Source organism: Manis javanica, chromosome 15 (assembly GCF_040802235.1).
Source record: "Manis javanica isolate MJ-LG chromosome 15, MJ_LKY, whole genome shotgun sequence".
Lineage (NCBI taxonomy): Eukaryota > Metazoa > Chordata > Mammalia > Pholidota > Manidae > Manis > Manis javanica.
The window spans coordinates 80,307,847-80,368,794 of NC_133170.1; the positions used below are offsets into that span (position 1 = coordinate 80,307,847).

Sequence of the window (60,948 nt, forward strand, 5' to 3'; positions counted from 1 at the left end):
TGGTGTGAGATAGGATGCATAATATTACACCTAACAGTAAAAAGAAACAGTAAAGAACAAAGAGGAATCTGATTCCTTGTCTGCTGCTTTGTGAAATATTTGCTTCCCATTACTTTTGGGAAAAAAATGATTTCAGCAACTTGTTTAGAAAAAGAAAAGAACCATATCCTAAGACTAATATTATGGTGAATCCAAAAGAAAAGAACATATCCCCCCAAAAAATAGATATGAATTTTCTGGCATTGGAAGTAAAATCTTGCTTGGAACTTTCTAGAGGTCTGGACAAATTTAAAGTGAATGAATTTAAAAAAGCAATTTGCAAAATCCTTGTAAGAAGATTTCCATAATGTTGGCCAAATAGGTCCTTACTCTGAACTCTGAAAGAAATGTATCAAATGGGATTTTATGTACAGACCAAAGAATAAATTCATGAACAGTGCCCCTCAAAAGAGCAAAATTCATTGTAATTTTTTATAATGACATCACCTCAGTAAAGACAATTCTGCAAAAGTGTATGTTTGTGTGGGCTAATTCTATTTCTTACCACTTTTTAATTGGCTTTTCCTTGCTACTTTTTTCTTAGCTACTGAACAATCACACTTATGTGATTTGTAGGGAATCCGAAGCTAACCAGTTAAGAGGAGTGAGAAAGATAGCAATTTGTACCAAAATCTCACTTAAGGATTTGAGATAAATTTTATCACATACATACACATAATGAAATATATATGTGTTTGTGTGTATATTTTCATTAAATTTGCAACAATCTTAACGATGAAGAAAGAACTTAATTTTGGAAAAAAAAGAAAAACTCAATGAGAAAACATATTAATCCTTCAATTAACTCTGCATAATGATAAAGGCCTTTGGCTGGGCAGACCACATCCCCGAGGCATGCCCCTCCTGGTGCCAGCCACAAATGAGCCAACCCCCGACGCCCAGGGACGTGTGAACAGAAGCCTGTTAAGTGTCTTATGGCAGGTGTTTTACCTTTAATAACTCTATGGTGCAATTATGCAGGAATGTGTCCAAGCCTTTTTTCAAACTATTTATATATTCAGCTTTTACCCAATGGGGGGAAGGGGAGAGTGGGTGAAAAAGAGATTTGAATCTCATGAGATTTATTTTTTCTCCTAAAATGACTTAAAGGGAAATGGGGTGGGTTGGTGGCAAATTGTCCTGTGTTGAGAGCATGCTGTGTTCCAGGCAGCATGCTGGAGGCTTTACAAACAGGCCCTCATTTAATCCTCATAACACCCCAACATGCTGGGGATCACCATAATATTTCACGGATGAGGAAACCTTCTCAGAGAGGTCCTGGCAGTTACCCAAGGTCACTCGGCCTCTGCAGAAAGGATTGGAAACCTGCTCTGTTTGTTCACAGAGCCTGTGGTTCTTTATGTGACCCCAGGTTTTCTTGGGCTGCTAAGGGTGGTGGCACCACCCCATGCTAACCAGCTCATGGGAGCCGGAGTCATACGGGTGGTTTCCAGCATCTTCTCCCAAATCTGTCACCCCATTTACGTTCTCCCGGGGGCCCTGCTCACTCCGGAAACTCCAACCCAGTTTTTCTGGACTTGCCAAGGGCAGGGGGTTTGGGAATGTAAGGCTTGATGTTTCAGGGGTCCCCACAGCCCTGAGAGTCTGTGAAATACTCACAAAGCCACAAGGACTTTCATAAAAAGGCAATTTCTTTGGCACGCGGGGGGGATAAAAGCCACGATATTTTCCCATTCTTTTCCTTCAGAACTTGATGAAAACGTGAGACCATGCACAGGCAGGAAGCAGAAAATGATCATTTCACAGCAGGTGGCCACTGCGCCTGTACACAGTGAGCCATTGGTCGGAAGGGGGGTATCTATCTGGGCCGGTGCGTCTGAGGGATGGGCTCTCTCCGCAGCCCCGTGGGGTCCCTTCCCCTCTTGGAGCCCCACCACCACTCTCCTGCTCTGATGGGCTCAGATGCTCTAAGTCCCCTGGGGAAGGTCAAGGTCGGTGTGAACCCAGCATTCTGCTGTAGCACCCCCGTCAAGGGGTGGCATTCCTTCGTTGTTCAAGAGGTCCAGCAAAGGCTTTCTGACTTCTGGGCAGAGACGTTCAGGGCGCTGCAACATTCAAGTTCCTGTGCCTCTCGCTAACTGTTTGAACTTGGCCTCTCCCTGGCACTGCTGGGGATGAAGAGGAAGGTTCAGACCCTGCGCCCATCTCAGACAAATCACTTGGCCTTCTACTTTGTTGGGGTCGTAGGTTTCTGCAAAAGATTATTTTTTAAAAAAAGCAAGTCTGACAGCTGCTGGTGATACAGAGTAGACTTGAAATCTACTGGCTGTGTGACCCTGAGCAAGTCACCCCACCTCTCTGTGTCCTGCCCTACACAATGGGAATAGGGGCATCTACTTCATGCAGCTGTTGGGGAAATGCCAGGAAATAATCTAAGCACAGTGGTGTGTCATCAGACGGGCTGAGCCTCTCCTATTTAGGGGTGTTACACAAAGCTTGGACGGCATGATTCAACTGGAAATTCAAATGATAAAGGCAGGTGGGTCTGGGAGGTGGAGGTGTGGAGCCTAGAAGTTAGATTGCCCAGATTGTCCTGTTCGTGGACGCGTGGTAGAAAGACCTGGTGCAGTGAGCTCCGAGGCTCAGCAGGGCCAAATTCACAGGCAGTCAGGGTCCCAAGGGCTCTGTGTTTGCTTTAATGCGCTGTTGTCACACTCAAAGTTCATATAACTTTTGAGCAAGGGTCTCCACATTGTAACTTTGCCCTGAGCCCTGTAAATTATGTGGTGGGTCCTGAGTCAGATTACACAGGCCCTTCTAGGGCTGCATGTCAGCTTCCACATCTCCAAGACAGGCACACTGGATGGCGACCAAACAATGCCAGTGGGAGGCCTCTCCTCTTCGAGAGCCTTCCCAGGCCATGCTGAGCACTTCCCTGTGCCTAACATGGGGGTCGGCATTAAATAAATATGTGCTCAACGCCCTGGTGAGTTATGAACTCAGCATCCGATGCCCACCTGTGAAACAGTGAGGAGTTAAATCATGGCGATTTGGAGCCAGACCTGGTCCAGATCCCAACCCCTCCACTTGCCAGTCATGACCCTGTGCAAATTTCTGAACTTCCCTGCCACACGGTAACTTTATGGTTAAAATGGGGATGAAAACACTATCTCTTTATGAAGTTGTTATGGAGATTGTGTGTTAAACACCATGCCAGCCACTTTCATAGCAATGGTTAGAAGGCATTTACTTATTAACTGAGCACCTACTATGTGCCAGGCACTGTGCTAGGCTCTGGGTAGTGAACAAAACAACTGTGGCCCTGACGGTCATGGGGCTCACAGCCGGCAGTAAGGCAGCTAAGGAACTAGCGAGCTACAGGGTGACTTGTGGCCCCGAGGATAGAGTCAGGGGGCTTCACCATAGGGGATACGTGATTAATCACTGGACAGTTCCTTCCAATTCAGAAATTAAACTCTTTGTGAGCTAGAGCCAAGGATCTCAAGCCCACCCCTCAATGTAACACTAGTTGAGAAGAAATTGCTTTCCAGAAATTTCCAGAAGATTCTCCCAGCTCCATGCCTGGAGGAGGTGCTGAGTCTCTCCCACAACCAGGAGGGCAAAACACTCCGAGGACCCCAAACAGAGCCCCTCGCCCAGCTGCCCTCCGACCCCACCTCAGGGCTGGTGAGCACTAGGAACAAATAGAAAGGGAAATGAACAAATTATCCTGATAATTTGTTTAAGAAGAGGGGGAAAAAGTCACCCAAGAAAAATGATATCCAATAAGACGGTGGGTTTCTAATGAATGTGTGGGTAATGAAATAAACCCGTTTAGGCCACGCTTGGCCGTGATCTTCCCAGGCCTAGATTAAAAAATGGAACATCTGTGATGATTTAATTTACATCTTAATAACAAACAGGCCTCGAGAAACCCGCGGATAAATGCCTTTTATTGCCGGCGTATCTTTTGCACTGCAGCTTGAATGAAAACTCTGGTAATTAATTGTTTTAAGCGATTCTATTAAAATGTGTCTGCCAGTGCTGCATGCCGAATGTTTATGCGGGCCAGGCTGCCACAGGAATACAGACAAGCCAGGAGTGGGTACAGAATGAGGTGCTTTTCTTCCACCCCCCACCCCCCACATTCACTGCCTTAAAGACACTCAGTTCTTTCATTTATTTTTTTCAAAAGAGAGGCAAAGCCCGCGAATTTCTTTTCTGTTTTTTCAAATCTTAATTGTCAGTCTGAGTTGACAAGTGGATGGTCTGCACCCCGATGTTTATTTCATGCTCTCCTCCAGTCCACGCCGGGAACTGGCCTCCCCATTACTTCCTATTTCCAGCTTCCAGATCCCTAATCTGGAAAATGGGCACAATCACTGCATGGTGGCTGAATTGTACAAGTCAGGGCCTCTGATGAAAAATGACTCTCCTGAAACAAATTAAGCACGTCGGCGTGCCCGGTGAGATGCTGGGGTCTGAGGAGGCAGCCGTGGCCATGATGCATGGTGTCCGCCATTTGTGACGCTCATATTGCAGGGTGGGGACAGACAGTAAATGTGCAATAAATGAGTGACCTCCTACAGCCCTGGTTCCAGCCCTGGCTGAACATTAGAATCCCCTGCGGAGCTTTTAAAATAAACCCAGGCCCCCACCCACCCCTCAGAGGCCCTGATTTAATTAGTCTGGGGTGGAGTCCAGGCATCAGTGTTTTTTGAAAGCTCCCCAGGGATCCTTCCTGCAGGCACCGTGAAGAATTGTGGCATTGGATTCCTGCACATTTCTGAAGGAGCTTAGAGCCATGAAGGGAAGAAAACAGGGTCTCAGAAGGGAGAGTCTGAGGGGCAATCAGGGATGGCCTTCTTGAGGAGGTGACAATCTGTGTCAAGATGTCCACAAGAGTCTTCCAAGCAAAGAGAACAGCATACCCAAAGGTTGTACAAGGCAGGTGTGCTGGGTGTGTTTGAGGGACAGAAAAGTGGGCGTTCATGCTGGTGGGGGAGGAGGAGAAGTAGGGGTTTCCCCAGCGGGCTGTCTCCCGCTGGCTCTCAACCCCATAGACTGGATTAGGGTCTGCCCTGTTACTCCTCAGCCCCCTGGGCGAGCCCATGGCCAGCCCAGAACACAGAGGGACATAATCGCCCGTGTCTGTACCTGGAATGGGGAAGGGGCTGGATCCTGGATGGTGGGTGGGTCACATCCCTTAACAAGCCATCCACTGAGCACCAGCTTACGGACCCTCTTCATGTAGGGTCCCCGCCCATGTTCTCATCTTCCCAGCCCCCTGACCCATCCTAGACCCAGCACCCACCATGGTGTGTCAGAACTCTGTGGGTCTGAGGAGGGAGAGAAATCAGTTTTGGGGAGATGATCTCAGGGCCCACGGCCTGGTTTCTAGTTTCCAATTTCATTTCTTGCTTCTGACTATTTTTCAAATTCTGTTTTAATGTGAAGACTATGCCTCCTATAAACAGACTCTTCACAAAAGTGGAAATGTAGGTGGTTAATAAACATATGGGGAACACTTCAATGAGAATCAGAAAAGAAGAAATTAAAGCAATGAACATTTTCACCTAGTTAAAAACAACATTTTGTTGTGGTTAAGGTGACCTGTCCGTGAAAATGAGGATGTGGTTTGAAGGGCCCCTCTTGCGTTCTCGGTGGGGATGTAAGTCGGCGAGCAGGGTTTCTTGGAAGCAGTATATTGCTACCTGCCAAGCTCCTAGTGGCTCGCCCAGGCCCTGGGGTTCCGCTCCCGAGGGAGCATCTTACACATCTGAAGAAGATCTTGCACAGAGAACCATGCTTCCTGTGGCATTGCCAGCGAGCCCCCAAATGGGCAGTGACCCAAACATCTACCCAAGGGGAAATGAAAACTGAATGATGACTTACCCATAGGCGAGAATACTACACAGCCACTGAAAGGCTTACAAAAATGAGTAACAACATGGAAACATCATTGTAGCCTAATAGTAATTGAAAAGTGAAAATATAAAAGACACAGAATTACATAGCAAATAGGATGTCAGGTACAAAAAAAGAAAAGAGAAAAAGGTACCAGGTAAACTCTAAATAAACAACAAAATAATTAAAAACCCTCCGATGACATTGATGGAAATGGAAATTAAGGTGTTTCAGATGTTTTTTTGTGTGTGTGTTGGGCGGGGGTGGGTCTACCCTAGTCTATTTTCTTCCTTCTGAGAATTATGATTTTGGGGGGGGCGGCTCCACCATTTAGCCCCTTCCCATATAGAGGTAAAGAGCTCAGTCTTCAGAATACAACAGGCTGGGCTGAATCTCTGTTCCTTCATTCCCCTGCCCTGCGGCTTCACCTGCTCACTGGGGACGGGGCAGCTCCCAGTGCGGTCCGCATGACTCTGCTGCTGCTCAAGACCTCAAAGTCTAAAAATGACTCCTAATCCAGACAGACATCACCCTTGTTCGCCTGGTCTCCACTGAGTAGCTGGAATAGAGGAGGTATGCACGGAGGACAGGGGGGCCTTGAAACTGACATTCACAGCCTGAAGTTTCATTAAATCTTCCATTCTAAAAATTGTGAAATTCAGTTGGGTGAAATATGTTCTTTTCTCGACAGTAAAAAAAAAAAAAAAAAAAAAAAACCAGGATATTAAAAGCAACCAAACACAAACAAAAAGATGGTTTCATGTGTCAGCACAGTGAGGCCAGTGGAATATTTCCTGGCTGACAGGCACAGTCCTCAAGTCTCAGAGCACCCCAGCCCAACAACACAATGCAAGTCACATCTGTCCTTTTCAACTTTCTAGAAGCTACATTTTAAGAAGCAAAAACAAATTGGGTAATTAATTTTAATAGTGTCTTTTCTTCAACCCAATATATTGGAAACATTATCATTCCAACTTGCAACCAACGTTAAAAACTTTTAATCAGGTAGTTTACACTCATTCCGGGTTCTCAGGCTTTGAAATCCGGTATTTTACGCGTACGGCACACCGCAGTTCATTTGAACATGCAGATTCAGGTAGCCAAGTTATTCCAAACACGATGAGACATTTTCCAGTCACAGAATAGGGTATCAGTTTTTAGATTTAAATGATTAAAATTAAATTGAATCTCAAATTCAGTTCCTTGATCCCACTAGCCACATGCAAAGAAATGAATTACGCAGGAGACAAGTAATTACCACGGAGAATTCTCAGGGGTGATGCTGGTCCTGGCCCCCTCCTCTGGGAATCCTGCCTCCTTGCCCCCTAAGTGTCTCTCGCTGCAGCTCCCCCAAAGGCCACAGTCCTGGAGCGATTCACAGACTCAGGGCAGAACGGGGTCCAGCTGCTCTCTTCCCTGCTCCCCAAGGTCTCTCCAAGGCCCTCCCCCCTCCCCTCGGGGCCTGCACGCATGCGCCCCCCAACCCCAGCACCTATAGCTCTCCCTGGCACAGCATGGGAAAGAAAGGTGGTGTGGGAGGGCAGCCCCGGGTGCAGAAAACTGGGGAACATTTAGAAAGTCTTGTCCGTGGGGCCGGAGGATGCGGGCCCTTCCCCCACCCAAGAGGCCCCTCCCTTCGCCCCGACAGCCTCTCCGCCTGCCTCCCCTCATCCCTGCTGGACATCTGTCTGCCTCTGGATGTGGCTGCCCCGCCGGGGTGGAGATGCGAAGGCAGTGGGCTTCCTGCCAAAGAGTAGGAGGTGGACGGTCTGTAAGAAAAGGGGGGCAGTGAGGGCAGGTCAGCAGGAACGGTGGAAAGGAGAATGGTGGTAGGAGACAGAAAAAGGATCAGGAAATTCTTCAGAGAAAAAGGCCCAGGGTACAGGGTGACCAACCAGCCAGGTGTGCCTGGGAATGAAAGGGCACAGGGCATGTGGGACTTGTGGTGCTAAAACTGGGCGGGTTTCGAGTTACCTCCCCAAGGACTACAGATAGCAAGAGGGGAAGGCGGAGAGATGTAAAGGGGTGCTAGGGAGAGGGAAGGCGGTGGTCAGGAAGGTGCTGGAGGTGCCTCCCACCCACCCAGGTCAGGCTGGGGTCCACCAGCAGGCGGCCCCTGGGGCGTTGCTCTGCGGACACAGGTTCCCAATCCCCCATGTGCTTGACAGTCTTCTTTTTGGACAGAGGCAGGAACAGACAACTGCTGTATCTATTAAGGTACCTATTAGGGTCACCCCAGATTCATATGCTGAGACACTCCTGGTCCTGTGCGATGGCACTGGGAGGTGGGGCCCATGGGAGGTGGTCAGGATTAGATGAGGTCTCCAGGGTGCAGCTCTTGGGAGTGAGATTGACTTTTGCGACCCTGGAAGAGTCGGGAGAGAGCTTGCCCCTCTCTCTGCCACACGGGGACGCAGGGGACCTCAGCAGTCTGCAAACCAGGAAAAGGACTCTCAGCGGAGCTCCACCAGGCCAGCACCTTGATCTGGGACCTCCAGCTTCTAGAACTCTTTTGTTGTTGATTAGCCACCCGGTCTATAGTATTTTTGTTCCGGCAGCCTGAGCTAAGAGATCTGTGCCTCGCTAAGGCCACCAACTCTTACCCGACCAGGAACCTTAAGCAAAGAAAACCACAGACCTTTCTCCCCAGGGCCCCACTCAGCACGGCTACCCCTGCTCCTGCCCCCCACACCTGGGTCGCTCACATCCCTTCCCAGCTGGTCTTAAAGCTTCTCAGCCTACAGAACCCTAAACCCCCGGAAAGAATCAGAAGGGGTGGTGGATGATAGTGTCACCTCCCTTTGTGAAGCTGTGTGACCCTGGCAGGTGATGTGACCTCTCTGAGCTTTTTAGTTGTCCATCACACTGGCGGGATAGCAGAGCTCCAGTTGTGGCACACACACCGTCATTTCAGTCACTCCTCACAGCAGCCTGAGGAGGGGAAGACCACTCATCATCCACACTGTGTAGACGTGTAAGCTGAGGCACAGAGAGGCTGAGTGGTGTGCCTGAGTCGCACAGCTCACACTTGGTAGAGGCAGGATTCAAACCCAGGTCTACCTAGGTCTCAAGCTGCAGCTTTAAGTCACAATTCTACAGTGTGATCTCTGCAGAGGGCTGCTCTGAGGACAATTCTCTTACTTCCAGCAACAGTTTGAAATTCCAGGACACATCTGGACCCAAGGCTCTGGCTCCAGGATTGTGGCCTCCGAGCCATCTCTCCCCAAACTGAGTCTTAATGAAGCCACTTGCTGGGTCCCCAACCCTTGACACCCCACTCACGCTGCTCCCCCAACTCACACTGCAGTACCGTCACCCATCTTCAACTAGTTGGACTGTCACAAAACACCCTAGCCTGGAATATCCCCGTGTCTGGGTGCCCGGCGACTTCCTCCCTTCCCTTCCTTTTGCCACTTTGCTTAAAAATGTTAACTGTGAATGAATTTATTTCAAACCAAATCACCTTTCCCCGTTTTCCAGGGCAAGTGTGACAGTGTGGAAGGGTTGTAATTCTTTTTCTCCAGCATGAAGATTTGCTGGAGAGAACCGGATTTCCCCACACGGCACAAAGAATCCAGGGGAGAGAGGAGGAGGGTAAAAAAGGAACAAAAAGCATTCGGATTTGGAGTGTGTGTGTGTGTGTGTGTGTGTGTGTGTGTGTGTGTGTGTGCGCGTGCGCGCGCGGTAGGGTGTGCGGTAGGGTGTGCGGGCGTGTGTGCATTTCCTGCCATTTGTCGATATTTCACATAACTTTGTTTTCTCTAGTTAGCACAATTAGAAACACAAGAAGTCAGGTATAAATCAAAGTTCCTTTAAATTTCCCCCGAAAGATGTGCATATGACTGTCTTTACTCAGCAGGCACCAATAAAAGATATGTGGTCGCCTTTGGCGGGAGAGGCAGAAATAAGCAATTTAGGATCTTAAAAGATAAAAGATAATAAAAGTAATTAAGATAATTAACCACCCTGAAGAGAGAAGAATTTACTGCTGTAAATTTTGTATTTTGTTTCGCTTGGCAATACCACAGCTGCCACTCTGCTTAATATACAGCACATCAAGTATCTGAGAGGCTCACGCTGTCAAAAAAACATATATAATAAAAATTTTTAAGAGAAAAGGAAGGCGGGGAGAAGGACGGGGGCTACAATTAAAAAATTTTTGAATCTGGTTAATTGAGTTTGGAGCCAGGTGCTGGGGTTCTCTTGGCGTATTGGGGGTTTGCGAATGATGGAATTTCAGTCTTTCCATGAATGATCTCTGTAGCCTCGTAGGAGTCCCGTCCACAGACCCCTGGCGGGCCTGTCTCTCTCCTTGGTCCCCAAGGTCATCGACCCAGACCAGCTCCTCACCCCGCCCTCCTGGGCTTTGTTCCTGCTGTACTGTCCACAAGCCCCATGTGGATTTGCTCTGAAATCCCAGCACGACTGTGTCCTTCTCCCACATGCACCTGTCTTGCGGTCTCCCAAGAGCCCTTGGGATTAAATCCTAATTCCCATCTGATAGTTAGTGTTCTCCAAGATTGGACGCCTGCCTCAGCCCTGGGCCCACCATGCATCACCTGATAGGATGTTTCTCTCTCCTGGACCCTGTCCCCACACTAGCCATCTTTCGATCATCCTTCATCAGCCAGCCCAAGTGTCATCAACTTGTAGAAAAACGTCCTGGGCTGACCACCCCCCCCCCCACACCTGATCTCCAGGATCCCATGGGCACTCCCACACTTACATGGCCCTTTTATCATACATGCATAATAATACTTAGCCCATTCTAACTTATTTTCTTTTTATGTGTCCTCATGTTTAGTGGAATAACTATTTCGCTCCTATTGTGTGCCACCTACTGCACAAGTTATTGTAGACTAAAAGGTTTATGTTTATTTATTGAAAAATGTATGTATTGAGCACCTAGTATGTTCTAGTCACTGTTCCAGGTACTAAAAATGTAGCAGTGAGATAAAGAGACAAAACATCTGCCCTCATGAAGCTGAGATTCTAAGTGGGTGGGGGGAGGTCACAGACAATAATCAAGGAACAGATAAATATGTATTAGGAGAGGAGAGGTAGTGACAAGGTCTAAGAAGGAAAATAAAGCAGAGAAAGGACAGAGATAAAAGCCAAGCAGAGATGTGAAAGGATGGAATGAAGCAGCCATTTAACAGAGGGTGTGGTGCTCCTGGCGGATGATTCAGTGAGTGCAAAGACCCGGTGGTGCCACTGAGCCCAAAGTGTGCGAGGGGCGGCTGGGGCAGGTCGGGGAGGGTGGGAAGGTCACATCATGCAGGACCCTGTAGATCATGTTAGGACTCTGGCTTCTCCCCTGGGAGGGAGCCCCTGAAGGGTTAGGGCACAGAAGTGACATGATCTGTCTCACTTTCCACAGCTCATCCTGGGCTGAGTGTGGGGAACAGATTCCAGTGGGGAGGGGAGAAAATGTGAGACCAGAGAGGCAGCTGGCCCAGCCTTCCAGGCCAGAGGTGGCCGTGACCTGTATGGGACATTGAATGCCTGGAGTATCTGGTACCTACCCAGTGCACGGGAGCCTTTCAGCTTTGGTGTGTGCCTGAGTGCAAGCATGTGCGCATGCGCGCGCGCACACACACACACACACACACACACACACACACACACACACACACACACACACACACACACACACACACACACACACACACACACAGAGTCTAAACCCGTACAGCCTGGAATTTCAGTGCTAACAAAGCAGTGTCCAGCCATGGCGACTGCACATGTGCATTCTTACAACAAATATGTGCCCCAGCTGTTTGTTGAGAACGCAGTTTGATGACAGCGTTTCTCTCATCCTCGAACCTTTCTGTCGAACCCGGATGCCTCGTGGGTGCTTCCAATCTCGGAACTGACTGCTGGAGGGGATGAATGAAGGAGCCCGGTACGGGAGAGAGACTCGTGAACAAATAGATGGGACAGCCCTAAACAAGAGGCAGCAAATGGAGGTGTAGCATATGAAAGTGCCACCGAAACAGCTGGAACAGTCGAGATGGCTCCCCGAGGAGGCACTGCACCCCTAACCCAGAAACACCCAATTCTAGGCATCCCTCTGGCCATTTGCCTCCATGCCTCTGTGGGACCCACCAGCTGCCCTTCCATCTGCATCCCCACAGAGGCGCCTACCCAGGAGCCTGTTCAGCGCCGTGTAAATCTGGGCCAAGATGAGGCAGACACTCAGATCTCTCAATAATTAGACTTCAAGTGGCCCCCATAACTCAGTAGCTAATGACCTCGCCAGCTCCATCGGCTCGTCCCTCTGAGGCAACCAGCCCATTTCCCTGGCAGACTGGCCCATAAAAATCCCTGAAAGCACATGGATTTACTGTATTTATTTATTGGAATTTGGAGAATTATACCTGGTACCCAGGGGCCTTGGGATGTGGGGACATAATTTTGAAATGCAGATCATTAAAATAAGGAAGAATTATAAGAGGCAGCAGGCTCCTGCTCTCCCAGGCAGAAAAGATGTCACTGGTAATTAGTTACCGGGATCGAATGTGATCGGATCCAAGTGAAAAAGCACTGAATGGAGTGTCAGCAAGGCCCCGTTTCCCCAGCTAACTGATCCTACCACAGGGCCTTTGCACTTGCTGTTCCCTCTGCCTGGAACACTGTTCCTACACACTCTGGCAGGGCGGTTCTTATTGCTTAGCTAGTTCTCAGCTCAGACAGCACCTCCTAAGGGAAACCTTGCCAGAACTCCATTCTAATGCTACACCCACTTGGCCAGGTTATCCATTAACCTGCTTTAAATTTTTCCCCAAATGCATCTATTTCTGAAAGTTATTTGTTCCTCTATTTGTGAATGTGGCTGTTTTGTTTCCTCCTGGGAGAAAGTAAGCCTCTTGTCCATCTCAGTTCCTCTGTATTCCCAGTGTTGCTCCCAGGGTCAGGCACATAGTAGGTGCTCAGTAGATATTTGTTGAGTGAGTTAATGATCAGACCTTGCAGATGGGGACAGTGGCCCCTAACTTTTGCTTACTCCTCTCCTCCTGCCTGCAGCACCCTTTCTAGTTTAGAAGCATCGTCTCATTTGGTGGTAACCCAGTAAGGTGAGGGGCCTTCTTTTCCTCATTTTACAGACTAGAAAACTGTGGTTCCATGAAGCTGAGTAATGTCCCTGTGGCTGCAGGTAAGGAGGGGTGGCAAAGGAAACTGACTCTCTCCATAACCTCTTTTGCCAACCATTGCTTCAGGGGGTGGGAAGGGCACAGAGCAGAGCCTCAGAGGCCACAGCACTCCACGACATGGAGTCAGAGCCCCTGAGCCTCCATCCATATGTGCTGAACGGATGCCATTCTCACTGTAAGTGGACTGAGGCTCTAGAAATCATTCAGTCCAGCCCCAGAGAACACACAGGGAAACTGAGGTTCAGGACCTGCCTGAGGTCACACAGTGCCCTGTGGCCAAGAGGGTATCAGCATCTAAGTGGTGGAGTGCAAGAAAAGTGGAATTCAGAAACCCACCTCCCTGCTTTGGGGTCCTGGGCCCTGCTCTTCACTTTAACCTCTCAGATAGTCCACCTCCTCATCTTCAGAATGGAGAGAGTTATATCAGGTCTGGGGTATAAAGAAGAGAGAGCACGTGTACAGCATCCCTCAGCACACAGTAAGTGTTCAACAAATAGTAAGAGAACGTACATATGGGGCACATGCCCCATGAGGGACTCATGCATGGCACTTCACAGGTGGCAACTCATTTCTTTCTTACACCAAGTAGGAGATAGGTGCCATCACTAGTCCACTTCCCAGAGGAAAGCAAGCTCAGAGGCATTAGATGCTTGCCCAAGCCACTGGCAATGGCAGCCCACAGCAGGGACAGAGTTTGAACCCAGCTCCATCTGACCTCAGAATCTGAGTTTTCCATCATTCCGCCTGGAGTGGTGGTGTCCTTGTCTATAAAATGTGAAGAGCCATGGCAGGGGTCATCTTGCTGCCACTGGTGTGTGCTCGGCGGAGAGTTGGGGCAGGGGTATGGATGGATGGATAGAAGGGTGGATACAGGGGCAGTGGAGAACGGATAGATGAGGGATGGATGGAATGAAAGAAAGGTACATGGATGGTGGATAGAGAGATGGAAAGGTGGTGGAAGGCTGGGTGGGTGGCTGGCTGGGTGGGTGCATGGATGAGTAGGGAGATGTGAAGCTAGGTAAGTACATAGGTGAAGGGGTGGGTGGATGAGCAGTTGAGTGAAAAGGTGGGTGGGATGGGTGAGTGGGTGGTGCAAAGAAGGAAGGGAGGGAGGCCTAGAGGAGCTCTGCCCTAGCCCCCGCGTGCCTCAAGTGGTGCTCCGACCTCTGGAAGGACATTCCTGCTGCAAGCACAAGGGCCTCTCTCTCATCCCTCGACCCCCTACAGGCATCACCATGGACCATCAGGGTCTCAGGACTCCTGTGGGGTGGGAGGGGGCACCTGCGCAGGCCTTCCTCCCTCCCTCTCTCTGTGTGTGGCTGTCACTCTGTCACACACACAGAAAACACAGAAGAGCACAAAGGCTCCCCCACAAACGCTCTGGGAGCAGAGACCCAGGAGGTGGTCCCTTGGGCTCCTCAAATCAGCATATCAATGTGAGCCCCAGAGCACAGGGACCTGGAGACTTGGATTTTGCAAAGCAAATTATTCATTCAAAAGCGGGACATCCCCAAAACCAATCTAAAAAGGGGGGAAGCTATAGTCTGCTTTCTGTGCTTTGTGTAAAAAAAAAAAGTGTCTGCCCTGAGCCCCTCTTCTTGTGTGTCCAAGCTTTTCCCCACGGGGAGGAGAGTTCCAGTGGCGGCCCAGCACCTGTCCAGGCTTAGGTGTCTGGACGTCCGCAACCTGGGAGACCCCCCGTGGAATTTTCTTTAGAGACACACAGATCTGAAACCAGCCATGTGACCCTGGACTCGGCACTCACCTCCCTGGTCCTTGCCTTGGACTCTCGGCTGAGGAGGTCTTCTTAGCCAAATATCTTTGGTTCAGCAAAAGATACTTGCTGAGTATGTCAGGCTTAGTGGCCCAGCAGAGGACCTAGAGCAGGAACCCAGCAGAGGCCACAGTGGGGACTAAAGGAGACCATGCGGGGAAGGCGCTCCGCACAGGGCCTGACCTGTGAGTACTCAGTGGGTCTTTACCATCCGGATGTAGACACATATACCTCCCTTACGAAACAGGAGTAAATAGCATCTATTACTGAATCAGACCACAGCCTGGACCCATTTCGTTCCTGTGGGTGTTTCTTCCTGAAACTCTGTGGTTTTTAGGGCAAAATGAGACCTAGTAGAAAGGATCCCCAGGCTGCCCTGAGTCTTAGTCCCACCTGCCCCTCACCTGCTGTGTGACTCTCTCTTGGGCCACAGACACCAGACCTGTAACCGCCTAGGTTGGCTTAGGCCAGTAAGTTCTCCACCAATACAAAAAGACTCCATTCTTTCTTTTATTTTTTTTGTTTTAATGAATGACTGGACTAAATAAACATTAACATATATTATCACATTCAGTGTCGCAAATCCTGAGCGACAGCACTCTCAGTATCCCCATTTCACAGGTCTCAAAACTGAGGATACTAAAGGGATAAAGTGGCTCACGGGCAGTGTCTACACTCAGACCCGGTGGGCCCTACACCAGGACTTGTCCCCCTACCCGATTCCCTTTGCTACCTGTGTGCTCACAGACCCAAGTTTGCTGCAGTACCGTGATCACCCCAGCATGCGGAGCGGACGCTTGCTTCTGTCTCTCCCACACTGCTCAGCACCTCCCCACGCCATTCACGCCTCTCCACGGCCGCACATGGACAGCAGCCTCATGTCCCAGTGCACGGGGACCCCACATCAAGCCCTCTCCAAGGGCATTTAGGTCGACCCTGAATGAAAACAACTTTAAGGCCAAAACATGGTGCAGTCCCGCCCAGAGGGGGAGTGGTCTTCTTAGAGCCTGTGTTTGGAGAATATAAGGACGCAAGCGAGTGGGAATTTACGAGGGGGTGACGAGAAAACCCGTGTCTGTGGGTCCCAGCCATGCCTGCTTCCCTCGTTGGAATGGCGGGCAGCAGTGTGGGTGAGAAAGACGGGGAGTCCGCAGAGGAAGCTGGAAAACAGGTGGCATGAGTGTCTGGATGCTCTTCCTCCCCTGGTGCCTCTGCCCCGTCCCCCTCCTGGAAGCCCGGCCAACAGGCATGCCCCTAGCCCCCTGGCCGTACCGCTGCAGGTCCCAGCTTCAGGGGCATTCTGCCTCCAGAGCAGGGATCAGCCAGCCATCAGCGACCACCCCTTCCAGCCACTCTGGGATACTCATGCCCGAGTCCCATGGGACAGACACAGCCGCAAAGAAAGATGGCCCCAGTCCTAAGAACAGCTTTCCAGCGCCCACACGGCCATTATTTCTCACTGCATGACCTTGCAGGAGTCACTCTGTCCTCTGCCAGCCTCGGTCTCCTCATCTGTAAAATGGGGGTAACAAGAACATCAATCAACAACCACCTTCCCTGCAGTCCTGCCCGGAACCACAGTTCCCAAAGCCTCTGTTTATTCACCTGTACAACAGGTAAATACTGATAACCAGCCTCATAGAGTTGATTTGAGCCTTCAGTACAGTGAGAGATACCAGAGGTCAGCAAACTGTTTCAGTACAGGGCCAGACAGTAAATATTTTGGGCTTTGCAAGCCAGATGGTCCCTGTGGCAGCTACTCAGCTCTGCTGCGGCACCAAAGCCACCTTAGACGAAATGTAAATGAATGGGCATGGCGACGTGCCAATAAAACTTTATATACGGACACTGAAATTTGAATTTCATATAATTTTCATGTGTTGCAGAAGAGTATTCTTCTTTTGAGTTTGTTTTTTTTCAGAAATGTAAAACTTATTTTTAGCTCACGGCTCCTTCCCAAACAGACGGGTGCTTTGCAGCCCCTGATACAAACGCAAGTCGCCCTGTATCTGGCACATAGACCCTCAGTGGTGAGTGTTCATTTTCTCTATTTCCACTTAAAGTTAAGTTTTAGAAAGAACTTCTGAGGCCATGTGTCTGATATTATTTCCACTGCCAGAAGAGAGAGAGAGCTGGCTGCCGGCTTCCTGAACATAAATCTTCTAAGACGGGGTGCTTGTTCTCAATCCCCAGTCATTCTTGCATCTGTGGCTGGTCTACCTGAAGGTGGCTTCACAGTTAGATAAAAATAGTCACAGGCAACACTGGCCATGCTGATTCTACAGTCTTTATCTCCTGAGGCACTCACAGCACCTCTGAAGTAGCCTCTGTTATTCACTCCCATTTTTCAGATGAGAAAAATGAGGCCAGTGTGGTGTGGAGTCAGCCAGCCAAAGCTGTATGGCTGGGCCTGAGCAGAGCTAGGATTTGAACTCAGACTGTCTGCACCAATGATGGGGCTCAGTGGCACCAAGCCCTTTTACCTGGATGGAGGTCAAGTGCCATTGGCCATCAGCACCCTTCTCCCAGCAGCGCCCCTGGCAGGAGGGCCCCACCCCCACCCGCTGCTCCCTGCACTCACCCTTTCCCATGATTCAGTGTGAAGCTGAGCTGTTTTCCTAGCAAGAACATTATTCTCACAGGGAAGTCAGGTTCTGATGCGGGGTGGGTGGCAGGCAAGAAATCAGCTCATAAGCAATTAGAACAAATAAGATTTAAAAATACATATTGCTTCCTCCACACAGGCAGGCTGCAGACGGTGGCGGAGGGCCTCACAGACGCCGGATGCTGATCCGCGGTGGGGACGTGGGGACAGATTCCGCTAATTGAGCCCCCGTGTAGTGCGGGGAGTGGGGGGACCTCAGGCGTGATCCATCTCCTGTGGCAGACTCGTTGCAGGAGGCAGTGAGGGGCCTTGTCAAGCGCTTGCAAGACGAATATCCCTGCAGCACAAGGAGCGGCCAGCAGGAACACCCTCGTTTGTTTTCGGGATTTTTTTTTTTTTAATAAGACTGACACGGCAGTTTTTCCCCTGGTTTTCCAAGCTATGCTTATTTACTGCTCTTTGTGCATCTTTAGAGAAACGTGACCCCCAAATCTGTGTCTTCTTCCCAGAGCCAATGGGTGAGGAAGATCAGAAAATAGCATTACCACATCTTCTTTAAACAAAAAATGAAAAATAAAATTCTGTATCTTTTATTCACATGTTCTCTACCGTACTGGTTGGTCCCTCCTCCCAGAGTCCTTCCAGTATCTTATTGCTGAAAAGCTAGTACCTGATTCGAGGTCTCCGTGCTTACCCTCAAGTGTAGGTGGGCAGCACGGCAACAGCCAAAGGTGCTCAGGAGGCTAATATTACTCCTTTAAAGACCTCATTAAGGTTGGCACCATACAAGGGTAAGGGAGTTTGACAGTTCCTCAAAATGTCAAACATGGAATTACTACAGGACCCAGCAATTCCACTCCTCGATATATAGCCAAAAGACCTGAAAACAGGTGTTCCAATCAATCCCTGTCCACACATGTCTACGGCAGCATTATTCCCGATCACCAAAAGGTGGAAGCAGCCCAAATGGCCATCAGTGGATGAATGGATAAACACACTGTGGTCTATCCATACAAGGGAATATTACTCAGCCATAAAGAGGATGGTAGCACTGACATGCTACCCTGTGGATGAACCTTGAAAACATGCCAAGTGAAAGAAGCCAGACACAAGAGGTCATGTATGATTCCATTTGTTGGAAATGTGCTGAACAGGGAAACCCAAAGAAACAGAAGGTAGATCAGTGGATGCCAGGAGTGGAGAGTGGCAGCTTAATAGGTAATTCTGGAGGGATGGGAATGTTCTGGAACTAGATAGATGTGGTGGTTGCACCACATTGTGACTGTACTAAAAGCTACTGACATGTTCTCTTTAAGATGGTTAGTTCAATGTCATGTGAATTTGACCTCAATGAAAATTATTTCTTTTGGTAAAATAAGCCAGTTGGGCAGCTGGTGCTTTCCTTCCCAGCTTCCTTCCATGGTGCGTTGGCAGCTGCGGCAGGGCAGGTATCCTGAGCAAATGTACCCAGGTGCTGAGCAGCCTGCTTCCCCTGAGGGCAAGGGCTTTGAGGGGGCAGATATGAAATGTGGGGTGTCAGTGGGCTGCAAATGCTGGAGGGAGCTGAGGAGGAAGAGATAGGGCACAGAGACAGGGAGAGGGGGAGAGAGACACAGAGAGAGACCCTGGGAGGGAAGCATAGGGGAGACAGGCAGGAGGGAGGGGCCTTAGATAAATTAAGCAAGTCAGGAGGACCAAGAAGCCCTGATTACTCCCTGCTGGGCAACATGTGAATAAGGAGCTGAAAAAAATCAGCAGAAAATCAGTTATTTTCCTCACAGTGACAAATCCATCCCACCAGCCAGAAGGAGGCCCAGCCACAGGCCTTTGTGTGGGGACTGGGGAAAAAAGACCACTCGCTGGTCCCCTCCTGGGGAGTGGACACATGCCAAGGGGCTCTCTGGACTCTTAGGAGGGTGGGTGTCCTGGGTTGCGTGGGCCTGGGCAGAGCCTTTCCTCCTCTAAGTGTCACCTGCCTCTGTAATTACAGCAAATTGTGTTTTCCAGAAATGACTGCAGCAATGTTTTCAGAAGCTTGCCAAGTGAGAAGTGCAGGCTAATCCCTTTCCCTTTGAAGGTGGGCAGGACTTTGCGACTGCCTGGGCTTGAATGAGTGCATGGATGCTCTATGGCTTCCCAGACGAAGTCATGAAGGCTACTGAGACGTCCTCCTGGCCCTCTCTTCTGGACATTTGCCCTTGGAACCTGGCTGCCATCTTGTGAGGAAGCCCAGCCCACATAGAGAGGCCATGCCATGTGCAGGTGGTTCACCCAGTGGCCTAAATTCTCAGCTTCCAGCCCCCCAACCTGACATCAACCACAGGCGTATGAGTGTGGACGAGCCTTCAGAAGTTTCTGCTCTCAGCCTTTGAGCCATCCTAGCCGACACCACAGGAAGCAAACACGAGCTATCCCTGCTGAACCCTACCTAACTTGCGGGGCTCAGCATGAACAAAAGAAATATCATTGTCCTAAGCCACTGAGTTTTGGAATGATCTGTTAGGCAGCAGCAGACACCAGGAAGGAGCGGCACAGTGCCTGGCTCATCGCCGTCACTCCCTAGATGCTTGCTGCTGACGAATGGGCAGTTTGCAAAGAGGTTCGACCTCACCCGCAGGGCACGTGCTTCATCATTGTATCCTAATCCCCACTACCTCAGCATGTGACTGTATTTGGAGACAGTGTCTTTCAAGAGGTCATTAAGGTAAAATGAGTTCATTAGGGAGGGCCCTCATTCATTATGCTGGTGTTCTTATAAGAAGATATGCGGGAGGAAAGTAGGGTTCAGAGAAGGGAATACACTGACCCAAGGTCACCCAGCAATTCTTAGGTAGGTCCAGGACTGCAACCCAGAATTCGGGACTTTCCCTCTGCTCCAGGCAGACTCGGCCCCTCTGTGGAATGGGCCTGGGGCTCTGGCATGGTCACAGAGGTCAGGCCCTCCCCTTGCCCCGGTGCCAGACCCCAAGCCTGCTCCACAGTGGCCTGGGTGGCCACTTGGTGGCACTGTGAAGTCACTGCCGACTGGCAGCCAACCCTGACAACCCCAGTCCAGCCCAGTTTGGCCAACAGACCTCAGGGGAGGTGAGACTGGATTGAAGATGAGAAAAGTGAGGCCCAGAGTCACACAGCCAGTCTGAGAAGGAATCATAAAGTAGCTTTTTCCTGAATACCTACTATGTGCGAAGTCTGCAATGATCTCATCTGCTTCTCCCAGCGACGTGAGAAATATTCTCCTCCCGATGAGGACACTAGGTGGAAATACAGGAGTGATGACGGTAATATTCACAGTAGCAGATAATATTTGCTGAATGAGGTACGTGTGAACAATGCCAACACATTGGGCCAGGCCTACAAGCCCAAGGCTTGGACACTGGTATCAACCCATTTTAAAGAAATGAAAACTGAGGCTCAGAGAGAAGAAGCCATTGACAGAGGTCACACAGCCAGGGAGTGTCTGCAGCTGGAACTTGTTCTGCACAGTGACGATTTGACTGATTTCTGCCCTCTCTTCCCAGCACCCCAGCCTCAGGCAACTGCACGCCAGCATGACCAGGCATAGGCCAGACCTAGGCTCCCAGGGACCGGGGAAGACCCAGCCTGTCCCCAAACCCACAGCTGGCCGGACTGGGCTGCAGTCAGTGTTCTGGGTGCCCACCGGAATTTGGGAGTGTGGAGGGGTCCCTGCACCTCTCTGCAGGGCCCAGTAGCCCCTGGTCCAGACATGAGCAAGGAGATGCTGCTGAGTGTCCCTGAATGGTCTCCAGGACCCCTAGGGCAGAACAGAACAGAAAGGGACCGACAAACCAAAGAACAGAAGCAAGGGAGGGTGCATGTCAAGAGAGCAAGATGACCGACAGGGGTGGGAGAGACCGAGAGAGAGACGAGCAGAGATAGGAAATCTCAGAGACAGACAGGGAGTCACAGAGAGACGCCAGAGCACATGCTCAGGGGGAAGGACCAGGAGGCCAGGCAGAGAAAAGCCACAGAGGAGGAAGGGCTGGAAAGAGGCTGAGAATAAAAAAAACCAAAACAGATCAGAAAGATCAGAGGGAAGCGAAGAGGAAAGTGGATTGTAGAGAGAATTGAGGAGCAGAAAGAAAGGAGGGAGGAAGACAAGACAGTCAAAGGGTGGAGGCCAGGGCAGGGCAGAGGCAGCCATGGGGTCAGGGGTCGTCCCAAGGTGGAGACCCCACCTGGCCCCTGACGCTGGGAAGCCGGGCCATCCAACTGCCACCTACCTCCACACAGCAGAGCCCTCCCCTCACAGCAGGGGCCTGGCCAGGGCCCTGGAGGGCAAAGGCCAGGAGGGTGGGCTCACTGGAGCCCCTGGGCCCAGGCCACATCTTCCTACTTCCACCCACTCAGCAGGCCCCAAGCACATCGTTTGCATAAAACAATATTCCTATGGGGGATGCTAATGAGCCCTGCTATTTTTGCCACTCTTGGATTGTGGTTTGCATACATTTGCATACCCTGGGAGAATTAAGCTGGGATCATGTAAATGAGCCCACCAGCTTGGGGGTGAGGGGGGTCCCTGCTCCCTGCCTTCCAGCAGGCTGTGCAGGCCCCAGTCATCCCCCAGGGGGTGTTCTGGGTAGGACAGTTGGACATGGAAGGATCAGCTGTATGCATCCACCATCCTGAGGCCACCCAGGTTTGGGGTAGCTGGTTGGAGCTCTCAAAAACCCAGATCTGAGACTATCAGATTCTTCTTTAAACCTTTCATGGCCTGAGGTCTTAGAATAAAGGCCAAAACCTCATGGAACCACAAGAGCTAGCCCCCTAATGCACCCTTCCCTCCTTTTCAGAAACATGAAACTTCCTCCTCTCAGAGGTCACTTCACCAGGCTTCTGCCCACCACAGGGCCTTTGCACATGCTATCCCCACTGGCTGCAATGTTTTTGCCTCCTCTTTACTCACACCTAAGTTCTCTTTCAAATGCTACGTGGAGTATCACTTACTCAGGGGAGCGCCCCTGCCATCTCCAACCTCATCCTCCCATTAGACATTCTCAGCTCCCACAGGCCAGCCCTTGCAAGGCTTAAATTAGAATTGATGCGGTCAATGCCTTAGCTCATGTCTGTCTTCTCCATGAGACTGAGGTCCATGAGTGCAGAGACCCCATCTCCTTTAATCACTGCCCCCTGACCCAGCCCCTAGCAGGGTTGGGTACATATCGGTCCCTAATTAACATTTGGTGAATGAATAAAAGAATGAATGAAAGGGGCAGACCTGCAAATGAATCCTCAAGCCTGGACCCCTCAGGAGCCCAGCCCCCAAACTCAGGTGGTGCACAGGATTTTTTAAAAATATTAACTGAGCACCTACTCTGTGACAGGCACTGGGTGAAATATTTTATGTATGTCATCTCGTGGTTCCACAGCATCGCTGCATGGAGCTGACATGTGTGTTCCCTAGGAGGAAACAAAGGCTCAGAGTGGGAAGCCACAGGTCAAGATCACACAGCAAGCATGAGGCAAAGCTGGGAATCCATCTCAGAACTGCGTGGCCCAGGAGCCCCAAGCTCCACACCTGCATACTTCCAGTGGGCGATGCTTGCTCAGCTCACACCTAAGTGGAGAGTGCTTCCCTTGGCTTTACGGCGGGACTGTGGAGATATTGCAGGCTAGTTCACCAGTGCGCATGCCCATGTGGCCTGGCCCACGCACACATCAAACTTTGTGTGTGTGTGTCCATGCTACATACATGTGTGAACCCACATAGGCCCGCATGTACTCATGGGCACACACACACAAATCTGGGTCTGCACAGACTTGCACTCAGTCATTCAACACATGCTTTGTGCAGGTGTGCTGTGCACTTCTTACTTCGTGACTGAGTGAGAGTCCTGCTCACACGAATCCCACACACATCTGAACATTCATCCCCATGTGCACATGCTCTGCTGGCACAAGAGTGGTGAGCCTACAGGGTGTGAACATGTTGCAGTAAGCCGTGGCACATGTAGAGCCTGTGTACACCTTACATGCCCAGGGCACTGTCCTGGGGCAGAGGCTATCTGCTCCAGGACCGTCAGTATATAAAGAGGAAAAGTAGAGGGCAAGTGACTTGCCCAAGGTCACTCTGTAAGTCATTGCCAATGCCTGAGATAGACCAAACAAGAGCAATCACAAGGCTGAAAACCATGGACTTGATCCAGGCAGACAGGCCTGGCTTCCAACAGCTCTTGCACTTATCCAGGGAATCTTTGACCAATGGCTCCCCTCCTGGACCTAATATCCCCTTCTTCAAATTGGGAATGGTCAAAAATTTGTTCTTCAAAGGGCTGTGTGCACCGGATGCTCCACTGTGTCTGGCACAAAGTGAGCTCTCGATAACAGACAGGCATTGCATTATCATTATCATCATTATCCTCTCCTGTTTGTGTCTCAGGACTCTCAGCCCAGTGCTCTTGGAGCTGTCCCACTGCACTGCCCCAAAGCTGGACATACCCACACTACCTCCTCCTCCAGAGGTTGGTGCTGGTGAGCAGGTCTCGCTCTCAGAGCAGCTGAGCCACACTTGTGCTGGAAACAAAGTGCTTTCCTCCCAGAAAGTTCTATCCCTGACGTTAAGGGTCCCTCCTGCTCAACAAACTGGTATTTGTTTAATTATTAGGAGATGTTTATCTGCCAGGGCAGAGATCAGCCTGGTTGGGATTCACCGAGGGGCTGGTGTGACCCGCATGTGGGCATCTGGGGCTGGGAGATGGGGAGGGAAGGGTGTGCACAAGGGAGGGAAGGTGGGCATGAAAGCATGGTTGGGCACTGCCTCACCAGCTTGCCACATCCAGGCATGGCCTACTTTAGGATATTGTGGAAAATGGAGAAACTTACCTTGCTTACCCCAAACCCCTCTTTGGGGATTCATTCCATCCCAACACACATCCAACTTCCTGCTCCGAGGCCTAAAGGCAGAGGGAATGTGGATTGTTCCTAAAGACCCCATTGGCGCTCTACCCCTGACACAGAGCTGTGTGCGTGGTGGGACAGAGTAAGGCTGACGAGAGGACGAGAGGACGTCCGGCTCTTTGCAGAAAAGGCTGTGGCCACCTGAGGCACCTGGGATGGATGGGGCAGGAAGAGGGCTGAGGACCCCCACTGGCTCAGCGTATGCAAGAGTAGCACAGAGCTCCCCTGCTGATCAGGAGAAGGCGCCCCGCCACCCACCCCCCGACCAAGCGCTGCCTGGGGGGAGTAGAGCTCTTCTTGCTGTAAGGTGAGAGCGCCACCTGGGTGACATGGCACCACATATCGCGAGACCCAATATATGAAGTCGAGGGAAGCAAAGGGTCTTCTGTGGAATGGCAGTAGGGGGTCCAGTCTCACCCTATGTCCCCAGTTAGAGAACCAATTGGATATGAATGGATGGACACACTGAGGTCCCAATCCTGGTGCCACTCTTATGGCTCAAGTGCTGCTCAGGCCCTTAGAGACTAGTTTTCTTATCTGAGAAATGGGCACATGTCTTATCAATGGATATCAGCCCCAGGCAAGTTCCCTGTGGGTTCAGTGAGACGGAGGAATGGCAGTGGAACATTCTTGCAGTCAAAGTTTATTACCTGGCTTTGTTCTCCCAGCAGTAGGTTGAGCACTAGAATCACGTCTGCACCCAACAGTCTGCAGGTCTGTAATCTTCCTCCATCTCTGCCTCCGCCCAGAGCACCGGGCAGAGCTCTTTACATAGTGACTCAGTCAGTAATAGCTCATTGCCTGTGGGTGTGGAAGCAGCAGCCTAGCAGCAGACCAATTACATCATCAAGGGGCTCAGGTTCAGGTGAGGATCCTGGCCATAGGCACTTCCATTTTCCCCGTAGCACAGAACTCAGACTAGCTTCATTCACAGGGCTGTGGTGAAGGTTCAGGGAAATAGTGCAAGGGGCGTTCTTGGCACACAGCAAGTGCTCAGTAAATGCACCTTCTTTATTATGACAATTTTCATGAAGCCTAAGGTTTCTGCTGAGTTTACCTCCCTGTGTGACCCTGGGCAAGTTCTTAACCACTCTGGGCCTCAGTTTCCCCATTTAAAGAGCCAGGGGGTTGGCCCAAATGACCTCCTGAAACTCTTGCTTCTTCACCATTTCTATCACAAGTTCTGTCCCTGAAACTCCATGTTTCCCTGACACCACGATTAGATTTGCCCATTTCCCAGGAGCATCGGCCTGAAGGGTCATAAGGTTAACTTGAAATGCAATTCCCAGAGTAGATGGAGTCCACACTGCCTCTCCGTGACATCCCCGTTCCTGTCTTGTCCATGACCTCCCCTGCCAAAAAGGACCTTCGGCAGGAATAGCAGCCAAATGACACAATACAGTATGCCAGACACTGTTCCACCTGCAACCCATGGGACACAACTGGTACCAACATTTCACATCTGAGAAAACCAGGAAGCCAAAGTACAGAGAGGTTGAGCAACTTACCCAGGATCACACAGCTTGAAAGTGTCCCAGCTGGGATTTGAACTCAGGCTGTTGGGCTCCAAACCTCAATGCCCCTCAACTCAAAGATGCAATGAATGGTGAAATATCAGGCACAGGACAAACCAATGGCAGGGGACATTTGGGAGAGTAGAGCCTTCTGGGAACATAGATACTGCCCTGTTCTTGGCATCTGGATGCCCCAGACCGGCCTTGTGGAACCACATTAGGAAACCTGCTCAGCCCAGAGGAGGCCAGACATCCTCCTCCCAACCTGTTGTTTTAAAGAAGATATTCAATTATCTCATCCACAATGCTCGCATGTGCTCTGATGAGCTGAAAAGGGAAAATAAGAAGCCGGCATCACATCCTGTCACAGATAATTAGAGGTAACATCACTTTTAAGGAGACAAGCCTGTGGCCAATTGTTCAAGGTTGATTAAGTTGGTGGCCAGCACAGGCAACTGGGAAAGGGGACAGTGTCTGCCCTGATCATATTGCCAGCACTTTGCAGAAGTGACCTCAACCAGGGGCCGTGCTGCATTGGGTGTATAATTGGCAACCCCTCAGCGTACATCCTCAGTGCCCCAGGAGCTGCAGGGAGCAGTTAAAATGGGGATTTGGGAGGGGATGTATGGGAGGGGCTGCTTGTTCCCTCAAGGCAGGACAAGGGCAGATTTCAGGACTTGCTAGGCTGTGGGCATGTGCGGTGGCCTCAGGGAGGGGAAGACATGTATGGACCTTCAACCCACAACAGTGCAGGCATCGTCTGTTGAGCATCTCCCACACACCATAAGGACACAGCCTGAAAGAATGTTCCAGGCAGCAATGGCGTGTGTGCAAAGGCCCTGAGGCAGGGGCAGGCTTGGCACATTTTCAAGGCTGTGCAGGAAGTTCAGCCTGGCTGGAACGAGAATGTTCAAGAAGAGATGGCAGTAGATGAGGTCTTCTAAAGTCGCGAATGAGCCACTGGCATTTCTTGAGCATTTCCTCTGTGCCAGGCCTTGGGCTCCATCTGCCTTGTGAGGAAGGCACTGAGATGAATCACAGGTCTTAGAGGAGGAGTTTGAAGGTCTGAGAGGTGAAGTCATTGCCCAGGTTCCATAAGCAATACATAGCAGAGCTGGTTTCCTTGTCTAGCATGTATGTCCCATAAGCCCAACCCAACCACCCCAAACCATAGCTTTGCAGCAAATCAGGGCTAGAGGTGACCTTGAAAGGCTATCAGATTCACTTTTTCATTGCACACAGTGTGGAAAGTGAGCCTGGATGAGGAGGAAAAGTGCACTCCAGCATGCTGAGAACCCGGTATGACTGTGTCCTTGTCAGACTCCACAAGTGCCATTTTGAGACACCCACACTAAACAGAAGCCATGGGGGAAGACTGCCTGGCAGAACCAACATGTGGGTTTTCTATGAGCTCATGGGCATTATCCGTTTGTTAGACATCCACCTCCTCTGAGCTGTGCTAAAACGGCACTTCCAAACGATGTTGAGCACACATCTACCCTCTGGGATGCCCTTTGAAAACCTGTGGATCCAATCACTTGTGTTTGTAAAATGCTGCCTACCATACCCGCTCTTTCAAAAGTCACAGCGTGCAACGGTCGTATAAAGGCTCTGATAAGTCCTGCTGCAAAGAAGCTTCTTCTATTTCCTTCGCCCATCATTTCCAAAATTCATTTGTACATGAAATCCTTATACATTGGGATTTTCCAACAAGAGTACTGGGAAATAATGGTCTTGGGAACTAAGAGAAGTTACAGTTCTTCTGATCTTAGAGGAAAGATTTCTGAATACACTTTGGAGGATGAGTGAAATGAGCAAGTGATGGAGAAACAGTAAAAGAAGCCGGATGCTATTTCATGCAAAGAAAAGAAGCCCCAGAATGGGGCAAGGTAACTGCCTTGAATCCCTGGAGGTTCCCAAGCTGTTGTGTGGGGAGATTTCCTCTCTAGGTCCAGAGAGCAGAGTTAGGACCAATAAGCGGACGTTAGTGTAGGAAAGGAGTTGGAACTTTCATTGAAGCCTGGCTGTCTTGGTAGGAAGTGAGTTCCCCATCACCAGAAGTGTGCAAGTCAAATCTGGAAGACTATTATTTTAGGACTGCTAAAGAATGGGTTGCTTCTGCAGAGTTTCCACGGCAAAGAATGTGATACAGGCCCCAGCCATGCTAATTCCTCTTTCCTCTCAAGGCTGGGCAGAAAGAAACGAGGCATGTCACATCCATCTGACATTAGGAAAATTCTTATAAATAAAATAGTTCCTATAAAAGCTGTATGAGCTCTCTCCAGTCCATCTCATCTCGACAGTAATAAAACCAAGCCCGTAACTCCAGCGATGTCTTGCCATCTACAAGAGGAAACGCTTATTTTAAGAAGTATAAAAAGAAAAGTAATTTACAGTCTATTAACATTTTAAAAAGTGTGTTAGCAAGAAGGGGGAATACATTACTGGCTTGATGAGGGATTGAGAGAGATGCAGAGAGTGGGATAATATAAATTTCCTTTGGTCTCTAGGTTAACCTGGAGACCTGCAAACTCGTCCTGAATCTCTCCTAGTAGTCATTTGTTCATTTCCCCCCTTTCCTGAAGACGAAGGTTTGGTGGAGAAAGGCTAGCCAGGAAGGTCCGTGGGTCCGTGAGGCAGTGTGTAGGTGGGCCGGGGGCGTGGATTCGGAAGTAGGATGTAGGTTCCCAACCGGAGTCCCCAGTTACTCTGCCAGCTGCCCAACTTTTTGAGCTTCAAGCAAGTTGTCGAATCAATGGGCATAATAAATCCCAAAGTCCCCTCACGTGATATAAAATATACAAGTGTTAGCTTTCGGGCAGACTTGGGAGCATTCGGTGACTGATGGGGTGTCACTGATGTTTCAGGTGCCAGGTGCACCCCAGGACCTCACCCAGCCTGGTCCCCTTGGCCGCTGCATAGGCGCCTCGTCTGTGTTCCCAGAGTTGAGCTAGGCTCTGGGAAGGGGAGCCGAGGGGGGTGTGGACAGATTCAAACGACAAATCAAGGGAAATACATGGAAACAATTAGAAGGATGGACTTGAAGGGAAAACAAACTGTTCCCTCTGAAGAACACAGTCACTCGGACTAGCTGGAGGGAGGGGCTGGGGCCACTGCAGATGCTGGGTGGTCAGGCAGGGGCACCCCAGAAGGTGGGGACATTCCACGTGGTGGTCACGTGGGTGTTGGGTAGGAGCCGAGGCCTGATTCGGACCTTCACCTGCCATAACATTACAAAGCAGGCCCCTCTCCTTGCGGTGTACTCCACACACACTTGCACACACACACACACACACACACACACACAATCCATTAAGAATGCATGCACACAGACACAGGCCAACACAATATTACCCATGTGCACATATGCACCCATATTTTACATACACATGGAAAGCAGAGTCACACACAGGTATGCACACACAACCACACCTTCCACACATGGGCCGACACAATCACACATGCATGCACACACACACAACACAATCACAAGAGTCCATTCCTTGTGCACATGAGCCAACATGATCATGCATGCACATGCATGCCACACTGACACATGTTCTTATGTGAGTATCCACACAGTTGCCCATGTGCACAACCCATACATGTGCGTGGCCTTATGTACACACCCACATGCACACATACTCCCAGTCATTCACGTTGTTCACACTCGTGTGCCCACACAGTCCATATACCCACATCCTAACACTTGTTCCAAACATACAGCTGCACACCCAGCATGTTGATATGCCAAATACAAGCACACACATGCAGGAACCCTCCCCCACCCGCAGCCGACACAACACTTTCACAAGTGCTGTGCACACACATGTTTCCCAGGAAAGCGTCCATGGGGCGCAAGCACGGGGTGTCGGGCCGCTGGACGGACGGCATCTCACATCTCAGCGGCCTCCCTGCCCTGTGTTTGTGCAGCTGCTCACTCTCCCCTGAGTGTGGGGAGGGGGCAGGAAGAGAGACACCGGGGAGGGGGCAGGCCACAGCGGCCCTAATCAAGAATTTCACACCCCCAACAGAACCAGACCCCCCTGCAAAGCCCCCACATCCAGCTGGGTGGAAGCCCAAGGCTGACTGTTCACAGGCTGCTGGGAGCTGCAGGAGCCCCACTCCTGGACCATGACCCTCCCGGCTCAGAGGGCCACAGCTCCCATTGTCAGGCTGCTCCCTGTCTGAGTCCCGCTTCCCCCAGCGGGGTGCCCTCCAAGGGCCATCGGGCCCCACATGGGCCTCAGAGAGCCCTCCCCTGTGGCTGGTTCCCAGGCCTCATCAGTGGCAGGGAGGGGTTGTGGGCCCCAGACCCTCAGCGCACAGCAGGCTGTGGTTACCAGTGAGGCCGAGCACAGCTAATTTCACAATTTGAACCCGGAGAGACCTATTCTCAGAACCACCTGCCACCCTTACCTCTCATTCCCCAGCCCTGAATCCTCGAAAATTTCACAGGTCTCATCTCTTGGCCTTTGCCTAAGCTGTTTCCTCCCCCACCCCTCTCCAGTGCCTTCCCTTTCCTCTTAACATGAACAACTCTTTTTCATTGCCTTTCAAGACCGGCACAGGTGTCTCCTCCTCCAGGAAGCCCTCTCTGACTCCCTCTCTGCCTTCCCAGGGTTAAGCAGGCAGCTTCCTCTGTGCCCCCCTCCCTTGACCCCGCTGCCGGCTCTCCCTCCATCTTGCCTCTGTCCTGCTTTGCTGTCAAATGGTTGCTTTACTTATTTGTGCCCTGGACCATGAGATGTGAGGGCAGGGCTGGATTTCCATTGCCACAGCAACCCACAAACTGGCACAAGGTCTGGCACATGGTAGGCATTGTTGAAGGAAGGAAAGATTACCCAGCAGAGAGATATGGTGAAGCTCTGCATCACTGCCTCACATCCACGGGCCTTGTGGAATGAATTAGGTCCCTGATCTTAATTTAAGAGTTAAATAATACCACACATATATTACAAAAGTTAGGTAAATTTCCCCTTCCCTCCTGTCATTGCCTAGAAAGCTGCCAACTTCTAGATTGTAATTATGTACATGAATAATGAAATTAGCATACCTGTCATCTCCCTCCCTGCTCATTACATGTGTTCCAATCCCCTATCACCCACCACTGGAGGCTGGCTACGCCTGGGCTCTGAACGGCCCCTGGGGCACACTGCATGCCCTGAGGGCCTGAATACCCTCAACCCAGGGGCTACTGGGAACCCCCCCCCTCAAACCCTCCTGGGTGGGGAGTTCATGCCTGATAGGGTTTTAACTGCATCTGATAGGTGGGTGGGAGCCTCGGGTTGAACACACCATGGCAGGGAGGTGGGGGCTGTGGGTGATGGCTGTGGAAAGAGGGCCTGAGGTTTGGCTCCACTCCAAAATGCTGGGCACCATGGATGGGCTTGGCTGGGGACCCTTCTCCCAGCTGTTGAAGTGAGGGCGACACTGATACGTGCTCTGCCAAGGTTGTGGGTAAATAGGATGTGCTCATAAAAGCAGTGTCTGGGATCAGGGCCACCTTCTTGCTTGACCATTCATTTGCTCCATGACTTGTCTCGGAGCCTCAGTTCCTTCTCGTGGAAAAGGAATAATAGAGAAAGTGTAAGGACACCATGATGCTCCATTGTGCCCAGCACATAATAAGCACTTAAGAAACCTAAGTTACTGTGGTTATCATCTTCACAATTAATGTTCACCACAGGTGCTCACCCAGAGGTGAGCTCACTCTTTGTAATGGACTAAATGTTGGTGTCCCCCAAAATTCATATGATGCAACCCTACCCACCCCCAAGTTTGATGGTGTTAGGAGGTGGGGCCATTGGGAGGTAAACAGGATCAGATGAGGCCACGAGGGTAGAGCCCTTGTGAATGGGATTGGTGTTCTTGTAAGAGACAGGAGAGAGCTCGCTTCCCCTCTTACCTTTCTGCCGTGTGAGGTCACAAGGTGAAGTTGGTAGCCCACAATGGAAAAGGGTCCTCAGCAGACCTGGACCATGCTGGCATCCTGATCTCAGATTTCCAGCCTCTAGAACTGTGGGAAGTGAATTTCTGTTGATAATCCACCCATCCTATGGTATCTTTGTTCTAACAGTCTACACTAACGGAGATGCTCTCCTAGCAGGGATTCCTGTCACAAAATGGGGCCAGAAATTAAAGTGAGGAGGCAGCCCTCGGCTTTGCTGTGTATCTTCAGGAGGCATCCCCAGCTCCTGGGTGCCCCTGGAATTCGGTTGGAATGTCAAGTTCTGTACACTCCCCACCCTACCTTGTCCAAACTGCCTCCCTCAAGGAGCTGTGGCAGGTGGATGGGTTAGAACTGGCCCAGCCCGAGGCTGCCTGCATCATGTGCTGTTCACTTGTTCACACAACTCCTTGTGTGCAGGGCTCACTATGGGCAGTGTAAGGGGCAGTGGGGAGCCAGCTAGTGCTTGAGAGCAGGGGACAGCTGGATTCACAAAAACTATAAATCTGGCTTTGCAAACTATAAAGTGCTTTGCAAATGTAAATGTCAGATTGATCTGGAGACCTCTGTCCAAACTTCCCTAACCCCACAGAGAAGGGCTCAGGGCCTCCTCTGGTTCCACCCATGTACCCTGACTTTTCCTTCCCAGGACTAGGGGGCTGGCTAGCTTCTCCCCAGCCTGCAAGCCTCCTGAATTGGCAAGGCACCTTCTCGAGCATCACTGTGCCCCTGGGGAAACCAAGATGGTCAAGGCCTCCTCCTAGTGGTCACCCTCCAGAGCTTTGCTGCAGAGAGCTGAGCTGCTTTGCCCAGTGACTCTGGTCTGAGCCACCCTGTTACCCATTTCACAGATTGGAGATGGGCAAGTCAACCCCAAGGTCAGTCCCCAGGTCATGGAGACAGGGGAGGCATCTGCGAGACCCACAAGGCTGGGTGTCATCAAAAGAAGAGGCTAGACGTTACTCATATTTTTACAACTTCCTTCCTACCTCACTGCAGAGAACAAATTCCCTCATTTAATATATTCCCATTTAACAAATTTCCAATATACTGAATCTATTCCCTCATTTAATCCTTGCAAGTCACTTAGCCCAGTGCCTGGCACATCACAGGAGCTGAATAAATGTTAGTCGCACATATGAATGAAATAATTAAACAACAAAAAAGCAAATCCCTGGACTTCAGCCCAGAGCTGGGAGTCAGACAGACCTGGGATCAGACCTTGTTCTGCCAGTTATTAACCCGGTGACCTTGGCCAGGTTGCATCCTTTCTCTAAGACTTTCATTTTCCCACCTGTAAAGGGGGCATGATATTATCTGTGCATCGGCTGATGTGGGAATTAAATGAAGCTCAGTATATAAAGTGCTCAGCATAAGGCCTGGGTCAGCCTGGACCACTGGGTTTGTGTTATTGCTATTGTTGTGGATGACATTGTTGTTTCCATCTGTCCAGTGAGCCAGTGGTCTCGAGTCAGGAAACTAGAGACAAGAGGTCACACATGCATGGTCTAGTGGCCTCATCCGGCTCCCAGATGTGCTCTGTTTGGCTAACATAACGCTTCGTCAATTTGTTAAAAATTGACTTAGTTGCTAATGTTGCAAGATTGGGAGGTCTCACGTAAAATGCAGATGTAGGGTCCTTCTTAAAAGTTTAGAAGTGTGGGCCACATCAGAATCACATTCACCCAGAGCCACATCTGCTGGAGCTGAGACACCTACACCTCTTCAGATGAGGAATGATCCCCCCAGTCTCCCACAGTCCCCACCCCTCCATACTGCCTCACTCCTGGCCAGGTTTCACTCGTTTAGGTAGCTCACCTGCCACTGGAGAATTTTACATTTGGAAACTGTTCTAGATCTTCTCTTCCATGATATCCACCCGGAAAGGCCCAAGTCACAGTTAACCAAATGGAATTCAACAAGAAGAAAAACACACCCCTCATGGCAGTTATATGGGGCTCTTCCCCCACTTCAGAGACCAGGCTGAGAACAGCGTTCACACAGCCCCCACGAAGCTCCACCACCCTGTGGGGCCGAAAGCCACCCTCCCACCCATGCCCACTCGAGAGCCCCCTGAATGGCCCCCACCCCCAGGACGGAGGAGGGCAAGCAGAGAAAATGGCTCCCATCTGACAAGGCCGGGCTGCAGCTTCTTGACTCCAAGTGGGGACGCGGTAATTGGATGATGGCACAGTGTACCCAGGGCTCAGCTTTCAGCCCCAGGTCCCACCGACAACCATCCCGTTTGGAAAGTTCGCCTGACATTCCTGAGCCAGCCGCCTTGCCAAAGAAAACTCAAGCGAGGCTTGTCTTGGCACGGACTCAACCCCCAGCCTCAGCAGGAAAACCAAAAACATTTACACAGCTGGGGCTCTGACGCCCGCTTCCCTCAAGAGCTGGTCAGAGCTCGGCCGGCTCGGCCGGCTTGGGGGGCGCCTCTGAAGGGGCCTGTGTTCCCGAGCACGGCCAGGCATGGCCTGCCAGACAGAAAACACTGTGGCCATCCCCGGGAGGCAGGAGCGAAGGCGCTAGAAAATTAGGGCTGGGCAGGGATCTGGGGGCCGAGGTGAGGTCCACCCATGGATCACTGCCCCCTACTCTGACCACATCTGCACAGGTCACCTCAGCCAGCCCTCCACCCCATCTGTGCACCTTGGCCGATAAAATGATCCCAAGAAACGTCTGATGGAATGCTGGGCGTTTGGGCCCGCATGCTGACAGCTTTGAAGGACGGCCTCTTCACCACTCTCTCTTCGCACTCAATTCCCCTGTCTCTTTTCCTGGCTGTCTTTCCATGGGGTTCTCCAATGCTCCCCACATCCTCTCCTCCCTGACAGGCACTCTCAGCGAGGCCTGTCTGGCCTCCCGGTTCTTGTGACCACGGACTATGGGGAAAAGCCCCACAGGGTGTGGTTAAAAGCCAGGACCCCCAGCACATCAAGGGTTGCAAGATTATCTGCTAAGTGCCTCTGGACTCCCTCTCCTTCTCTCCATCCCGGTCGCCCCCGCTGCAGACCATGACCCACCCCTCTCAGGCCTAGGTGGCTGCAGCAGCCTCTTCCTGGCCTCCCAGCCTCCAGTCCCATCACCAGAGCCCATTCTCTGCGATGAAGCCAGCACCATCTTTTTTTAATCTCTCAAATGTGATCTAACATTAACAGCAAAGTGCAGAAAACATACAGTTTTTCACAGTAGAATGATTAATTATTAAGCAAACGCCTATGTAACCAGTAGAAACAGACCCCTCCGAAGCACCTGCTTGCCCCACTCCACACCACTCCCTCCACCCACCCCGTGAGATTGCATTACTCTCCTGACTTGGGCAATCATCATATCCTTGGGTTTTGTTAGACCTGAAAACAATACAGTTTAGTTTTGTCCTTCATGGATTTTATATAAATGGAATAATAATAGTAATAATAGTCATCACACTATTATTATTTCGTGTCTTCCCTTCAACATCATATGGTGAGATTTATCCACACGAGGAGCCATAGCTGCTCATTCATTTTCACTGCAGTGTAACTTTCCATTGTGTGAACATATCAGAGTTTCTTTATCTTTTTTACTATTGATGACTTTGGGGTCATTTCCAGTTAGGGACTATTTTAAGACTATAAATGATCTGATCTTCTGGTGCCCAAGTGAATGACACATAGTAAAGTTTGTAGTCACAAACAGGCTCTGTGGTCAAACACAAGTTCAAGAAAAACTGCATTACGCAAACTAAAATTGCTTGTTTTCCTGCAGGACTTATCAGAGCCTTTAATGTCTTAATGTGTGGATGTACACTGTGACTGTTCACAAGCAATGCCTCTGTGCCAAGCCCAGATGATGCAAGGGTGAATAAGTCTATCTTGGGGAGCAAATGGGATAGAAAGTATTGGCCTTAAAATCTGGTCAAGATCTTTACCTCATCCTGACTTGCTGGGCAGGCTTAAGTAAGTCCCTTGAGCTCTCTGATTTGCTCATCTGCAAAATGCAAGTTGAGAAATTGTGACTTCCTAAGAGGCTTCCCCCTCTGATACTACAATACTCCTGTACAACTGCTTTAATTGGCCAGAAAGATTCTGGAGGAAGGGACATTTGACCTGCACCTTAGGATTTGGGCAACGCTTGGCAGGGTGTCAGGGGAATTGTTGAAATAGTACGACTGCAGGAACAGACACTGGACCCCTAGAGCTAGTTTAGGGGAAAGGAAGGAGAGCACTGGGGCCCATATGAAGGATTCCTCCAGCGGACTATGAAAGAGAAATGATTATACAGATGAACTCCCTTCACGGCCAACTCCATTCCTATCCCGACTCTGGGACCCGCCAGAGGCAGGCAGAGACCTTAAGACCTATAGCTCATGCGCTCTCCAAAGTGGTGCAGCTTGCTCCTTGTGGGGCAAAAACATCTTACAAATACAAATACCAATGATAGCCAATGTATCTGTGGTATTAAGATTTCACCGGGAGGTAGGGATGGGGGTAGGGACAAGCAGGGGAAAAAATATCTAAAATGGCCCCTTAGAGGGACAATCATCTTTAAAAGGCTGAGGATACTTTGATCCATAGGTTGCCAATACAAATGCCCATGGGGGCCTGGCAGGAAACAGGGAGTGAAATAGGTGTTGGTGGCAGTAAGAAGGGGCAGGGACTGTGGCAAAATGGAATGCCCAGACTAAGTACATTATATCCATTTTTGTTTTTCCGTATCATTGTTTGGACCAAATAAAAGACATGTGCAGGCTGGATTAGTCCTGCCAACAGCAGTGCACAACCTCAGACTGAAATAAAGAGCAGACCAGGCCCACCCTCTGTGGCCAATGCAAAGACAGAACTCAATCTGGCTTGATGCCAATTGGCTGTCACCGTGTGAGGTGTGTCGTCCCCCGCATCACACACACACACACACACCATTCTAGTTGCCTCCTTAAGTGTCCTCCTCCAGACAGGATCCAAAGCCTTGTTGCACAGCACACATGCATGCAGATGATGGGAATTAATGCCACATGATGCATAATTAATGAGACTGAATAAACATGCAGATTGGCAATCACTGATTGACTGCTATGATCAGATTCCTGAACACAGGCTAATTGATTGGCTGCCTGTAATTACCATATTTAGCACTGTTTTCTTCAGCACATGTGCAAACCAATCCTGGCAAGGGGGACCCAAGGCCTCATCCGTTCTAAGGGACACAGACCTTGTGTTGAAAACTTCCCCCATTGTTCTGGGTAAGTCACCCTTGGCCTATGGGCTCTTTTCCTAGTGGGCATCGGTGATGGGCCGGGGTGGACCAGGTGTTTCACAATCACCCAGGGAAGTATAATTATCAGCATTTTGCTGATACAGAAGAAATGGTTTGGAGAGGGTATTTCCCTCAGGGTCCCTCAGCTAATAGACGGGAGAGCCAAGATTCCAACCCAATCTGTCCATTCCAACATCTATGCTCTTTCCTTGTCCAAATAGTTTCTGACCTCCTGAAGCCAATGGTGCAGCAGGGAAGGAAAGGGATTTACACGCTGATTCACCCAATTCTACTGAGCATATCCCCTGTGCCGGATGCCGTCCTGGGCATGGGACAAGGCAGTGAACCCCAATGGACAAGCTTCTGGCCTTCCAAGGGCCACCTTCTTGGACGAAGATTGTGTTTTTAGAGTCCTGGAGAATGCATCTCTCCATGAGCACCTCAAGGAGGAGGTGGTGTCTGAGCAGCGTATGGAGGAGTGGAAGCTTTTGTAAAGGAGGAATTCATGAGAAAAGCTACTTGCAAAGGACAAGGACAGAGACAATGAAAGGTGGGGGTTGAGAATAAAAGGTGTCCCCTGAGAAGAGGAATGTGGGCCTGTTGGGGGCATTTGGAGGGAGACGGCAGGAAAGACATTAGCAGGGTAGGAGGTGACAGTCAGAGTTGGAGGTCCCCAACGTGGGATCCCTGAATGCCAGGTGAAGGGCACGGGGCCGGGAAGGCTGGGCCCTCAGGCCTCCCGAGCAGCGCAGTGCCGATGTCAGGAGCTGCTCTGGGGACTGCGGCAGGTCTACTTGTAAGTCTTTGTCCCACCAACAGCACTCGGAGATTTCCTCCGGGGAAACACTTCCCAGCCTCCTCTACTCCAGTCTCAGCTCTGCGAGTTTAGGCAGGACTGGCTGCATCCTTCACTCGAAGGATGGGGCCTGACTGGGATAAATCCATCAACTCTTCCCATTCTGCCAAATGCAGATATTGGAACAGAGAAAGTCACAGGACCCCATCTAGCCCGTGGCATAAAAGGAGATTGTGCCGAGGCTTGGGGTAAGATTTTTCTTTCTTAAGTGAGGGTAACCAGAGGGTCGCACATTGCCTTTTGTATGGTGCAGAGTGAGGATATGAGGCACGATGAGGCTGCATCTACCACCAAGAAGGGAGCGTCTGGGTCAGACTGTACCTGAAGCCCATCTGCATAGGGGCTTTACAGCTCTGGAAGCCACTGAATTTCCTGTTTTGGTTTAAGCCACTTTGAGCTGGGTTTTCTGCTTTTTTACAACCGACGACGCCTAACAGACATAGGGAAACTTCACTTCCTAGATTCTTGGGGTGAAATGCACTTAATAAAAGGTTAGAGCACAGAGACCCTAAAGGCGTATGTGGCTGCTTGGCCAGTGTCTTGATCTGCTTAGTTGCCATAACAGAATACAATAGACTAGGCGGCTTAAACACCAGACGTTTGTTTCTCACAGTTCCAGAGGCTGAGAAGTCCAAGCGCAGGGTGCCGGCACAGTCAGGCCATCTCACTGGGGGTCCGGGCTTCAGCACACGAATTCTGGGGGACACCCAATTCGATGCATAGCAATGGCTCAATTCCAGGCCTGACTCTTCTCTAGCACTCCTGCCCATCCCTGCAACAGTATCCTTTTGGCTAACTGAAGTAATTAAAGTCATCTAATGAGAGATTGGGCCTGAGGGCTCTGCCATTCATTTCAATTCCTGTGAACATCTGCAGTATCTCCATATTTCAGTAAGTCACTCAGTGCCTTCCCAAGGAGAGTTGTGGGAGGCGCCCCCTGCAACAGGCTAATGGTCACTATTGATGGCTGAGGGTGTTGACAAAGGCTGACCCCTCCCTTCTGTTTGGACTTCTCTTGATTTTCTGATTACTCTATGATAATCAATGTGAATAAATTGTACATGTGTAGAAGAGCAGAAACATGGCCTTCGGAGCCAGGCTGTCCTGGGTTCTGCTTCCCCTTGTGGGACCAGGGGGTCCCTTCCACTCTCAGCTTTTGTCTTACCTCTGAGTGGCAGTAATGATTCTCACTGTTCCAGCTCTCGTTGACCGTGATGTTGATCAAGTGTCCCAAGGCTCAGTGGTTAACAAGACCATATTTATCTTGCTGCGGTGCTGGGAGGGCTTAGCTAGACGGCTCATTTCCAATCCATGCGGTGCAACAGCCGACCAACAGAGCTGGGAGGGCACGTGCTCTCTGGGAGTGGGCAAGAAGCCCTCCGGCCCCTCCGCCCACCGTCCAGGTACTGGACCCATGTAGAGTGCAATCTGCATCCCTTGAGGGTCCCTCCCTTCCTGATCCGGTCCTCAAGGACACAGGATGGGGTCCCAGACAAGCGTTCAGGCTTTCGAGCCAGCTGCAGGTTCCAGTTTGGCTTAACCACTTCCCTGGGGAAGTTCCTTCCCTGTACTTGGCCTCAGTGTCTTCCTCTGTGAAATGGGAGTAACTGAAGAACACACCTCATAGCACTGAGTCCAAATACGATCCTTCCTATAAAGTACTTGGCATCTGTCTACAGCAAAGCGCTCAATAAAAGTCAGCTCTTAGGAGTGAGGAATCATTATTATTTGTATTATTATTTCAGAAAATGGTTCCTATTTTGCAGTGAGCATTGTAGAGGTGTAGCAGGGAGTTGCTCCTCAAAGCAAACTTTGGGGTCCGTCTGTAGTGGGGGAGGGGAGGAAGCCAGAGTAACCAGAAAGCACAGAGTCTGGGGGGCCACTTAGCCACAGGGCTAAGAGGCAGCCTATGACACCCTCCAGCGTCACCTGAGGGCCACGTCCCATCACCCAGGGGCCGTTAAACCAGGCTCATTCCACTCCCTCAGCCTAGGCTCAGGGTCCTACCTCCGCCCTTGTGAGAAAAGCTAGAGCCAGCACACCCCTAAAAGCGAGTCTAGTTTTATTCCAACAGGTTGCAATGGAGAACTAAACAGAATCGCCGCCAGGAGCGTCTGATGCCTCGGACGGTTTCCTTGGGCTGCCCTTCAGTGATGCAGGAGAGGGAAGGGACAGAAGATGCGATTAAAGCAATGTATGATTCGCCGTGAATGATAAATCAATGACCATCGGTGATTCGCCCATCTCTCTTCAACCAGGCTTAAAACAAAAATTAAATATAGAACAAAGGAAACTATAAAGGAAATACAAGAAGCAGCGGGAGAGAGATTTTCCTGCTGTTTCTTGCTTTAAAAAAAAAACTCTGCAAGGGGATCAGTGTTGGCTGAGGGGGGGTGGCTGCGTGGCTCCGTGGGGGGTCGTCATCCAGGCACAAAACCTGACTAAACACTGGCCAGCCAACCCGACAAAGAAGGGGAACCACCCAGCGTGCGGCCGGGGCTGGGAGCTGCCCTGGGACAAGCCGGGGTGTGGGCCTGCTGGACTGGACTCCAGGCTCTGCCATTCTACCAGCCGTGAGACCATGGGCTTCGCTGTACCTCTGGGTTTTCTGTCCGCAGCATAGGGGACAGTGTCCCCATCCTCCTGGGACCGTTGGCAGGATGGAATGAGATGTCCCGGAAGGGTCTGGAACCTGGGAGACAACTAGTGAGCTCATTCAGGTCACATGCCATTCTGTTCTGAAAATGTGCCACTTTTTTTGTTCACAGCTGGGCCTGTGGGGTGAGATTTTCTCAGTGGGTCATAGCAGCTTCCATAGCCTCCCACAATGCACACTGGCACCAGTTTAACTGCTGACCCACAGTGGGTAAATCCCCCAGCCTGCCTGTGTTCCTTCCACTGGTGTTTTGTTGAGCACCTACTATGGGCAGGCCAGGCGAGGTCTCCATCAGCCCTTTGAGCTCTGAGTTTCCTCTCCCACAGGATGGCAAAGGAGGACTGGGCCTGCCCTTGATTTTGCACCTTTGTCAAGGCCATGTGGACACGCTCACCTAGCCTGCTAGAGAGTGGGATGTGGGGAAGTGAACCAAGTTCCGCAGTCACGCCAGGTGACGGACGCCAGGCTGGGCCAGCCAGCAGCCAGCCTCCTCTAGAGCACTGAGTGAGCCCAGCCTGGCCCTGAGCAGCTGAACCTCATGGACACAGCAACAGAACAAATGTTCATTGCTAAAAATCCACTGAGCTTTAGTGGCTGTTTTGTTACACAGCATTCTTGTGGCCATTGATAACCGTCAGACTTGACATGGGCCCAGCTAAACTCATTTTTTGTCCCCAACTGCCCACTGAAGCCCCATTTCATTGAATGTCCCAACATTCCACCCAGTGGCCCAACACAGAAATCCAGGCATTACCCTCAACTTCTCCCTCTCCATCACCCTCCCCACCTAGGGGGGCTGTGCCATAAATTGTGCTCCTAACATCCCTGGGCTTGGCATTGTCTTACCTCAACATCTGGCTCTCACACTTAGAAGATTCCCACAGCCACTGACCTCTGAACGAGTCTCCCTAGTCTGTATCTGTCCCTGCCAACTGTGTATCTGCCCAACCTGCACGAAGAAGTTTCTAAAAGGAAATCTGCTTTAAAGCATCAGCAACAGCCAGAAACACACTCCAGCCTGGCTCGCCTCCCCAGACACAAACTCTTAATGTCCTCTACCAAGTATCCTTCACTCCAGTACACAGAACTACCACACCCTTCTCTGCAAACACCACCCTGTTCCATGACTCCGTGGCTTTACCTATGCTGGTCCCACAGCTACAAATGCCTTTCCACGCCCTTCATGTTGGGAAGATCTCTAAAATTCCATACATGACTTCTTCAGACAGTTGCAAGCTGCTTAGAGTTGCAGCAGCCCAGAAGACAGCCCTTCTCTGTGAGTGGGAGATAATCCACCCTCTCTCTGGAACTGTGAGAAAGCTTGGCTGGGGACTTCAGCATGAGACTTCCACCAGTCTGCTGCCGAAAGCGCAGGCCCCCTGGGAACACGTAGGACCCGTTCTCAGTCTCAGCTTTCCCTCTCGCCGCCCAGGACTCCAGCTGTCGGGAGCCTCGGTCCTGTCCCCTGTAGCCAGAGTCGCCAGTGGGAAGCACGAAGGACCCTGCAGCCCAGCAAGGAGTACCGGGGCTCGTTAGATCCTTCCCTGACCCCACTGCGCAGAGGAGAAAACGAAGCTTCAAGAGGACCAGTGGGTACAGACAATGATTTGGGGCACAGCACTGGAGGTGCACCCCCCAGGGATCTTCAGAGAGCACAGAAGGAGAGGCCGCAGACACTCCCACCACAGCTGGTCTTCCCTTCTACCCCAGCAGGGTGCCCCTCCCCCTGCCCCGTCTCCCCGACTCCTGTTTCATTCCAGCAGTGCCCCTGACCCCTTGTCCCCAGGGCCAGCATTAGATTACAGATAATGCTCCGCCAGGCAGGCCGCGGAGGCCCCTCCCCCATCCACGACCTCTGCCAAGGGATGAATGGGGGTGGAGCTGGGGGAGGCCAGGGGCAGAGACAAGCATGCTGAGCACAGGGAGGAGATGAGAACATTACAGACAGCTGGTTCAATGGGACCAGTCAGGAACCAGTGGACAACTGGGAGCTGGGGGCAGGGATGGGCAGGAGGTGGGCTAGTCATAAATGGGAAACCTGAGGCCCGCTTAGGAAACTGACCAGCCTGGCACCCCACTGATTCTTGGTGGCCAGTCTGGGTGCAGGCCCCAACCTCTGGACTCCTGATCCAGTGCTCCTCTAAGTGATGAGAACAAACCCCCACTGACCTCAGACTCAGCTTCACCTTCCCTGCATTTCTTTCTACAACCCAGAGAGGTGGGCAATGCAAGCTTACCTAGACCCATTTCACAGATGGAGACACTGAGGTCCCAGGCACGTTGGCATGTCCACAGGGTGTACAGAGATGATGGGTGTGCTGGGATAACACTCTCCCCCATGTCTCCATGTCAGGGTAGACACGGACATACTTCCACCCTGAAGTGGTGAGAGGCACAGTAGGAAGGCCCTAGTATTCATCAGTGCCCGCCACGTGATGGGCACTGCACTCTGGGGTGGCTCACAGCCAGAGGCGGGAGAAACACACATGCCACAGGACCCTGCAGCAGGCCGGGTGGTGATGGGGGCCCCAGGAGGGTAGGCGTGCAGAAGCTTGCCTTTCATTCATCTGGACAGAAGCCCAGTGAAACCATGGGGTATGGCTTTGCCCATTTCACAGACAAGGAAAAGAAGCTCAGAACTGGAATGGTGGCCTGGGCCTTGACCTCAGATTCCCTTCTCCCCTGTCTTGCTGCCCTCCACATCCTCAGGGCATCCTCGACTGGGATTCTTAGGTCCTGAGTGCTGTCCTCAGGGCACACGGCAGAGGCCTGTCCTCAGGGGACATGGCAGAGGCCTGGCTGGGCCACAGCAGGTCACGGGCATCAAGCAGAGTCACCAGCAGCCTTGAGAGTCTGGAGAGGGAGGCCCCCGCCTGGGCCAGAATCCAGTCCCTGGGGACAGTGGGGCCTCTGGGCCCTGTGGAGTCCTGGGACAGGGTGTCACTCATGTTCACTGTGAACACACTCACGCACGCCCACACACACACACACAATCTTACTGGGCTTGGAGGTCGCTGGATGTCAGGACCGGCACCAAAGCAAACACTGAACTCAAACTTCTCCCAAAAGCACTCTCGAAGTGCCCCTGCGGGGCTGAGACGCCCTTCGTTTTCAGGGGCTGTGAGAGATGCTGACTCTGGGACAAAATAACGTGCTTTATTTTGCAAACACCGCGTGCTCCTGCGCAGCTGCCCCTTCATCCCACCCGATCTTCCCCCTCCTTGGCGTTCCGGAGAAGCCCGGAGACACAGGCGCTGGCGCACTCCTTCAGTGACGGGGACGGGGCTCTGGGTGTCCTGGGTCACACAGCTGGGAACAGAATCAGGCTCGGCCGGGACTCCAGCCCCTCCACTTAGACTTCTGGAAAACAGTCTCAGGATCTTTTTTGACTTGTCTTTTGCTTTGGCCCTGGCTTGCTCTTCTCTGTTTCTCTTTCTCCTTTTCTTAAAATTTTTCCATTCTCTCCTTCGATCCTTTCTCCCCTTGACTCTCTCCTGTGTCTCTGCCTTTCTTCTCTCTCTCAATCTCTGTCTTACTTTCTCCATTTCTCCCTGGCCTCCCTGTTCCTCCTGAGATGCCTAACCCTCAACTCTGCACTTTCAGACACGGCCTCCCACCCCATCCCCACACGTCCCATCAGCCACCTGGGCCAAGTCCTGCAGCCCTAGTTCCAAAGCACATGTCAACCCAGAGGGGCCTTGGCCACCCAGGAAGCCCCCCAGTCCACCACCCGGGACCAGCAGGCCCAGGACCCGGCTGTATTTGCAGCCACAAAGCAGCCCCACCCCGAGTCAAAGAACAGGCACCTGGTGGAGGTGGGGTAGGGGCCGGGCGGCCATGAGCCCTGATTAAAGAATGTGCTTCCCAGGCAGCCTGGTTTGCATTACCTCCGGCCGGCGGGCTCCAGGCTGACAGCTGGACACACTTTTCCAGGGTGCAGGGAAGGGAGGTGGACTGTCTGTGTGCACACGTGCGTGGGCTTGGTCCGGACAGCCCTATAATGGCTTTCGCATGGAGAAGGAAACAAACTTCTCCAACCTCAGCACCGATTTTCCTGTCAAGAGATTTTGGATTAAAAAAAAAAAGTTATAATCATAAAGAAAAGGGCTTTGCAGTTTGCACAAAAAGGCTGGGCTGTGTGAAGTCAGATTCTGAAATGGAACCAGAAGCTGGAGACAATGGGGCAGGAGGAAAGAGGGGAAGGAAGACCAGGGCATCTGTCCCAGGTGGTGACCACACCTGAGGGGACACTCTTGTGCCCCAGTAGGGACAGAGTGTAACCCTTCACCTGCAGGACAGACTCCCCACTGGCTGTCCCTTCAGGGGATCCTCACTACTCACCCGCCTGTGTTGGTCATCTCCTCCCCAGGGGGGCCAGTCCCAGGGGACTCCTGCTGGAATCCCAGTCCCTCCGCTGACAGCGGAGGGGAGAGCCCACTGCATCCCAGCCTTCTCTGTTCACAGGACCTGTGCCTTGTTCAGGGCTGTTGAGATGATTCTCGAAGCTGAGACCCACACACCACTCCGCCCGGTGCTTGAATGTCTCCCAGTTGGAGAGAACCCTTCTTCCTATTGTGACAGGGACCGTGGGCTTAGGCAGAGTAGGGTGAGGGCCTCTAGAAAAATGAAGCAAGATCACCCCTTGTGGGATTTGCTTTGGCCTGCTGGGGGGCCCAGCTTGTTTTTCTGACTTTACCCAGGTGCTGCTTTTCTTCCTCCAGCCCTGAACTAATGATATGCTGCAACTTGGACAATGTAGCAAGCAAGCCCAAAACACTGTAATAAAAACAGGAAGGATGCCGTCTTGAAAATTAGATGGCATTTTGAAACCCAATTTGTTAAAAAGTATGTTACTCTTTAACAAACAGACAATAACTCAGCCCACCTGGGGAGCAAAGCAGGCAGTCTTAAGTGATACGCTCCCAGACCAGGAAGCTGCTATCCTGGGAGGGAATCAGAGCAGTAAAATTCTTGTAAATAACCAGGAAGACTAATAAGAAACTTAGTGTTTCTTCAAAGGTAAACATTTTGGGACCACTTAGCAGGTGTACATCCCTAGCCCCTTGTCTCTCAACCGCGTATAACCCCTAGACAGCGCACCACCGGGGGGCTCTCTTGTCCCCTCCTGGTGTGAGCCAGGAGCTCTGTCCTCTCGCTTTATCTCTAAATAAAAGCCTCTCACTTGCTCGCCTACCTTGAGTGTTTGCGAAGTTCGTTCTTCGACTCCTTGAACAAGAACCCCAGCATCACTATGAAGAGACAACTGGGCTGGAAGGCAGCAAATCCCAATCCATTCAGGCTCCGGCTGCTGTCTCTCTGCTGGGTGACCTTGAGGCCTCAGTTTGCCCATCTGCAAAATGCACAGGCAGGACCCCAAGCCCTCTCACATCCGACTGGTTTCCCGACCTGCACTAGAGCCTGGCCTGCAGAGGGGCTCACAGGACTTACCCCTGCCACTCCCCAATGCTTCCTGGCCTTTGCCACCACCACCACCAACCCTGCCCACAGTTCCCCTGCCTAGGAGGCCCCTCCCCTCAACCATGGGCCCTAGGGAAGATGACCCCTGCTAGAGGACGTCAGGGCCTCCGATTTCACTCCTGTAGCCTTGAACATCCTCTTTATGACCCTATCATTATGACACTGTTATTTCTATGAAGACTTGTTCTACATCTTCTTGAGCCCTTCTAGATGATGGAACCCAGGAGAGCAGGGACCCCAGTCTGTCAACCAGGATTACCCATGTATTTGTTTGTTTATGGGTCTATTGCTCATCATCCCCACTAGGCTGAAAACCTCCTGAGGCTGGGGGCTATGTCAGTCATAATCTCCAATACAGCCTTTGCACAAAGTAGGTGCTCAACAAATATTTTTGGACTGGGTAGGGGATGCCTGTCTGTGCCCATAGCCCCCAGCACCACATTGGCACATCTAGTTACAGGAAATTAAATATGTACAGAGAGCCAACTATGCGGCAGGCACTGTGGCCACAGCAGTGGATGGGTGGATGGGTAATGAGAAATGAAAAGCACAAGCTTAATTTATGCCAGGCCTGGGACAAGCTTTCTATATGAATCATGTTATTTGATTCTCACATCAACTCTAAGAGGCAGGCACTGTTATTATTCTCATTCGACAGATGAGGAAGCTGAGGCCCAGAGAGGTTAGGTAACCTGCCTAAGGCCACACAGCCAGTACGGTGGAGACGGGATTCAGTGCCAGGCAGTCCATGGGTTCCAGAGCCCATGGGCTTGTCATTCAGTTAGACTGGGGGCAATGTGCAGAAAGAGCATGGGGGTTATTTGTAAACATTGTCCCCCCCCACCCCACTGGCCTGTGGGTCCCAGGGAGCAGGGGCTGGGTATGTCATCTCTGTAAGGAACAGCCTGGGAAGTGGCTCTAGATCCTCTGTGAAGTGGTCTGGGCCCATTTGGCAGCTGGGAGGACTTGTAGAATCAGACCCAGCTCTAAATCGTGCCCCACTCCCTCCCCCACACACAAAGGGACTGTCTGCCAGCTGTGTGACCTTGGGCAGGTCACCTAATGCTTTGAGCCTTGGTTTGCTCATCTGGGCAATGGGAATGATGAACTCAGCCCTGAAAATTAATGCCCTTATGTTGCAAATGTGCACTTACCCAGCTCAGGGCTGGGCACACCCAGGTACTCAATGCCTGAGACTGTCTGGGGGGCAGCCTGGGCCTCCGCTGGGGAAGGACTTGTGCCTCCTGGACCCAGCTGGCTTCTGGCCTGGACCCAGCCTGGCTGCAGCCGCCAGTCCTCCAGGCTTAATATCCTTGGCAGCAAGGCTGGAATAAGCTGCCTTTCAAAAGGGGAACTTTATTTATACGCTGATGCCAGTCGTGCTCCTGCTATTAGAAATTTCATCGGCTTCTCTGATTTAGGGCTTGCCACGAGCTGCCAATCGCGGCCGCCTCCAGGCCCGGCCCTGCAGCTCCGCCAACCTTGTTCCAGCTCACAGCGGCAGAAATGAACATTATTTAATTTCCCGCCAGTGGGCAGTGGAAGCCAGGGGTCCCCACCCCCCCGCCGGATGACAAATTTATTTAATCCTTTTTGGAAACAGTGTCTGGGGAGAGATCTGACAGGCAGCTCTAGGGACACTCCAGACCCCTCCAGGCTTGGTCAGGCAGGGCCCGGGGACCGCTGAGAGGGAGTCCCTTTCAGGAGGATTCTGGGCATACCCCAAGCTGGGGGCCCAAAGCAATCTGCCCCCACCCACTGACACCAGAGATATCTTTGCTTGGGAGGTTTCAGCAGCAGCCCCTGGGGGAAGCACACCAGGGCCAGTTTATCTGGGATCAGGTCCCAGGATGCACCCTGGGGAGCTGAGGAAATGAGACAGGGTGGCAGCAGCATCGGGGGCAGGCTGCATAAAAGAGCAGGTTTCCACTGGAGGCATCTGGGCTCAGGTGTGCTGGGGCCTCTGGATGACTGCACAGAGGACACTGTGCCACCCTAAACACATCTCAGGTCATGCACCCAAGGGGTGAGGAAGGTGGGAATTTATACCCAATACCCGTCTGTCATTAGGAGGGCTGCTTCCCCCCAGGGGAGGGGCCACTAATTCCCCAGCACTTCTCCCCTGCCCCACATTCAGCCATCTCATCTTGTCAGCTTGCAGTGGGGGTATGGACAGGGTCCTCACCTCATGAGGCTGTTCATCCTCCTGTTTACCTGTCAACTCCTCCTTTCTTCAAGCTGCTGCTCAAAGGCACCTCCTCCAGGAAGCCCACCTTGTCATCCACCTATTTCTTTCCTGACATATAACATGAACCAGGATTACCCATGTATTTGTTTGTTTATGGGTCTATTGCTCATCATCCCCACTAGGCTGAAAACCTCCTGAGGCTGGGGGCTATGTCAGTCATAATCTCCAATACAGCCTTTGCACAAAGTAAGTGCTCAACAAATGTTTTTGGACTGGGTAGGGGATGCCTGGTTCAGTGATATTCCAGGCCATGGGTCATGTACCCCAGGACTTGGCAGCACACTAGGACCTTTCCATGTGATGACAGCTCCTTTAACACTCAGGCCAACTTTCCTGGGAGGTATTGGCATGCCCATTTGACAGACGGAAAGATCATGCACAGAGACTGTGTGCTGCATTAAACTCGGCTGCAGGTTTGCACAGCACCCACCTCTTGCTCCATCCTCCCTGCTGCCCCAAAGAACAGGTGGAAGGAGTTTTCTGGACCTCATTTCACAGCTGTAAATTCCTTTGTCCACAGCTGTGAGTACTCCAGGGGGTGAGGACAAATGGGGTCCCGGCCCTCATGAAGCCTATAATGTCTTAAGTGCTGGAGGATGTCAGTGGAGAAAAGTTTCTGGAAGGCCGGAGCAATCAGGGCTGGAGCTGCCAGGAAGAGGTGACTTATTTTTCTCTCTTGTAAACAGTCAAACAAGAAAGAAAATCAGTCCCTTGAGATTTGAGGAAGCAGGAAATTAAAAATATTTGATGGCCCATTAGCCATGGCACTTAGAAACTTTTATGTCCAAGACACCTCCAAAACAGAAATGTTTCATATGTCATAGAACGTATAATGTGATGTTTTATATGTAATAAGTTTTAATATGTAATGATTCCAAATTGCCCAAGCTGGGAGATGAAATACAGAACAGTTAAAAATAAAAGGGGAAACGAATGCAAGGAAAAAATCCCAACGATGTGAGGTAATGGCTGTGTTCACCACTTACTGTGGTGATCCTTTCGCAGTGTATGCATGTGCCAAATCATGGTGTTGCACACCTTAAACTAATGCAGTGTACGTCAATCATATCGCAGTAAATTTGGCGCCAATAAAATAATAAGTAAAACCAAATAAATAAATAAAAGGGGAAGAGAAGAAACCGAAGGCAAAAAGCCACAACATGGCCAGAACATGGGTGGGGAGGGATGCTCCCTAGGCAATTGATTTTGCCTGGGGGTCGGGGTAGGGGAGCGATCCCCGAGCCTTTAGTCTATGGGATGTGATGGCAGCAGCACCTGGAGTGTTAATTGTCTGTGAGTCCTAATAGGTGTAATATTCTCAAGTGTTACATGTGCATTAATTAAGTAACACCGCATTTAGCTCCAAATCATGCAGAAGGCATGTGTGGTGTTTGCACAGGCATAAATATCCGCTCAGTTAGCGAGTGGCTGGTACGATTTTTCTCTGCCCACTGTGGTGGAAAAAGGCATCTTGGGAGAAATGGGAAGTAGTGGAGCCAGCAGGGAGTGTGGGGAGTGAGGAACGCCTCCCCTACCCCCTAGTACAGAGTAAAGAGGACAGTGAGCTGCATTCGTAGTATAGTTAGTGGGCTGTGAAGTCTGAGGCAGATTTGAATCCCAGCACTGTCACTGACTTGCTGTGTGACCTTTGGCAAGTGGCTTGACCTCTCTGAACCTTGGTTTCCTTATCTGGCAAACAGGGAGCATGAGAGAACCACCTCAGGGAGTGGTTGCGAGAGGTCCCTGGGCTCATGCATGGTAGCTAAGGGCACAAAGCTCCCCAAAATGTGTGAGGATGGTGGTGACCACAGGGGTGGAGGGCATCACAGTCTACTTTCGTGTTAAGATCTGGGATTCTCTGAATTGGGGTCTGACCCCAGGTGAACTCTCTGTGTTCAGGATGCTCCGGGTAGAGTGGAGACCGTAGGAGGCAGAAGTGCCCTCTGCTCCATGGGACGCTGAGCTCTCCACGCAGGAGAAAAGCAAGCGGCAGAAACTGGCCAGGAGAGGCAGCGTGGGGTGGGAAGCAGGTAGCACTGTCCCAGGCCGGGAGCACAGGTACACCATCTGGTCCTGCTTTCTGCTGCAGGTCATAGGTCACGCATGATTCTGGCTTGGTCCCTCCCCTGCTCCCAGCTGTAGTCTGTGAGATGGGATGACAATATCATGCCATCCTGAGATGAGCTAATGGCACTAAAACCCCACTGAAATTACAGGCATGTTGTCACAGACAATAAGATGGGAATCTGCAGAGCAAGGGAATGTGCTAGGGGTCCTCCCTGTCCCCCAGAACTAGCTGTGCATGTGTGATCAGCCCCACCTTGAGCGCAGTGGGTCCCCCAGACCACACCTCCACCCACATTTCAAGACACAGCATAGTCAGGCCTCTTGCTTTCCTCCCGTCCTGCAGAAGGGGAAACTGAGGCCCCAAGACAGGAAGTGACTTGCTCAAGGACACCTTGCAACCTGAGGGCAGCCTGAATTTCCCAGGACCCTCCACTCAGTCCCCCACTGAAATCCACAGGGATACCCTCAGCCAGAGCAGCAGCCCACCCACCCCATCTCAGGTGGCCAGGGCCATGGGGTTGTCTGTTTTATATGCTCTTGTTGCTGTGTTTTTGCTTTTTCTTTTCAGGGCTTAGGATTCAGGAAAACTAACTCAACGTGCATAATTTGGTAATTATTTCTTGCGTTCATCCTCATGGCCGTGCCTGCATACAGATATTGGAATTTGCATAAAACAATCTTGCTACTAGTCCCACGGCTTCCCTGGAAGAAGATGCCCAGGCGGGGGAGGGTAGGCTCAGGTTGAGCCCACCTGTCCCCTCTCTGTCCTCAGCCACAAAGGGAAATAGAGGTAGCCTGAGGTGAGGGAGAGGGGCCTCGACCCTTAGCACCCACACCCAGGGGAGACTGAGAAAGGCGGGATCTGGTGGGGTCTCTGTGGGCACGAAAAACACCCCACGGAGGCCAGGAACCCTCCCAATTAGTATTCAGCAAGTGTCTCGCTCAGAAAGGATTAATGGAGTCTGATGCTTAATATCCTGGAGAACAATTAATTTGCCCACAGTTTTGTCATGGTTGAAAGTCAAATGCTGGAACAGATCGATGCTCACGCGGCGAGCTGGAGCCCAGAAACCTTCGGCAGGAGCAGAATTTTAATTTTTCTGTCCTGGGCAACCCCCTCCTCCCCATTCCCAGCACACCCACTTTCTAATAGTTCTAAAAGCCACTTTATCCATGCACAGTGTTGGTTGCCTTCACGACAAAAGTCTGCTGGGAGCCTTCGAAGGCAAAATCCTCTCCAACTTGCATTATGGGATTGAAGTCGGCCAGTCCTTCTTGGGGGTCTGACCTCCGTTTCATTCTGATTGTCCTCCCCAGCCCCACAGGCTGCCCCTTCTCCCTGGCAGGCCCCTGATGTCCCGACACTGTCACCAGGATGCTTGTTCGGAGAAGACGCCAGAGCGAGGTGGGGTGTGGTGGAGTGCGGTGGGGACTGGCTTATTTATTTGCTGGCCAGGATTTTGCCATTTGTTTATTCTGAGGCATTGGCTGAGCACGGAAGTCGCAGGCATGGTGGTGGGCTCGGGAATGCGGGAAACCGATGGGCTAGCGAGGAACGCGAGCTTTGTTTAAAAATCATTTCCAGCCGAGCTGGATGGACCAAGCGACTCTGGCAATTTGATCCTGGCCAGAGGTTTAGAGGCCACAGGTTGGGGGTTTCATGGGGGGCCAGGGGGGCCAGAGGGGACATGGCTTAGAGGCCATCTTATCTGACCCTCTCACCTTTCAGGTAGGGATACTGAGGCCCCGAGGGGCCAAGATCATCGTCCACGTTCACACAGCAGAGGTCCAGGGCCAGTGTCTCCTAACAACTGAGCACTTCGTTTTCCTGGGGCTGCCACTGAAACCCCAAACCTGCCCCTCAAAGTGTGGCTCTGGGCCAGCAGCACCAGCCTCGTCTGGGGTTGATTAGAAATGCGGGCTCTCAGGTCAGCTTCATGGGCACGACCTGTGCAGGCCCAAGGGACCCCATGCTCAGAAGGGCCCCAGGACTTGATTCAACGCTCTGCTGTCAATGTCTGAAAATTCTCTGGAACAATTTTTAAACCAGGGACCCCTCGTCATTTTGCACTAGGCCCTGCAGATCACTTAGCCAGGTCTGCTGAATCTGGGTGAATTTTAACCCGGTGTCCCAGCGACTCCTGGGCATACTGAAGTTTGAGAAGTGGCTGGTTTAAAATCCCAGCCACCAATCCCAACGGTTGGACAATGCCATCAACATCCAAGAACCACCACAGGGTCAACAGATGCCCCAGCCTCTCTACCTCCACTCCCCAGAGATGGGAACTGAGGCCATCTGGCTAGACACTGGTGCAGCCTGGAGTTGGCCCCACGCCTGGTTGCCATACTGAACTCCCTCGGGAGGCAGGTTTTCCAACTGTGCTGCATTTCCACTTAGTCAGTGTGGACCACGTAACAAGCACATTGCGTAACCCATGAGGCAGGCACTATAAGGAAGCCCATTTTACAGGTATGGACACTGGCACACAGAGGGAAAATCCCTTGCCTCAGGTCCACAGACTGGAAAAGAATGAGCAAGGGGCAGGCTTGCCTTCTTAAGTTCCCAAGCCAGACAGCTGTGGAAGACAGACGATCCAGTCTGACCTCTCCTTACTGATAAAGCAACTGCGGCCCAGAAAGGGTGAGTGGACTTCCCTGGTCACAAAGCCAGCCAGCTGGGACCTTCTGATTGGCCTGAGGAACCCAGCCCCACAGTGACCCCTACCTGTGTAGTGTCAGGGGACTAGAGAATGGGGATTGGTGGGGTGTCCCCAGACCAGGAGGATGGATCCAGGAGGTTCCTGCAAACTCTCACCCCTGCACAAGTGCTCCCCGGCCCACACCCGACCTTGGGCTGAACTCCATTGCAGAGAGCACCCCTCCCAGCCCCACAGGGTCAGCCAAGGAGGCCTCTGGTGTCTAGAGCCACAGCTGGGGCCTGCTCCATGGACAACAAACATCTGGCTGCTGGCTTGGACCCACAGACAAGCCATAGGCAGAGAGGCCCCTTGAGGAAAGCCTCAGTCTGGTCTCCCCCGGGGCCCCTCAAGCCAGGATCCAGGGTCTGCGCACACACGTGCGCGCACGCACACACACACACGTAGCCTTGGGAGGAGAGGGTCTTCTCATCTGCAGAGCCTCAGTTCCTTCACCTGAAATTTGGAAACAATAAGAATCCACGCACAGATTCTGATCGTGGTCACTGCTAGCATTATTAACTAGAAATCACTTCCATATGAAAGAAAAGTCCCCATTCCCCTCTTGATTGTGGTCTACAGGCATCCGGGCCCTAGGCCAGCCACTGGGAATCCTCGGATGAATAAGACACTGAGGGATGATGCCCCCTGAGGCCCCCTTCAAGCCAGTGTAAATGAGATGGTGTCTCCACCTGCACCAGGACCAAGGATGGCCACTACCCTGGGCAGCTCTCTCTGCAAGCCCCATCACCCCAGTGTTAGAAGGACCCACACTTTCAATCATTCAAGGAAACAGTGAGGACTTCGAAAGCCATTTTTTTTAGTTAGACCCCCTTCCAACCATGGCCCTTTCTGAGGGCATCGTAAAAAATGAAACTTCACATTCAAAGCCACAATCACATGAGGCCTTCAGACTTCCTTGAGGAGCAAGCCATGCAGAGGCCCTGGCACGGGGACCCAGAAATACAGAACACTCCTTGAAAGATGGTGCCCACCCAGGCACAGAAAGGGATGAAGATGAAAACAACTCCAGTGTTTGACCAAATCCAAAAGAATCTCATTCCAGAAAGGTCAGTTGCTCTGGGTGGTCTTTCCTGAGAGGGATACAGCTTTCCTCCCCGTCACACACAGTCAGACCTGGAAATGCAAGTCAGGTTCATCTTACATGCTAATTTTGATGATCTATGAATAATGGCTGCCAGGAACACTGGGCTGAGCTAGGTTTTGAAGTAGAATGTCTAAACATCCTGGTCTTTGGGGGGCTGTCCACGTTTACGCCTGTTGTTGGGGCAAAATTACGAATCATGGTGCTTTTCACTCTCAAAAGCATTCCGGTTTGCAGAGTAAATCATGCAATCACCCTAGTTTGAGTCATGTCCAGCTCAGTGGGAATAATTCTGTGATCAATTAGCAATGTCTGCAAGGAGCATAGGAGAGAGAGCAAGGGTATCCATGTCATGCGGCCACCTCCCTTGTGCCCAGTCAGAGCCCACGCTGGGAAACACACCCTTGGAGGCAGACACCCAACCAGCCTGATTTCACACTTCTAGAAGAGAGCCCTGCGATAAAAGAGAGGAGAGAGAGAGAGAGGGCAATCAGGGTAAAAATGAAATAACCTTAGTTTCTATTATATGGCTTATATTTAGAAAGGAAAATTCTAGTTTGGGTCCATTTATAAGACTATACAGATGAGCATGGCTCATTTTCCCTCACAAGTGGCCACTAAGTAGGCAAGAAATATGGGACCCCCAACAAGCTTTCCTCCAGGTGTGAATGGGCTGTTTCCCAAAGAAATCCTGAGACCCCTTGGGGTTCCTTTGGAGGGGGGCCAACTGTCCTTCTCAAAGACCTTGAAAGTTTCCCACCCCCTGGGCCCCGTAGACAGCACCCCTGCCTGGGCCCACGGCCTCTTTGCTCCCCAGTTTCAAACTGACACGAACCAGTCCCTTTCCTGCATCAATCATGCCAGGCCCTGTGCTGGAAACTTCGGTGCTGCCAGGAGAATGCACCACCCAGACCTCCTGTCCCAGGGAGTGTGTCTGACTGGCTGCTAGTCCCAGCTTCTGTCACCATGTTTGCTCAAGGCCACACCTTCCATGAGCTGCTCCAGCCAGGGGCTGGGCCTGGCAGGGATACTGAGGCAGGCCCGTTCCCACCAGATCTGGGGCTCCTCCGTGGGGCAGCTTGGGCTCAGGGAGTCTCCACTGGTGTGGCCGAAACTTTCCAGAACTGGGAGGCCACCTGCGATGCCCCCTCCCCCTCCTCCTTCCTTTCCTGTCACCTGAATGGCATCAGACGAACAGGACCACCTGCCCTCCTCCCCATCTCCTCCCTCAGCATCCCCCCCTTCCTAAACCCATCGTGGAGTCCCCGTCTCAGAGGATGTGACTGACAGAATGTTGGTGTCCCAAAGAGAGCCACGTCCTGGTCCCCAGAACCTGTGTCTGTGACCTTACACAGCAAAAGGGACTCTGCAAATACGACCAGATTAAGGATCTTACCGTGGGGAAGCCGCCCTGGACGCGGGCCCTGCCACCCTCGTACGTTGTGCCCTTTCCCCCTTCTTCCTGTTCTGGCCATGAGCACTCTTCTGTTCCCCACTCACCAGCACTGCCTCTACTACGGGCCAGGCCGGGACGAGTCAGACATGACCCCAGGCCTCCAAAAGTAGGTGGAAAGTTAACAGTTGAGAGGAAAGAGGAAGACGGCTGGGGCTACCTCCCCTGCAAAGGGGCACCAGGCGGAGATGAAGCGAGGAGTGGGAGGGACTGTTCCAGGCAGGGGAATGGCATCTGCAGAGGCTCCGTGGAAACAGAGGGAGTGTGGCCCTCCTCTGGTCTCCCACGGTCCCCTGTGCTGCTCCGATCACGGTCATCTATCTGGGTTGTAATTGTTCACAGTTAAAATATGTGTCACTCCATATATTGGGGTCTTCCTGAGTGTGTTGACAGTGCCTCTGCCTCCTTAGTATGCCCGGTATATGGAACAAATCCCCGCACAGACTACATGATGGGTTGGTTAAGTAAATGGGCATATGGGTACATGAGATGAATGGGTGGGTGAGTGAGTGGGTGGGTAGGTAATTATAAATATGCATAGATGGGCACATGGATGGGATGAGTAGACGGCTGGCTGGCTGGCTGGATGGGTGGTTCAATGAGTGGATGGATGGATGGAAAGTTGAGTGAGTAGATGGATGGTGGATGGGTAATTAGTAGGATGGGTAGATGTTTAATTAGATGGGTAAATGGGTAAATGACAGGTGAATGAAAAAATAAATAAGGGAGGGAGGGAATGACAGAAAGGACATCAAAGAAACAGCTGAGTGAATGAATGAAAACCCCAAAGATTCTCTGGTGAGAGAGGACTCCTTCATCTTCTCTCCAAATCCATCCAAACGGTGTCTCTGGGCTCCCACAGCTCCTTTGTGGGATTCCTCAAAAAATGGGGAAGCCTAGTTCCCTCCTAGGCTGCCTTTTACACCCTCCCATCCCTCACCTTACTGTCCGACAGGGCAGAAGCCCCTGGCATGTTCCCTGTGCCTGAGGGTCTGGGCCCCACAGGTGCCACAGCCACTCAAAACTCAGTGGCCTGGGGTAAAGAACCCTCTGAAGGAGATTGTCCCAAGCACTGCATAGGCAAAATGGGGTGTTCTGCAGAAGTTGGCACTGGGGAGCTCTCTTGGGAAACAGGCTGCGTACACGGGCAGCCTGGCCTGGGTTCTGGGATACCACCAGCCTCAGAGGTTTTGCCAGAGTCTAATCAGTGACGCCCCTGTGCAGCTGCTCACTTAACCCATGACTCATTCATTCAGTTATCTGTCCATCCATCCACCACCCATCTATCCATCTATCCACCCACCCGTCTATCCACCCATCTACCCACCCACCCATCCATCCACCCACCCATCCACCCACCCACCCATCCATCCGTCTGATGTTTACTCAGTGCCTGCTGCATGCCAGGTACTAGGCTTGGTGCTGATACCCCAGAAATCTCACTTGGAACTGCAAGATGCCAAGTCCTTCAGGGCCTATAGCTCAACTTGCCAGTTCATGAACTGGGAAAGGGAGGCCCAGGGAGGGAAGGGGGCGGAGACTCTGGTCCTCCCAGCTCCCCCCCTCCAGCGCCCCTCCGCCCCTCACCTCGCTGGGAGGGTGGGGGTGGGGGTAGCCCAGCCTGCTTGGCTGATCTGGCCACTGTCTTGGCCACTTGCCTTGGCATTTACACATTCACAGTCTTCCAACCCAGTTCACACCAAGGTGTGAATGACTGAGTCCTCCTACCCCCCTGTGGGGCGTTTTCCATTGAAAGTGAAAGCTGCCGAACCCCAGGGCCTCTCTGGCAGAGCCCTCTTGGATTTCAGACTGGGAAACTGGATTAGGGGAGAATTCCAGACAAGATCTCAGTGGGGGTGGCACGATGGAGGTGGGGGGCAGGGGAGCTCTGGGGCGTCCTCTCTGCACAACAGCCTGGTCTCCAAGAGCACCGCAGAGTCAGGAGCCTCCTGTCCCGTGGGGGTGCAGATGTCTCCAGCTCACGCTCCTGGGCACAGCACTCATCAGTTTGCGTAGTGTGGCTGGGCAGACACCCACATCCTGCAGTGCAGGGACTCTCCCGAGGCCACGGCCACCCGTCGCCCTCCTTCTATGGTCACAGAGCAGTAACACAAGCGCGAGACTCCTTCCTCCCGGAAGTTCACTGGGCCAGCAGGACAGCTCCCTCAAGCTGGGGGAAGGGGAGGAGGGAAGGCATGAAGACCTCCGCTCACCTGCTCTGCGTAGGGCTCTGCGCTAGCCGCCCCCGCAGACCTTTGTCCCTCCTGACAGCTCTGGGGGGTGTTGGCCCTGAGGTGCCCGGGTCTGCAGCGCAAAGCCCCGTGATCCAGGTATCCCAGCGGGTCATCGGTTACCAGCGCAGGCCGGACCACCCTCCGATCCCTGCGGGACGCCATCTCTGTGCCGCATCTGCCCACCCCAACGGGCATCCATTCTCCACACAATCCAGGAGGGTGTCTCTGATGCCTGCACCCCTGCCCTGCCCTGGCCCCATCTCTGAGACCCACAGAGCACACGGGGCCTGGGTCCTGCTCCCTCCTGTCCTGTGTGCTGTGTCCCTTCCCTCACTCTCCTGGCCTCTTCCCCTCCCCTCACTCACATGGCTTTTGTCAGTTGTCAAAAGTGCTGTGCTCCTTCTTGCCTCTGGGTCTCTGCCTGTGCTGTTCCCCCTTCCAGCAACGCTCTTCCCTCCCCACCCCAGCCTGCCCTATTGTCTATTCAACTGCTTCTCAGCTGTCAGATTTCATCTCATGGGTCACTCCCTCCAGGAAGCCCACCCTGACCACCCAGATGCCGTGGCTCCTCCACTGTGCTTGTGTAGGAGCTGTCCATGGTGCACCACTGCACACCTTCTTGACCCACTCGTTTCAGCACATCTGAGTGGACACCACCTTGCCAGAGGCCAGAACCCCAAGAGCGGGGATCTCCCTGCCTTCCTACCTCAGAGTTTCCTTGAAGCTGAGATGTGCTCCACACCGTTTCTCAGCAGGTCCCCAGGGGAGCTGCTCCCCAATCACCCACAGTGGTAACCAGATCAGTCACACCCTTCACTGGGACTTTCTTCCTCCTGTGAGTCACTCTCCCTGAGCCCTCATTTCTGCTTCCTATAATCACCTCCAAACAAATGCCCTGCCCCCTAGTTTGCCTCAGGTCTTGCATTCGAGGGGGTCCAAGCTAAGACATTTTGTGAGCCAGCTTTTCCTCCCTCACCATATGTGCCAGTTCCTTAAAGGCAAAGCTTAGAAGCATTTGGGCCATTACAGAGTCCCAGGGCCTGGTACTAGGCCAACAGATATTCCTGGAAGGAAGGGAGGGAGGGAGGGAAGGAGGGAGGGAACAACACTGCTCTTGAATCCAGGGTGTGTTGCTTCTAATCCCAGACATGCCAGATCCTCCCCAGATACACCCGTGTAGACGAAGGAAGCCCCTTGGGGGTGCTCTCCCCCGTTCTTGACTAGTCACCATTCAGCATAATTTTAGTCTCCACTTCCCCTACTCACTACCCTCCCCTATACACACGAATGAATTATAGACTCAGAAGACCCTGCCCAGGTATAAAAAAAAATAAAGCCCACGACAGAAAACTCCGCCAGCCATTTTTTTTTCTTTTTTTGTCCCCATGAGCAGGTGCACAATGCAATGCCCCTGATTTTCAAGATCTGATTAAACTGTCATCGATGTGGCACAATCACAATAACTCCTCTGCCTTGGTGACGTCCAAATGATTATAGACCTGTGCACACCCAGAGCTGCTGTAGATAAGGGGGTGTCAGCATTTCCATTACTGGACCGTGGGGGGAGATCTGTTTATTTAAATTGGATGGATTGGGTGCTCTAGAGAGCGATGGATGGGCTGGCAGCATGGGTTGGCAGCTGGGCGAAGAAAGTGTCGCCTTCACACTGCCTCTTGCTGGTGTCACACAGGCCTCGGGTTCTGCAGGACATGCCTTGGTGACTTACGGCAAATGGAGCAGGCAGTCAGAAGCTCGTGACGTTTGGCCTGACGGAGTGGGCTTGGAGCTGCAGGGGGCTGGGGTAAGTAAGGGTTCATGGGAAAGAGAGGGCCCAATACGGGATGTCAGGAAAACGGCACGTCCAAGCTGGTAGTGATTTCAGAAGAGAGTTGGCATAAGAGCCAAAAGGTACTGGGGAAAGGAACCAACAGACATTGAAAATGCACCATGTGTGAAACAACTCCATGCCAGCCATGTGGGGTGCAATATGTGTAAACTCAAGCTGGACCTCACCAGCTTCCCCTTCCTCAGAGACTCAAATCTAAACTCTTGACCATGGCCTTTGAGATGCCATGTGATCAAATCTCACCTCTGTCACATTCCCATCTCACTCACTCTGCTCCAGCCACATGGCCCCTTAAGATCTTAAATATGCCAAGCTTTCGCACCACAGGGCCTTTGCATAAGCTAAACCCACTGGCTGGCTCCCTTTCACTTCTCCAAGCCTCAGTGCAGATCATCTCCTCTGAAGCCATCGCTGATCACTCAGCTCAAGACTCCATCCCCATCCACACCCCACCATTAGTCACTTTTACAAACATTCTGTCCTTTACCAACAGAGCATTTATCACCATTAGTAATTATGTCCTTGAGTGTTTGTTTGTTTGTTTACTAGTTAGAGAGGACATATGTTGTGTTTGCCTTCCCACCCTCCCTTCTTCAGAGAAATCTCAGTCTCTCATTGCATGCGGTTCCAGCCTGACTGCCAGCCACAGACCCAGCCCTCTCCCCTCACAGTGCATGCTGGCCCCAGGAATGGAGGCTTAACCTAGGACTGGACAGTCACAACATCCCATCCCCCAATAAGAGGGACTAGTCCAAGGAGTACACAGGGGGCCCAAGCAAGGCAATCAGCGTCCACAGGGCAGAGGATATATGGCGGCTTTAAAACATGTTGCCAAATTCTTTGACACTGTTTACTCCCTGTGAAAGGTGCAGGCTGATGCTTCTCCCAGTGAACACGGGAGGCCTTCCGCTGCTGCCACAATGAATAGAATGTGGCAGAAGACTGCATGACCTCTAAGGCTAGGTTACAAAAGGTGACACAGCTTCCATCTGCCTCTCTCTCTCTCGGGACACTCAGCCTTGGAATCTGGCCACCATGTTGTCAGGAAGCCCAAGCCCCATGGGGTGGCCACATGTTCCGAGTTCCAGTCCCAGCTGAGGTCCGAGCCATGAGCCAGCGGGAACTGTCAGGTGCGTGAGCTAAGGAGCTCGCAACTGATTCCAGGCCCCGGCCTCTGAGTTACTATAGGCGATGCCAAGTGGAGCAGAGACAAGCTGTCCTGCTGACTTCTGCCCAGTTTGCAGATTTGTGA

The 60,948-nt window shown here is 51.6% G+C and overlaps 1 long non-coding RNA gene across 1 annotated transcript; it reads right to left on the reverse strand.

The window, feature by feature from the left end:
* Window positions 1–43,763: 43,763 nt before the first annotated feature.
* LOC140846483 (uncharacterized) lies at window positions 43,764–58,618 on the reverse strand. Its single transcript, XR_012125607.1, has 4 exons — window positions 58,557–58,618; window positions 45,764–45,919; window positions 44,457–44,623; window positions 43,764–43,878 (listed from the first exon to the last, which is right to left on the reverse strand). It is a non-coding gene; the product is annotated as an uncharacterized lncRNA (long non-coding RNA).
* Between the last annotated feature and the right edge of the window lie 2,330 nt (window positions 58,619–60,948).